At 34.1% G+C, this 67,182-nt stretch overlaps 3 protein-coding genes across 4 annotated transcripts in view; all 3 read right to left on the minus strand.

The window, feature by feature from the left end:
• Positions 1-1,616, minus strand: part of LOC125073544 (myrosinase 1-like) — a 9,923-nt gene extending 8,307 nt beyond the window's left edge. Inside the window, exon 1 of the mRNA XM_047684405.1 lies at positions 1,390-1,616. Within this exon, the coding sequence (XP_047540361.1) occupies positions 1,390-1,616 (227 nt within the window). The remainder of the gene's footprint in view (positions 1-1,389) is intronic.
• Positions 1,617-13,509: 11,893 nt separating this feature from the next.
• Positions 13,510-23,030, minus strand: LOC125073545 (myrosinase 1-like). Its single transcript, XM_047684406.1, has 10 exons — positions 22,913-23,030; positions 20,836-20,983; positions 20,311-20,477; positions 19,446-19,706; positions 18,865-18,953; positions 18,524-18,671; positions 17,440-17,603; positions 16,381-16,530; positions 14,347-14,438; positions 13,510-13,759 (listed from the first exon to the last, which is right to left on the minus strand). Exons 1-10 carry the CDS (start codon positions 23,028-23,030, stop codon positions 13,510-13,512), a joined length of 1,587 nt encoding a protein of 528 aa, XP_047540362.1.
• Positions 23,031-35,128: 12,098 nt separating this feature from the next.
• On the minus strand, positions 35,129-55,126 carry LOC125073384 (myrosinase 1-like). Of its 2 annotated transcripts, XM_047684192.1 has the most exons (10): positions 55,008-55,126; positions 48,339-48,486; positions 47,817-47,983; positions 44,441-44,701; positions 43,698-43,786; positions 42,793-42,940; positions 40,369-40,532; positions 39,542-39,694; positions 36,628-36,719; positions 35,129-35,888 (listed from the first exon to the last, which is right to left on the minus strand). In XM_047684192.1, the coding sequence occupies exons 1-10, from the start codon at positions 55,081-55,083 to the stop codon at positions 35,645-35,647; spliced, it is 1,542 nt and encodes a 513-aa protein (XP_047540148.1). In that variant the 5' UTR covers positions 55,084-55,126; the 3' UTR covers positions 35,129-35,644. The 2 variants fall into 2 exon arrangements, with proteins under 2 accessions (XP_047540148.1, XP_047540150.1); XM_047684194.1 differs by lacking the exon at positions 39,542-39,694.
• Between the last annotated feature and the right edge of the window lie 12,056 nt (positions 55,127-67,182).

Consider the following 67,182-nt stretch of genomic DNA (forward strand, 5'->3'; position numbering starts at 1 on the left):
TCTTGTTGTCAATTATAACTTGGTGATATTTTTATATCTTTTGTGTTTGTCAAAACGTATATACATTGGTGCTGTAAGAAATATTAACCATTGGAAACCTTGGAAACTAGCTTAATTGTCCCCTTTGTCTGTAGTTACATTGGTCATTTACCCTCTAAGACGGTTCACAACAATACTAAGTCCTCTCATTGTACGTACCATGTCGGGGCCCGACTCGAGGGACGTGTATCAAGTGGAAGTTATCTAACATCCGAGCTCCCAAAGTGACGCATTGACCATGTAAAAAAATGGTTAATTTTTCTGACAACGCAAATTTCTATGGGCTTTGGAGATCACTTACTATGTGGTCTATGAGTCCGAAAAATAAAAAAGTTTCTTTTTTTGACGATGATGCCACCTTATGCCTTAAGTGGTCACCACCGCCCATGGACAATGTAGCTGTAAGAGATATTCCAACCTTGGGAACTAAGATGTTATGTCCCTTGTGCCTCTAGTTACACTGGCTCACTCGCACTTCAAATCGGAACATAACAACTGAGCCACTAGTTTATGTGAATGGTTGAACAAATTTAATGTTTATCTAAATACAAGTAATTGACCTTTAAACAGACGGACCTATGATAACCATATATATGTTAATGAACGTCGATTAAGTTAATTTCAACTTAAACTGTAATATATCATCAATTGTCATATTATAATTGAGTCGAGATGGCCCAGTGGTTAGCACGCGTGCATCTTAACCGATGATTTCGGGTTCAAACCCAGGCAGACACCACTGAAATTTCATGTGCTTAATTTGTGTTTATAATTCATCTCGTGCTCGGCGGTGAAGGAAAACATCGTGAGGAAACCTGCATGTGTCTAATTTCAACGAAATTCTGCCACATGTGTATTCCGCCAACCCGCATTGCCTTTATCCCAGCAGTGGGACATTTACGGGCTGCTAATGCTAATGCATATTATAATTAGTTTCAGTGTTGGTGTATGTGCGAGTCTATCTGGGGAGATGCCACTGGTCACATATTCTAGCACCAAATATCAATACTTAGTATTTTTGTGTACTTGTCTACTAGTTGAATTTCAGAAAGGATATATTAAATATGTCGGCCGGAAACCACATATTTAAGAATAACACGTGCCCGGAAATGATTATTTTAATTATTTCAATAGTTGAAACCCGTTTGATTATTAAATTAATATTATTTAGTGAATTTTGAGAGGTTAAATTAGTCTAAAATAGTTTAGTGTCCATAAATAGGTGTTATATTATATAAGAGTGAATAGTTCCCCTACCTATTTTTGTTATAAAAGGCCGAATACCCGCCGATATCGGGAGCCCCCCACCGACTACGTTATGAGCCGAGGTGCGATCTCATAGGGACACACTCAGGAAGAACGTCACTCTTGAGCTCGCAAGAGTTCCATTCAAGGCTGAGTCTTGCACTCACCCCAACGTCCGGTGACGCTATAAAGGCCAGTAGGGCTGACAGCACTACATCATTCAGGAGAAAAAGAAAACCCGGTATCGGGAGCCGTCGGAGCGATCGGAACTCCTCGAGGATGGATAAAGATCCAAATCCTGACATTCGTGACGTCAGCATTGCTAACGTCATGTTTTTTTGAAGCTACTTCGTCATGTATAATTGCATTTAACTTACATAATGTATTACAAAGAGTAACTATTGAGTTTATTACCGGTTCTAACCGGTAGAATCTAAATTACGAACCGGTGGTATCTTTACTTTTAATATACCTAGTTTTGGAAATAACGATTTCAAAATTGGAATAAAGTATATTTTGATCTTGTCTTCCGGTGAAGGGTGAGTAGGCTCGTGATACATAAGGGATACATCTTCGTTTGTAAATTTAATAAATTAATTATAAACAAATAAATATTGGACAACATCACATACATAACTCTGATCCCAATGTAAGTACCTAAAGCACTTGTGTTATGGAAAATCAGAAGTAACGACGGTACCATAAACACCTAGACTCAAGACAACATAGAAAACTAATGAACTTTTTCTACATCGACTCAGCCGGGTATCGAACCCGGGAGAATTACATAAATATTACATCGACATTTAATGTTGAAATCATTTAGATAGGTATAAATAATTCATTCATAGTACAAAATCCATTATATTAAAAGTTCAAGATTTCATAAAAAAAAACATGGAAATCCGAAGGGCACGGTCGCAGGTCTGAGAAAAAAAAACAAATAAATAATATTTATTGGTTTTATTAATTTGAAAAACGAACACGATTTTATTCGAACGCATAAATAAAGGGACAGACATAAATCATGCTCTAATCTATGTAATAACAACATTGGCCGAATAGACTTTTTTTATGATTAAAATCATAATTCAAACGAATATTGTAATGAGGTAATAATAATAATAATGTTATAATATAGATTATCGTTTCATAGTCGAATTTAAAGGTCTGATGACCTTGTGGCCCACAAAAGAGTGAAGGCCCTAGACCAACAGAGGCGTATAGACCCTAGTCATTATATTATGACTTGTCATCTATCGGCGATATTGACACGATACATCTTTTTTTATAAATAATTTGCTTAAACATGCCAAAGATCTCATAGTTCGATCTCATAACTTATAAGTAGTTACCTAATTCTTTCTATATTATATATTTATACAACTTATTTCTTCAGTGCAGTGATTTATCTTTGTTACGTCACAATTTCAATGATTATATTATTATTCGGATATTACAATATGATTTTATGTAGGTAAATTTGACACATTTAACGAATCACTTTGAATGTTACCTATATCAGTTTTTAATTTTAAGTTGATGGTTTAACTATTTTAAATAAATAAAACAAAATTAAATAAACAGTAATGGCTCTTTCAGACAGTGACCCAGTGTTGTCCAGTCGGTCAATAGTTCGTATCGTAATCGTAAGAGCAGATATGGCCCAGTGGTTAGAACGCGTGCCTCTTAACCGATGATTTCGGGTTCAAACCCAGGCAGGCACCGCTGAATTTTCATGTGCTTAATTTGTGTTTGTAATTCATCTCGTGCTCGGCGGTGAAGGAAAACATCGTGAGGAACCCTCATGTGTCTAATTTCAACGAAATTCTGCCATATGTGTATTCCACCAACCTGCATTGGAGCAGCGTGGTGGAATATGCTCCAAAAACCTTCTCCTCAAAGGGAGAGGAGGCCTTAGCCCAGCAGTGGGAAATTTACAGGCTGCTAATGTATGTAATGTATCGTAATCGGAATAAAAAATAAAATTCCTCAGTTACGAATAAGTTGAGGTTAATTTTTGTGAGGAATAATCGAAGTTGGCTCGGAATAGAATCTGGAACGTATCATTACCGTTTTAAGGTAGTATAATTGGCTCCTGGCTGGTTCTGTATGTAAGTATTTTTTTTTCTCTAAGGTCAAGTTTATTCCCAGTGATGTTAATATATCATGAGATGGCCCCAGTCCACCTACCAATACTATACTGTATATATATATAACGAGACACCCTGACTTCGTATCAATTATTCTTAAATCTTTTTTGTTATGGCATTCGATGGCGAACGAGCATATGGGCCACCTTATGGTAAGTGGTCACCCATAGACAAAGGCGCTTTAAGAAATATTAACCATTCCTAACATCACCTATGCGCCACTTTGGGAACTAAGATGTTATGTCCCTTGTGCCTGTGATACTGGCTCACTCACCCTTCTAACTGGCACACAACAATACAGAGTACTGTTATTTGGGAGTAGAATATCTGATGAGTGGGTGGTATCTACCCAGACGGGCCTGCACAAAGCCCTACCAAGCTAAAATATAAACTTAGATAACTTAATTTTAAGTCACCTTTTCAATATCGAAAACGTAAAATAATATCAACTTGATATTTACAAGACTACAATACAATATACTTGTAAGCTCAAAAGTTCGTCGAATAATACAAATGACACTCGTTTTAGACGACGCCTCTGTATAATACCTGACGATCAACCCGATCGTCACGGCCAATTGCGAGTCGGACTCGCGCACGAAGGGTTCCGTACCCTTATCTATATAACATGTCTGTTGTATGAGAGTCTCAATTAAATATTTATTTTATTCTCTTTTTAGTATTTGCTGTTATAGCGACAACAGTAATACATCATTTGTACAAATTTCAAGTGTCTTAATGTCACTGTTCATGAGATACAGCCTGGTGACAGAAGGAAAGACGGACGAAAAGACAGCGGAGTCAAAGTCAAAAGTCAAAAATCTTTATTCAATATAGAAGTGTTTACACTTGCTTATTGATTGTCAAAAATCTACCACCGGTTCGGAATTTAGCACCTCGGACCTGAGAAGAACCGGCGAAAGAAACTCAGTGGGATATATATATATATATATTTTTAACCATTTTCCATGTACAATTTTAGTTATTTGAAACAGCCTGGAGGCGATCATTTCATTCCCAAGGTGTGCAGTCAATTAAAAAGTCATTAGTTTTGTAATATCCTTTAGCACACAAACGCTCTTTAACGATTCTTTTGAATTTTATAATTGAATAATTTTGAACGTTATCTGGGATCCTGTTGTAAAAACGTATACATTGCCCCAAAAAAGAGTTACTAACCCTGTGTAATCGGGTACTTGGATTAACAAGTTTAGTAATAGAGTATTAACAAAGCTATTATTGTATATATATATATATATATATATATATATATATAAAGTTATAATAGTGTACAACACTATGTCATGTCAATGTCTATCATATAAACAAACAAAGCAAGGTATTTAATACTAAAATAATATTTTTGAGTTTATACTTGTCATTTTATGTCTGTATGTGTAGTCTCTTCGCTTAAGTTAGTTTTTTTTTTTAATAATGAGTTACTTTTGTAATTTAATTGTCTAAATGTACATAATTGTTTTGTTTATTTTTTTTTTCATTTGTACGTCTTGGCCTGGGAATATATTGTACGCCCCACCACTCAATAGACCGCTCAGTGAGGATTTTAAATCGTTTTTATATCCCAAGTTAGACACTAAAATCAAAAAAATGTTTCGAGCACTAGACATACATATAAAGACTTATTTTTTAGTCTGAAGAACAAAAAACAGATAAAATTATCAGCTATTATTAATAATACACAGCGTGTGTATTATTAATAACAGTTGGTCTATATACGTGTTTGTGACACGTTTGAAAAAAGTATGCCCAATTGATTTTAATAAGCCCTATTGAATAATTTTCCATTCAACCTGAGGGCGAACCCTTTTAGTTATCGTGATTGATCTGCTAACTGTTTTAAACATGATATTTAATTGATTTCCTGTTTTTTATGTATTAATGGTGTATCTTAATGGCTATTAAATATATCATTTATTTTTGTCAGATGAAACAATACATTAAGAACTCTTTGGACAAAAGTTACTTTAAAAAAAAACTATATCAGAAAATTACTGTTTGAGTTGGCATTATGTTTATTTTATAGATAGAATAAGAATTAACAAAAAAAAAAAAATGTCAAGAACACGGAACTATTTCTTAATACGTAATTAAAACTTAATACGTTTACAAAAAAATATTTAGTCATCTTGTTAATTAATTTCAATGTGTAAAATAAAATGCGTTGGGCTAGAATTATTGTTCCAATTTTCGATTTGTGTTTTTATTATGTAAACAGACCCGTCTCAAGCTATGCTGGGGCCATAAATTTGGGGCCCTTTTGGTAGATATTTATTAGCATGTTCAAATAATTTGCTGACAGTCAGGCCTTAAGTATATAATAAACGCTGGGATAATGAGTAGGAATCTGATTGGTTGTACAATCTTGTGGCTATAGTATATTTATTTGTAACATGAAGTGCACGTTTATAGCTTTCTACTTTGAATATCGACTATCGTCACGTAGCCTTTTGGTAATATATTAGTTATTTCTTACAAATATGGTAATTTAGAAAATATACATAACAGTCAATGTGAGCACAAACGTGTGAAATAAATTGTTGGTTCTTCGGGGCCCTTACGGGATGGGGGCACTGGGCATGTGCCCAGTAATGTATGTATATTCACAATAATATAGATCTTTTTTGAAAGAAACGGTGATAACCATTGTTTAAGACACGAAGAGGAAACGTAAACTAATAACACCTAGTTTCAGACTTCGCAAAATTAATATATCGTTCGTGGTCCACGATATTTCTCTTTATAATAAGATTCCAGAGTTATTTATAACTTGGACTATTAAAAAATTTTCAATCTCATTTCAAAAATCAAATTGATAAATAAGACATATTACTCAATACAAGATTATGTTAGTGATAAAAAAGCGTGGACTATATCATTGTTGATTTTTATGCAGGATATATGTATAAATTTATTTGTACTTTATTAAAATGCTCTGTGACTAAATTGGTAAAAAAAAAACGTAAATGCTGCGATACTTGCCGGTTCTTCTAATATATATTCCTAACCGGTGGTACCTTTATATTAAATTTAACAATGTAACATGACGATTCAAAGCTTGCTGCTTTTTGAAAAAAAGATTCATTAATTAATAAGTAAAAATGTAGGGGTTTATAGTAAAAAAAATCAACATTAAAGTAAGGTAGACATGTTGTTTTGACCGTGTTGTCATGAGCATTGACGAACCCGGTCAACTTCGGACCGCAGCAAGAGCGTTTAAAATTAATGAAATTTAAAACAAGTATAGGGGAAAGTATTCATGAAGAGATCCTCTAAAAATTTTTCAGATATAATTTTTTGGATTTTTGACAAAATAAATAAGTCAAATAGAAATAATTGTAGGCAAAGTAATTTGCTACAAAAAATATATTATTACACCCCTTTTTCCAAGATGGCGGCCGGGGTACAAGGACGGCAAACCCACACACTTGGGGTTAAGATTGTATTGACCATGTAACATGTAGGGGGTATCTACATGTTCCATAAATAAAAAAGCGTCCTCTAAAAATATTCAGCCCATGTAACATTTCAATGAACTATTTATGAACCTACTTGCATCATTACATAGTATAAAACAAATTCACATACCGCTTTCTGTTCCTTTGTATGCTTAGATTTTGATGCGGTTATTTTTAATAGATAGATTGATTCAAGAGTAAGGTTTATATGTATAATTACATTACATTAGCAGCCCGTAAATGTTCCACTGCTGGGATAAAGGCCTCCTCTCCCTTGAGGAGAAGGTTTGGAGCATATTTCACCACGCTGCTCCAATGCGGGTTGGCGGAATACACATGTGGCAGAATTTCATTGAAATTAGACACATGCAGGTTTCCTCACGATGTTTTCCTTCACCGCTAAGCACGAGATGAATTATAAACACAAATTAATCACATGAAATTTCAGTGGTGCCTGCCTGGGTTTGAACCCGAAATCATCGGTTAAGATGCACGCGTTCTAATCACTGGGCCATCTCGGCCATCTCATGTATAATACATGCACATTATAGTAGATAAACACTGATAATTTTAGAGGTTTCTGAAGTGATGTCGTAAATAAACACATTTTTTGCGCTTACATTGCAAACGCTGGCTGAACCCTACGAGATACAGTATTGTAGACCTTATAAAGGTCTTCAGAATAGTCCGTGATGGAATATGTCTATCTCTTAGGAATAGTCCACAACAACCTTTTATTATTCCTTTACTTTTTAAGATAAATTATTTTAAGGATTATTTTCGAAGCGATATTAAGCAATACAGCATTAATCCTTATCCAATTAAGTACCTTGAATACTTGTGCATTTAATATAGATCAATATGGCCCTTTACAGCATGTAATTTAAATGAATATTTTCGAAGATATAAAACGCAAGGACATAGCGGTTTGTATTGTCTAATGACTGAAAAACTGTGAACGTTATACGACATTCTGTAGTATATTTAGTATCAGCATTGCACCCGTGCGAAGCCGGGGCTGTTAGTTTGTAAGTTTTATCAATTACAATTTAATTAAAAATATGTATCATATTGATAAGATTATTAATATATAATTTAAAAAAAAAACATTAAAAAAATAGTAGCTAAACAGTTGCCATGTGTAAAAAAACAATTAATTCACGCCTATAATTAATTGAAAAAAAAAACAAACACAATAACTCACCCTAGTAGAACGACTGTTTGTAGAAGAAACATGATTATAACTAAATTATAGTTACAACTACAATCGAATTTTAAACAAACCAAAACTCGTTTTTAGATACAGTGGTGTCCAAACCAGGGCCCGTAAGTTTTACTAATCCGGCCCTTCGTAGCGGCTTGACAGATTTATAATTATGTTTGTTTCTTAGTTAACCTTGACCTTGGGAATTTAAATTCGGCCATAAATAATAACTATGAAGATCCCTGAGGTTAAATTATGATACTACTCTAAGCGTACCCAAAACATATAACGTAATAGGGTTAATTTAAAAATCAATCAAGTTTCGTAGAGAAATGGAATTATAATTTTGCACTCGTGTATACATTTATATGTTTTTGGTATCGGTAGGCGGAAGAGCAAATAGGCCACCTGATGGTAAATGGCCACCGCCGCTCAAAGACAATGGCGCTGTTAGAAATGTTAACCATTACTTACATCACCAATGTACCACCTACCTCGAGAACTAAGATGTTATGTCCCTTGTACCTGTAGTTACACTGGCTCACTTACCCTTTAAACCGGAACACAACAATTCTGAGTACTGCTGTTTGGCGGTAGAATATCTGATGAGTGGGTGGTATTTATCCAGACGGGCTTACACAAAGCCCTACCACCAAGTACTTTCTAGTGGATTAGCTTTTTTATTTAAAATAGGTTGGTTTATTGGCCAATGCAGACCCTATAGTACGTTTTACTATATCTGGGAACCCAATAAAATACATAAACTGTTGAATACTTTGCCTGAAGTGTATTTCCCGATAGGTACAACACTGGTGTCTTCGAATCTAGAGTTAACAGGTATCTTCCAGGTAAGCGTGCTACATCGTAGACCGTGTCTATGCTAACATCAGGCATGACAACGTTCAAACACTAGCCTATTATGGGCAAAAAAACGACTACTACTTACTTCAAAAATATGTCCATAGCACCCCCAAAAATATATGACCCAATTTATTATATAATTTCTTTTGAGTTTGAAAAAGTGAATTATGGATGGTGGCAAATTTTCCATAGGTAAGTTCCATCTCAAGGGAAGTCAAGCAATTAATCTCTTAATCCTATAATAAAAATACACACTTGATCGCGCCTACAGTTGCATTAGCTCACTGACCCTTAGACGTAACTAAATATTGGGACCTAGCGAGAAGGGCTCTCACCAAACATATATAAAGTTACATAATTATTTCGGTAATTTTATAAATAATATTGTTAATATATATTTACGGCTGCTTCACAATATATTTATAATAATATAATGTTTATACAGAAGAATTTACAAAAGTATTCCATAAAAGCTGATATACATACTATTAATACAAAAAATTAGAAAAACTTGTAACCCCTACTTTCCGTTTGCATACGGTACAGAGAACGTTTTTGGGCAATGGTATACGTATATATAATAAGATACCGGGAAATGTAATCAATTTACCATTTACGAAATTTAAAAAGTTTATTAATAAGACTTAATTAATAAATAAATATTATTATTTATTAAAAGAGTACTTTTTAGAAAAAACGCCTGGATTTAGGCTCGGGTTCCATCAAAGGACACTAATTATTGTAAAAAACAGCATTGTAAATCTGTTTATTTGAAAAGAGCAACTATGCGTGTTTCTTGCCGTTTCTTCTTGCTAGAGGCTGCTTTCCGAAACGGTGGTAGTATTTGAATATCGACGATTCAAAAATGCTTAACTGTGAAGTTTACTTGAATAAAATTTATTTAATTTGAATGTCAAACATTACACTCGCTGTCAATTTAAAATAGTGTATTGCACTACGATTATATAAGATTTCACTTCGTATCTCACTCGTGAAATTTTGACAACCGGCTTATGATGATACGCCCCATTTTGATACTTGTATCCTTTATTCATTTTATGTTTATTATAGTTAATGTCGAAAATCGCACTTTGATTTTTCACGTTCGTGTCCTGCGATGAATTTCGAGTGCCTTCTTACAGAATACCTTTACTGTGTTATGTTTTTAGTTGCTTGTAGTTCAGCTCTATTTTAATTAAATTTATGTTTCATAAACGTATTATGAATACATAAGGAAAATATTTTTTAATTTATTTAATAAGATCAATGTACAAGTCTGTGAATTGCGTCGCAAAAAACGGGTTTTGATACTAATTTAACTTGGTATTGTATTATTGTCGTCCGTTTAGACACGCGCCGCACTCGGCCGGAAATCGAATCCGGGACCTGTTACTGTTCAACTAAAACTATCAATATAATTATTTTTATTTACATAAGAGTCATTCAGGCCGCTGGTTGAACAGCACTGTTTAGTAAAGTGGCTAGGCGTTTAATTTAAATCATATCAAAATATACTTTATTCAAGTAGGCTTTTACAAGCACTTTTCAATCATTTAACAAACTATTTAAAGTAAAGCTACCCCGGTGGTAGATGTAGATTCTACCGAGAAGAACCGGCGAGACAGTAATTACTCATTTCCGAAAATCATTTGCATAACTTAACTTAACCAATATGGAAATCAACGATTATAGTTCGCTGTACAGATATACTTCTGTACGATACATTTCAGACCCGTGAAAATAGGAATAGTTTGGAACGACGCAGTGTATCCTATAACCTCATTATACCAGTTTCAATAATCTGGCGAAAATTTTCAAGTTTTGATGACAACATAAATCACAGTGTTGTACGAGACAATAAATTTATTTGAAGTGTTGTAGTATGGCTTTTTTTAGAGCTCATTAAATCGTCATTTGCTAATGTTTGATTAAAATATTTGAATTCTATATCTATGGTAAAAATAGTGTATAAACCAGAGAGTATGCCTCATCTATATCTATATTAATCTTATAAATGTGAAAGTAACTCCGTCTGTCTGTCTGTCGCTCTTTCACTACCAAACGTATGAACCGAATTTGATGAAACTTGTTATGAAATAAAGCTTGGTGGTGGATTAGCGACATAAGATATGGTTAATATTTCTTTTAACGCCTCTGGTTACGGTCAGTGGTAGCCAATTACCTCCAGGTGACCCATTTGCTAGTCCACCTACTCAATTTATAAAAGAAACCTAACATCTGGACCCCCCTAACACCCGGACGAAGCCAAGTAGTTTACCTTATAATGAAATGCTTCAAGGTAAAACATTTAAGATAGTTGATTGTTCATTTATTCTAAACTTAATTTTGTGTTTACAAAGCGAAATCGAATTAAAGGTCGCTTGGACAATATTATTTTATTATGCGGAAAAACAATGTTTATTGTTTTACATAGCGGAAGTATAAATATCATTTTATAATAAAAAAAAAGATAGTTAATTAAAGTAGTCTTTTTTTTATAAAATAGATTAAATAGAAAAAAGAATTTTTCAATCATTCCTTACATATCCCTTGCCAAGACCTTGTCAAGTTATTGTGTCACTGTAGTTGCACTGGCTCAATCACCCTTTAAAGAACACAACCATACTAAGTATTGCTGCTTGACGGCAGCGTATATGATGAATGGGTGGTATCTATCCAGACGGACTTGCACGTAGGTTGCCAGTTCGTCGAACCTAATCGGACAGATCAGCTAGTTTGGCCGGACATTTGGGTATAAAGGCCAGACGCCCTACATTATTAATGATTTTGTCTCTCAGTGTTAATCGGTACGATAGAAAATTTGTATGTAAAATAAAACTTTTATGTTTATTACCACAAAAATATTGTTAAATTCTTATGAAATATCAATTAGATCGAATATATCTCGTTTGCGAATAAATAAAAATAAAAAAAATGTATAAAGCCTAATAAAAGCCGGACGAGCCGGACACCGTTTATTTTGGCCGGACACGCAATCAAAAAGGATATCTATGTCCGACTTTATCCGGATGCCTGGCAACCGTACTTGCACCAAGCTCTACCTAACACCCAGTAGACGTATTTATATAATTTTACAAGGTTAATTTTAATATAATGTTATATATAATGAAGTACTTACTCTTTTTTTCGTCCATCACAAAATATATATTTTATAACAATCATATGCAATTATATTAGTGATATAATATATTGAGGATTAATTATATAAGTATGTAAAAATAAAATTCAAAATGGCTTCTGTACAAATTACCGCTTGAAAATGCAGCGGAAACGCTAGAATTCTCGTAACCGAAATTCCGATTGTCTTAACGAATACTGAATCATCGCTCTTGTTACAAGACATGTGTTTTGTACTTTTACTCCAAATTCCAAGTGTGTCAACTGCAAACGGAACAAAGACATAACTTGGAATAGGTGGTTTTGACTTTTTCCGATGCGGTTCCGATCTTTAAGGCGTTGCGGACAATTGATCTGATATATGGGGACGTCTGTAAGAGCTTAATTTTTAAATACATATTATTATTATTTTTTAGTTATCAAGCAAACCTCTCCGTAAACATAAAATACAACACTCTTTTCTGGAATACTAAAAATACAGTTATAATAAATAAGGCTAGTGAAACACTCAAATTTAAATATTTCTAAATTAATTGTTCTTATTCCAAAGCAAAAAGGTGTTCTAAAGTTAGAGTTCTATGCGTTCCTATCGTATGTGCTATGTGTTCCTATCGTACAAAGTTTCTTTATTTATCGTATCGTTTCCCTCAAAAGGCTTACATTGAACCTAAAGTATTCTAGTGTGTATTAAATTAAGTTTCCGACGCGAATGCGTTTTGGTAAGAGAATTTTACCTTAATATTGTTTCCCTAATATGAGGCGGACCAGGGTCGGAGCCAGTATTATCTTGCAGTAGGGTTCATCCCTATTCGCAGGACCCAGTGTCTGAGATTTTTATTATCCTATTCTACTAACTTTTATCGACTCGACCTGGTGTTTGAATCCTGAACCGCGAAACTGTGTTGTATTAAGCCCCTACAAACGGACTCAAATAACTATTATGATTTTATTAAAAGTGAGAAGTTTGAGATAGGAGGCGAAGACTTGACGGTCTTGACAATATATATATATATATATAAATGGCGACATTGTTAGTCAAAGTGAGATTTAAATAAACGATTATAAAAATACGTTCGGCATTCGTTTTATTCTAAGACTACATGAGTAAATGACTAAAATTAAATGGAAAAGGACAGATATTTAATAATTTAATTTAATCTTGGTAGAATATCAGCATTGCACCCCTGCGAAGCCAAGGTTACATAGAATAAATCAAACTCGCTTAGAGTTGTCTGTCACTGTGGATGCTTAGATCTTTAAAATTACGCAATGGATTTTGATGCGGTTTTGTTTTAATAGATAGAATAATTTGAGAGGAAGGTTTTTTTTAAAATATATATTTTTTTATTCATATTATAATAGTTGAAATACAGCTTTAAATATTATAATGTTCTTAATAAAACAAAATAAATTTCACAAGCGACAAGATTAATACAAAATAAACGCCACTTCCAAAAGTTTCGGCTTTGTTTCGTGAATTTCTTCGCTTGGCGCTCCGAGTCTCAGCGAGTAAGTCCTTATCCAAACAAGTATTATTAAGTGCCCGGGTTTTGATTACGCATGCGTAGAAATGTGCTGAAGCCCGAGGTGTTCTTCTACGACCAGGATCTTCGAAGTCGACATCGTATATACCAAATTTTGACCTGGAGTGTACAAAAATGGATTTATTAAGGATTGTTTTGAAAATATTTTTAAGGGCTCGTTCAAGCTCAAGTGTCATAAAATCTTCATCATGGGGAATGGTTAATATTTCTTACGGCGCCAATATCTATGACTGGCGGTGGCACTTACCATCAAGCGGAAATTTTCATAAAACCTATTTTAAAAAATGGCGTCGTTAGTTTATTGGAATGTTCGTATATTCTATTAAAGCATTCTTACATTTACTTATTGATATTGAACTAACAACTACTACTCCATCGGGTAAATATTGTATAACATGGGGAACACCGGCAGAAGATAGTCAGCGGTTTCGTTTGTCTTATTATATTTGTTTATAATTTTCAGCCAGGAGTTGAAATTAAACTAGTGACTTTTTAAAGAACTGAATTAATATCGTATCTTGTTGTAAAAATAAACGGAAATCCTTTCTATATTGAAAAAGAACAAGTATCACTGTCTGATAAACTTTGAAAATAAATTTCCCATAAGTACATTTAGACTCTTTTGTATGTAAAGTATTAGTTACAAGTTGTTTTTTTTTATCGATATTAATACAGAGTCAACTTACGAATATCCGTCTAACCACTCGAAGTTGTCAATGAGTGACCACACCGCGTATCCCGTAATATTTATTTTGTCGACTTCCATTGCTAAATGTACCTGTAAGAAATAAAAGTCACTGTCTGAAAATTTCCCAATGCTGGGCAAAATTCTTTTTTGAGGAGTTTGGAGCTTGGATCACGCTGCTTCAATACGTTTAAGAAGATTTTGATCCGACGTATGCAGACCTCCTCACGATTGTTTCCTTCACTGTTGAGGACGAGACGATCAGTATACATAACGCACCCCCAGTGCGAGACCGTTACTTTTGCGAAAATGCAATTTTTCAGGAGAAGCATTTAAAACTTTGCCATTCTCCAAGCGTCGCCGTGATTCGCGCCAAAACCATAATGACACTCACACTATCTTACGGAAACTATATGTTATTGCACGGTTATTGCACCAAGTAAAGGGTTGCTTCAGGACACTTATTACGAATTGGATTCATTTTTAAAATTTTTGTAAAAGTGACGGTCTCGCACCGGGGGTGCGATATGTGGTCGGGCTTCGTGCAAGCTCTTCTGGGTAGGTACCACCAAATCATAAGATATTCTACCGCCAAACAGCAATACATAGTAAAGTTATGTACCGGTTGGCAGGGTGAATGAGCTGTGGTAACTACAGACACAAAAGACATAACATCTTAGTTCCCCAGGTTGCTAGCGTTCTGGCGACGTAATAAATATTTCTTACAGCCCAATGTCTATTGGCGGTGGTGACCACTTACCTTTAGGTATTCCAAAGGGCCAGTCGGTCTACCTATAACATCTATGTATTTACCGCTTACTAAAGATTTACAATATTAGTCATATTAAGTAGTACATTATTGGATTTAGTGAATAATTATTTTTCAGGGAGAGGACTGATTATCCTTAATACAGTGTTCAGTTTGACGACTATGTTATTATACACTTACGACTTTTTGTCCTCGTCCAACCTTGTAACTCTTTATAAAAATGTTTTGTTTTTTCGTCTTTAGAGCTGAGTCACTTGGGTCACTATGTTACTTTAGTAGCTTACACAAATATTCTTATATTTAAATCAATAGACTATTTGACTGATTTTTAAAATCCATGTTATATTATTTAGTAGAGGTTAAGGAACCCAGTAAATTGATTTTTTTTTTTAAATTCTAGTATATATTTGCTGAAAAATATCAAATTAAAAATTCCATATTTAGGGTCGGTGACGTCACTTGCCTGTATTGTAATCTGTGGCACATATAATTCACATGCAGTAGGTAAACGAGGTTAACAAGCAAGTGACAAACATCGTGAGGAAACCTGCATGTGTCTAATTTCAACGAAATTCTGCCACATGCGTGTTCCGCCAACCCGCATTGGAGCAGCGTGATGGAATATGCTCCAAACCTTCTCCTCAAAGGGAGAACAAGCCTTTAGCCCAGCAGTGGGAAAATTTACAGGCTGCTAATGCTAATGAAAAAAGCAAGTGACGTCGTCATAAACCCGACCAATCAGGATCGTTTAGTGTCACGTGACAAACGTTTAAAAAAAGACATTTTTATTAATGGATTTTTGAATAAATTAATTATTATTTTCAACTTTCGTTAATAAATGAGCATTTTTAAACTCATAGTATATACTGATTATAATAATTGACACTTTATTTTTCGCAATGTCAAATAGCCTATTATAATGTATTGTTTAGTTTCACACATTTTAAATTTTTACCTACATCATAAATAGTTTTGGCTGACTCTGACTTAGGAATTGCAAGATAAATATTATCTATTAATTGTGATAGGAGTTCGCTACGAACACACTCCATTAAAATATGGTATATAGCCTCACAACCGAGACAACCAATAAACGGTTAGTTGATAAAAAAACCGTAAACGATCTTCATTTTTTTTTGCTGTTCCAACCAATCCCGAGTCTTGACTAAACCCACATCTGCAGAAGAAATTGATTTGGAGAGGAGTGAAGTAGAGTATTTATACCAGATAGTTAAATAAGATCGCTCAATATGTGACAAAAATTACCTGTTCCAAGTGCTTCTCGTAGTAGTCAATCCTATTATAGTCATCGAGCTGCCCTCTAGAGGAATAACCGTTCTCCGTGATCACGATGTCAATGTTACCATACTGTTTCTTCAACCACACCATCTGCCGCCTGATGCCTTGAGGGTATATCTTAAAATTAAGTTAATTTTTAACAAGATAACATCAGAATTGATTAATTATTAATTATTAGAAATAGGAAAAAATAAACAGCGATATCAAAGAAAAATCAAGCTGGAAAACAAACGAACTGTTAATTTTTTTTTAAATATACGTGCGTCTCGGGTCGGGACAGAAGTGAGAACTTAAACTAATCTAAGTATCACTATTTAATACTGAAATTGTTTAACATGAGGAAAGTTTAGGCTATTACTTTAATTATATGTATATTAATATGATAGGTGAGGTTAATGTAAGGTGAGGTTATCCATACATATAATAAAATTGGAGCGTAACTAAATGCATATGTTGTGTATACACGGTGCATATACAAAAATAACATATTTTTTTCAAGGCTAAAACAACAACTTTATTTGTTAAATTCAAACGCACACGAAGTCGTGGGCACGGCTAGTACACTAATATTTTTTTTTATTGATTAAAAAATATAAATTCTTGGTAACAATTCTTGAATATGTACATACATTAGAATTTTGTTTATGTACATTATTATTGCCTGCCGCAGCCGTATGCATAAGAGGAAGGGAAGCCAGATAGACTGGCGCCGTAACGCGTTGCGTAACGAAGAGGTTTACACTCCCATAAATTATCACTTCAAAAAAACACATCGATAATTATATAAATAAATTGAATTTAGAATTGACATGAGAATAATAAGTCTAATAAATGTAAACACTGATTGGGAAGTCACTGGCCCCTAAGATACGGTTTTTCCTAGTTTAGGGGTACAGGGCCTCTTTGATGTATGTAATTTGATGTATTAACAATAAATATATTTGATTTGATTTGAATGAAAGACTTCTTCTAGCCTGTATTAAAGATTTGTGACTCATAAATAAATATATAAATAAAAATAGTTACCGGCATTATCCTGGATACTCCATAATACGAATTGGGTGGTGGCTCCAGTACCGCGTCCAGGTCGGGTATTGATTTTAAGAACATATGTTCTGTAATTTCTCTTTTCTTCCCCGGTCTGATCGTGTACGTGGTGTAATAGTTCATGGCTAAGAAATCAGCTGTTCCTGAGACATTAGCGTAACTTATTAACGATTTAGTTTAATGCAATTTCTTAATTCATGCAATTATTATCTGCGTCAGTTTAATTATCGCTTTTAGGTATTTAATTATTATTTATATAATGGAATACTATCAATCAACCAACGCAAAGAGCCGAGATGGCCAGCCAGTATAGCCAGTGGTTAGAACAGGTGCATCTTAACCGATGATTTCGGGTTCAAACCCAGGCAGGCACCACTGTATTTTCATGTGCTTAATTTGTGTTTATAATTCATCTCGTGCTCGGCGGTGAAGGAAAACATCGTTAGGAAACCCGCATGTGTCTAATTTCAACGAAATTATGCCATATGTGTATTCCACCAACACGCATTGGAGCAGCGTGGTGGAATATGCTCCACACCTTCTCCTCAATGGAAGAGGAGGTCTTAGGCCCGCAGTTGAAAATTTACAGGCTGTTAATGTAATGTAATGTAACCAATGCAATGGATGCGATTATGTTTCGTGTTCTAAGAGAAAGTTTCAATAGGAATATATATATATATATATATATATATGTATATAAAAGAACATCTTATATATTACTAGCGTAAGCCGATTTTATAGCGTCTCATTTTAAAGAGCTCCAGCCGCAGATGTGGCGAAAATTAAAGAGGACTCTTGATGGGATTTTATTAAATTGTTTTCGACAAATTCCAATTCTAACTGAACTAATTACTTTTTGATAATTTTTGATATTAAAAATTTAATTTAAATGATTTTTCTTAATTTTGGCGCCAAATGTAGTTGAGTGGAACGCAGTTTATAAATCAAAACAAAACCTGTCACAAGTTTCGAAGTTAATAAAAAATCTTTTGAATAAAAGTTTTGCGGGCGACCCACTTATAATACGTTATTTATTCACTAGTTTGACTTAAAATATAAATACCTTTGATGAATTCCTTTTCCTCTTCAGTGAAGGCAGGAAGCCTGGAGTGAGTAAACCCTTGCGCTAGACTTTTTTCTAACATAACCTTCTCAATAGAAGGTGGCCAGCCGCCATTTTTGGAAAATATTGCATGAGCAAACCGACCCACCTATAAATGGATCATAGATTAAACGACGGCATACATTGTAATGAGAAATAGAAAAATGGGTTTAAAAGCAAACAATTTAAACCACTTTTCCCAATAGTATCATTTAGACGTTTAAGCTTTTCTTCCTTTGGCCTAATGATATATAGTTTTTATACTAAAGGTGATTTGTATTAAATCTAGTTTATACTCCCACCATGTATTCTCTGCCCAGCTTGGCTAGTTCCTCGTCTTTAGGCGTACGAGGTTCTATCCATATTAAGTTGTTCGCGAGGGATATTCTTCCTGTGGAAACAAATAATGACTCAAGTTTATAACAAGTAAAATCACATAATATTTAACACTTAGTAATTTATTTCGATTCAAATTAGATTTTTTTTTATTTGTCGCTGCGTTGTGTTTATTTTTGTTATTTACTCTGTAGCCATTATTTCGTTAATATTTATATAGATATATGTAAGCTTTAAAATATAACAATTAAGTATCAAGTCTCTCGACATATGTGACTCCACCTTATCTTATTTTACAATGTTAATTTTATTACAAAAATAAATTGTAAATCTTTAGTGAGTGTCATACTTGTGGTGAATAAAGAAGACATTACATTTATCATGAAGATCATAATGATTTTATTGGGGCCATTAAATTAAATTAGCATTCAAATAGGATAGCTTTAGCAAACTATTTTTAAATGCGCCGAAGAAGTTCTCGAACTTTATTGTGGTACCATCAGCTATTATAATAACAGTTTAGCTAACGAAGTAATATAAATCTAACCATTAAACTTCGACCTAAACTCCGTCTCGTATATCCGATAAGCCTTAGCGTGAGCTAACAATGCATGTTTATTGCACAAATTTGGAGCAAATATTTGCTCCTTGACCTTCGGTGCAAATACTCCAGTATTGTATCCATAATCGCATACGACGATTGCTTCGTTTATGGTCAGCCAAGTCTTGATGCGATCAGCGTACAGAGAGTACACGACCCTCGCATAGTCTCCGAACCAGTTAACAATCAGAGGATTTGTCCATCCACCTGGAAATTATATGAGATTAAACAATTAAAATGGTATATACCACTATAACGTGTACTAGTAAACTTAAGGTAAAAGTCAATAGATGGCTGTTCTTTCTTTGAGGAAAAGATGATGGATAGACTTGTGGTAGATTATCCGAAAATGGTGCCCCCCGCGATGTTTTCTTACACTGCCGAGCGTTCATGAGTTATAAACACAAAAGCACATGAGAATTCAGAGATGCTTCAATCTTCAGATAAGATACACATGTTCTGACTGATGGACAAATGAACTCGCTAGCAATCTTTCTTAATTAGGTTTTCCATTTTTAAATGATTTAATTTTTAACATTTCGAAGCGACAGCTGAACGTAGATAACTGTATAAAAGATAGTATATTGGTCATATATCCTTAAAAATAAGTGCACATTTTAATTCTTCATGTTCATAATTTGATGGGACGCCAATTCGAAACGATCGGAGTTTAGTAAAACTGATTGTTTTACTTCGAAACATCGGGCTCACGATCAGGGAAATTGAACCCAAGATCGGCGTCCATTTTACAAGTTAATCTTAAAAAAAACGAGGATTTATTAGGACGATATTTTCTAGTTAATTTCTTTACCCAGATCTTGAATTTTCACTGGCAATTCCCAGTGGTACAACGTTATAACCGGTTCAATGCCCTCATCGAGGAGGGCATCGATGAGGTCGCTGTAATATTTCGCTCCAGCTTTGTTGATCTTATTGGGAAAACCAGTTGGGAGTATGCGAGCCCAGTTTATGGAAAATCTGCAAAATAATGTTTAATAAAATAAATTCTAAATATAATAACATTAATGCCTTTAACTGTTAAGAAATTAAAAAAAATGCGTATATAGTACACATATATGTATATATAATCACATACATAGCTTACAATGCACGTTTGTAAAAGAAGTATTTATTTAATTTTCATTTTTGCCTTAGTCAGGTTTGTCTATGTTTGTTTAAATTTATGTTTATATCAATTTTCGCATATAGAACTAAAGGAAGAGCGAGGCCTCCCGCTTTAAGTTTTCTTAAAACTCACTAGGAGATTCCCAACTTTGTACATTTGAATGTAAGAAAGAAAACAAAAGACTATTAAAAAAAAATACAACTAATTAACCGATAAAACTGTAGACCCAGTTCGGCTGCAATTTTAACATCTTCGCGCCATTTGTGGAAGGAATCGGCCGCAATATCACCCGTTGCATTTTTGCTAAATAATTCCGGATTACTGTGCACCAATCTATCCCATACATTTTCACCTTTACCTGCAATAAAAAAACCTTTCAGAAACAGATTAGTTAAGAAATGCAACTTTATCAAAACATATTATACGAGACCAGAGACCCCCCTCCCCCGCACATGTCTGCCTGAGCGTGATAAAGTCAAAAGAATCGAATGGTAACCTTATTAAAATTGTGGTTACCAATGTACGGAGTGATTCATGAGGGCGATAAATTGGCTGAAATGTAACGATGTTTGTTGAAGATGTCGGAAACAATTATGACTAATGGTGGGTCCACACGAAACAAACTTGGCACAGACTTCTATTGAATTTTGTATGTGCAACTTAGCAGCGCAGACAAAGCTTGGTATATTGGAAAAGTCTGAGCAAAACAAATACTCGACGCAAAAAAAATCTATTATTTTGCCACTGAAACTTTTCGACCCCTACTTTTCTCCATCAAATATGAAGTTCTTGGAACTCCTATATCCTCCGCCCTTCTCCATCTGAAGATCCCATTATACGTACATTTACCGTTTAAATCATGATTATTATTTTTTTATCAATAATTTTACTATCAAGAACAGCTTAACAGTTTATTCGCATCGAGGTTTGCAACGATATTGCTAGGAAAATTTTTGAAAAACTCTGCATCCTCAAAACTAAAAGTCGGAGGTAATGAAAAGTCCGTACAGACATATTGTCGAAAGACTTTTTATTAAAAAAATACTGTGCCAAGTCTGTGTCGTGTGGACCTACCATAAGAGCTTTACAGGCGTTCGTTGTATAAGCAAATATATGTCGCAGATGCCATCTATAGCTTTATCTGACACTTAAAGGAATGACAATATCGTCTTTAGTATGCTGGAGTGAAAGGGAAGGAGCTGCGGTGACTGGATTACGTCGATCACGGGTTGACAGTCATCAGCCATTGAAGAATAAAGGAATTATAATAAAAGAATAAACGATTTTAAAAGAGTAAAATATTATTTGAGTTTGATATGATGTCTCATCCATCTAATCACGAATCTTATAACGAGGTCTTTTACATCCGTTATATATAACCAGTATTTATACGGCTTAAAATTGTGTAGACTTATTTTAGCCGTACGAAGCCGGGACTGTTAGCTAGTTACGAATAATCAAAAAAAATATATTTTATATTTATGTTATAATAGCATCATAAATTATATCATTTTATGAGTTATGACGATTTTGTGTAAATTTTTGGCTTTAAATCACGTGATAATTGGATCTAGGTGTTTCTTTTTTACACATAGGAAAATATACGAGGTTTTTATGCAAATGTCGTTTTTTTTTAGTCGACATAACCCAATCGTTAAACTCATTCGAACTAGTGAATTTTAAGCGAAGATTGTGGATTCAACACGGGAAAATGCCTTAGAAATTTCAGTTGCTTAATTTTTGTTTGTATTTTATCTCGTGTTTTTTTAAAATCGGAATCGTGAGGAAACCTACACGTCGGATGAAAAGCACGTGCATCTGATAACCTGCATTGAAGCGATGAATTACATTGCAAACTTTCTCTTCGAAAGTAGAGGAGGACTTACATTAAGTAGATTAGCAATTAACCTTATATTCAAGAAGAAATTTGACCATAACGGGACGTCCGGAAGATTTATAATTAAATACAACCCAAAAATAAATATTAAGTATTAAAATAAATAAAAATGCGCCATCAATCTTGGGAGCTAAGATGTTATATTTATTCAAAACGGAACACAATAATTAAGTCTTATTGTTTGGCGGTAGAATATTTGATGAGAGGGATACCCCAGACGGGTTGCATGTAGTAATGAAGCATAAAATGTACTCCCTCACACACGAGTAGAGAGCGCCAGCGGTGACGGTCTTGACTAAGACAGCATCATGCCGCCCTACACCCACATAGATATTTTATATAAAAATAACAATTTAATTTAATATATGTTAAGTACTATTGATAGCTTACCATCAGCGTCCCAGCCTCCTTCGATTTGATATGATGACGTGGCGGCTCCGAATTTAAATATCGGAGGGAATTTAAGGTTGATACACAGCGATACTCGCCACAGCACACTATAATACATAGTAAGTACATGTTAAAATCTACGGGAACCTCTTAGTGAGGGTCGGAATTTGAGGACTGGCTCTGAGGCAACAAAGGAACACTTCAACAGCTTTTTTACAAATCGTTTTAGTTATGATAAATGTCTGACTGGCAAATGGGCCGTCTGATGACCAGGGCCGGACCGAAAGTTTAGGGGGCCCTGGACTAACACTATTTAGGGGCCCATCTAAGACGTATCTAAACGTAGATTTGAATTAAATTAATTGAATGGGTTTGATTAATTGCACGACTCACAGGGCTGCAAACCATACGATCTGTTTAATTAAATAAAGTTATGGATTTTTTCGTATTATCGTCTATTTTTTGACTTTGACTTGAGTTAGCTGGGGCCCCTTGAATTCACGGGGCCCTGGGCTGAAGCCTAAAAAGCCATATGGTGGATCCGGCCCTCCTGATGACCATTCCCTACATCCCAATGCGAGACCAATCTTGGAAGCTAACGCAAAAATATTAAATATTGCGCTTGGCGGTAGACTAACTCATCAGCATGAGTGCTGTACATCCCTGAGCGCCGAAGATCTCTTTGTTTCGAAATTTATGATAAACCTAATTTTAATCTTAGAATAATAACAATATGTTTTGTTAACATCTCAGGAATGGAGCATTTTAGGTTACCTTACTGCTAACCTAACATGCATTGGCGTCTTCACAGATATATTTTTTTCCGGGGGCGTTAACACCTAAGTACCTCGTATTCAAACAAATACCCATTTAATATAAGTATGGTTTTAGTACCTCATATTATAAATATATCTCTTGATAAATATGATTAATGTTTGGTAATATGGTAGGAAATCTTTTACAAAACGTTCAATAGACATCCGTTACGATATCATTATAATTATGTACATGAATAATGATTTAAATCAGAATATGATATATATCATTATCATTATTGATAATGCCTATGTTCTTGGAGTTCTTGGAGTTTGTGTCTAGGAGTTCTTATATAATCATACGTTTTTATTTAACGATCGCCTCCAGGTTCGCATAAAACATGTTAATAAGTGATTCGTCAACGACAGTGGATCGGTGTTTTGCGGATTTTTTTTCACAGAAAAACCAATTAAAATTTAAAAGGCTTTTTTTAATGTAATATCACTTTATACATTATGAATTCGTTTGATATTAATAGCGTAAGCCGATCTTTGTCCCAGTGATTATGGGACGATAGCTGCATATAGAAGATCTATTATGGTCTTATTCTGAAGTGCCGTAGATGTGCAGAAAATTAAAGAGGATAAACATAAGCAGCCCGTAAATGTCCCACTGCTGGGATAAAGGCCTCCTCTCCCTTTGAGGAGAAGGTTTTGGAGCATATTCCACCACGCTGCTCCAATGCGGGTTGGCGGAATACACATGTGGCTGAATTTCGTTGAAATTAGACACATGCAGGTTTCCTCACGATGTTTTCCTTCACCGCCGAGCACGAGATGAATTATAAACACAAATTAAGCACATGAAATTTCAGTGGTGCCTGCCTGGGTTTGAACCCGAAATCATCGGTTAAGATGCACGCCTTCTAACCACTGGGCCATCTCGGCTCATGAAAGAGGATTCTTGATTGCAATTTACTAAATAGTTACGATTTTTTTTCTTTTAGAGAGCGGAAAAATTTACTGGCCGTTGAAATGTGCGAACAAATGAAATGAAATATGTTAAATAATTATTTCCTAAAAATCTGTGGAATGAACGCGAAGGTACGCGTCCGACCCACTAGTCTGTATTAATATTATAAATGCGTATGTAACTCTGTCTGTCTGTTGATCTTTCACGGTCAAAACACTGAATTTGTTGAAATTTGATATGAAGCAAGCTTGAACTCCAAGGAATTGGCTAACGGTCCTAATTAGAAAACCCGTGTACACGGCATGAGTATTTGAGTATTTTGGATCGTAGATCTCAATTTACAAAACAAAAGGCACGGAACATTAAAGGGAAGGAACAAAAGCGAATCAAAACCGAAAGCCAATCGACAGTGCTTGTAGTAATTAAGAATAAACTTTTGACAATAAGACGCGTCGTTTCACACTAAATCAAAGTTTTTGCGTTGGCAGGGCGACTGTTAGCCATTTTGAGACGCCTGTTTGCAAATATCTAGCGGTTTAACATGTAATAAACAAATTTATATATATATTGCAAATAAATAATAAGAATTGATAATAATAACATTGAGTCCTTAAATATACAAATATAAGTTAAAACTAGTTACTGTAAAAATCGTGACCGCGTTGAATGGCGGCAAGAATGCTATCAGCATTTTTCCGTTGAATCGCATTTCTGATCCACTGGGTAATAAATGAACCAGCCCTCCTGTCACCAGTGGAGGCAATAAGGCAGCGCGAGTAATACTTTTAATTAAGCCTTTTGCACGACTAATCCAAGGTCCAAGGGTTTCAACACCAAAAGGGACAAAATACAAATTAAGAATAAGAAAAAGCTTTCTCTTCAGCGGTTCCGTATATGAGACGGGACAAGCGTCTTAACTCATGTAGCGTCCCTATCTAGGGCCCATCCTCGTTACCAATATCAGTCCGTCAGGTCTCTCACTATCACGACTAATTCCATGGGGATTGAAGATCATGAATGCCGATGGTGGCAAGAGCCCTTTTTATTCTATCAAAAAGAAAACTTTTTTGTTGACTTCTACAACTTTTATCTCTAAAATTTGCTCTTATTGCTTAACAAAAGTCTATCTCTAATAACTGCATCACTTATATTAATAATATAAATATATTATAGAACTACTCCGAAACGCATTGTGTCTTCTGGTACTAGTTTTTTGTATATTGGTTTAGTACTGTTTTCAATTAGGCACAAAGAATACTTCTCATCATTTACTAACGAAGACAATTCGATAAATCTTTCATGTTTCGTAATAAAAATGAATCTGCATAAAAAATAAATGATTCGAAGTACGTTAACTGGTCAATTGATGGTATGGGCGGATCAATAAAAACTCAGACCGATTTGTCATCGTTATACAAAAAAAAAACATTTGAGTTTTAAATTACATTTGTCAAGTCGCTCCAAGCGGTATAATCCTCGGGTATCTGGGCGCTATGTTACATTGAGAATGTATGTTAGCTTTCTCAATAAATAGACTGTCTAGCGCAAAATCTTATATATTAATAGCGTAATTTCTGTCCCAGTGATTATGGGACGATAGCTGCACATAAAAAATCGTTTATGGTCTCATTTTGAGCTCCAGTCGTAGATGTGCAGAAAAATAAAGAGGATTTTTTATTGCAATTAACTAAATTGTTACGATTAAACAAAGAATTAATTTAAGACAGCGGAGAAAAGTTACTGGCCAGTTAGAGAGCGGCACTACAGCTGTATAAGAAAAAAAAAAATTAAAAAACGTTGACAAAATAAAAGTAAATTGTTTTCGACAAACTCCAATTCTAAGTGAACTATTTACATTTTGGCGTCAAATTTAGAGGAGTGACTTGCAGTTTACAACGAAATGAAATCAAAACAAAACCTGTCATTAGTTTCGAAATTCCTTAAAAATATTTAAAATAAACGCGAAGTTTCGCGGAAGTTCTTTGACGCGTCTTACAGTAGACTGAACTGGCAGAAATCGTCACGAAAGCCGAAAGCGCTACGCCCTCCAGGCGACCTTTCCCTCTGTTTCCCGTTTTCCATTTATAATATACGGCTTAAACTGAAACATTATTTAAAATTATTTTTTGTCATTGTTTCAATTCACAATTTTTGTTTAATTGTTTTTCAAACGTTGTTAATTTTAGTTTGTCTGCTATTAGATATATAACGAAAGCAATTTCGTTCCAACGTTTTTATCGTCACAACACGCTCGTTTTTTTTAATGACCGTCTGATTGATACTTTGTTTAGCACGTAACAACTAATTTAGCTTCAATTCAACTTCATATATTAATACAGATTTTTTGTAATTTTCTTAACAAAACTTGATTAAATCTCATAAATTGCGAGCCTTTTCAATTGACTTGAATGAATGAATCAGCTGTTTTATCGCTCAAGTTGAACGCTGGTCAGGGCCGGACCGTAAGTTTAGGGAGCCCTGGGCTAACAATACTTAGGGGCCCACCTAAGATATACCTAAACGTAGACTTGAATTAAATTAATTGAATGGGTTTGATTAATTGCACGACTCACAGGGCTGCAAACCATACGATCTGTTTAATTTAATAAAATTATGGATTCTTTCGCATTGTCGTCTATTTTTGACTTTAACTTGACTTAGCTGGGGCCCCCTTGAATACTGCTAAAGTCCAAAAGCCTTATGGTAGATCCGGCCCTGACGCTGGTATTCGTTTTTTTTATTTTAGTACAGTAATCAGTGGTCACCATTACCAATAAATACTACTTCTCAAAGAAATAATAACTTTACATCACATCAATGCGCCACCATCCTTGGGAGCTCAGATGTTACCCTTCGAATTTTGTGTTGTGTATGTAATTACACTGGCTCACTCACCCTTCAAACCGGAACACAACAACACTAAGTGTTGCTGAAAAGAAAGAAAAGAAAGAAACACACTCTTTTAAAAATACAAAGTCATGTTAGTCAAATACAATTACATACGTATATAATACATCCCGCCTGGAAGTCAACAAGTATTAGATCCACGCTTTTTTTATCGTCTGTATAATCTTGTTTTGAATAATACGCCTTCTTTACCAATGTATTTTTTTTACAAATGATTTGAGTTTATGAAACGTCAAAGTTAAGATTCAAAAGATTGCTCTGAATTGATTCGCGTCATCTTTTATGCGATTGTGAGTCACGGTCATTGTAATTTTAAATTATTAAAGATAAAAAAACGTGGACTCAGAATTTGTTGATTTTTAGACCGAATATATATATACCTACGTCTAATTGTATTTTACTAATATACTCTGTAATTAAAACGGTGGAACAGAGTAACTACTGTTTCTTACTGGTTCTTCCCGTTAAAATCTACTATTCGCACAGGCGGTTAAAATAATGACTGTCGCTTCTCAATTTGTTTTTGATAATGTTATGTATGTACGCAAAAACATAAATGATTTTCCCAGAAATTGTGACGTACATTCTTTTAACACTAGGAACAAGAATAAACTTGTTACTCCAAGTACCCGATTACACAGGGTTAGTAACTCTTTTTTGGGGCAATGTATACGTTTTTACAACAGGATCCCAGAAAACGTTCAAAATTATTCAATTATAAAATTCAAAAGAATCGTTCAAGAGCGTTTGTGTGCTAAAGGATATTACAACACTAATGACTTTTTAGTTGACTCCACACCTTGGGAATGAAATGATCGCTTCCAGGCTGTTTCAAATAACTAAAATATAATTATCATTGTACATGTAAAATGGTAAAAAAATATATATATATCCCGCTGAGTTTCTTTCGCCGGTACTTCTCAGGTCCGAGGTGCTAAATTCCGAAACGGTGGTAGATTTTTGACAATCAATAAGCAAGTGTAAACACTTCTATATTGAATAAAGACTTTTGACTTTGACTTTGGTGGCAGCTTTACGTTTAATTCAAAAGTGTAACATTGCGATTCAAAAGTGCTTGTATGAGCCTACTTGAATAAAGGATATTTCGATTTGAAAAAGCCATGCGAAACGATAGCAATGAATATATGATGAGTACGTTATAAGAGAGATTAGTTTAATACATTATTGTTAACTATGTCAAGGTCGATAGAATTATTTTTTTTTTTAATTAGTTTATCTACAGGCCGAAGGAACATCTTGTCTCAGTACCCAAGGTTGGAGCATTGGCGGTTTAAGGAATCATTAAAAAAAAATATGCCGCCAATGTATATGGACAGTGGTGACTAATTACCATCATGTGGCATAGAGTATAGATCTACATGTGGCAGATTTTACTGATACGTAGACAATTTTTTTTTTAATTCTAAATTTAAAAAAATTTCGTATATTTTTACTAAAAAGCATTTATAAGAACTATCTATGTCGCAACATTTAAATAACGTTTAAATACAATTGCAAACATCAATATTAACATATAAATTAGCTCACTGTAAAATTGCAACAAACCTACGATAGTGACGTCATTTAAATATTGTTTTACATTTAAAAAAATATTATAAGTGTGTCTCTTTGTTACCTCGTCACGACTAAACCAATGAGATCGTGTAAGCAAATGACAATAATTTGTAAAATTATTTATTTTATATTTCGAATCAATAATAATATATGTTTACTGGAATCGAACGCTAATTTTGTTAATCGATTTAAAACTCGATTTACGATTTTATTATCTGTGGAAGTATGAAGTGTAGTTTTGGCGGGCTTTTAAAAAAAGAACACATTCCAGAAATAGTTCTGTTGAGACGCATAATGCAATCATTATTAATTAAATATTTTAAAAGTGAACCTATGTGAATTCTTTGCAGTTTTATTTTTACTAATATACTACATAGTACTATAGAGATATATAGAATTCCTATGCAAACTACTATTAAATCCATTTAGTAATATTAAATTAGAATATTTTTTTGTGCATTGTTATTTTTACCTTGGCCATTAAAAAAAAATACATTTAAAAAAAAGACTGATAATAACGCATTAATTAGTCAATACAAGATTATATTAAATATAAAAATCTACATTTTAGTATTTAAACACTGATCGTGATCTAATCTAATATAATAGGTAGGTGAGTCTGCATAAACACAAATATTAATTTCATGTAGGTCGCAATAAAAATTGCAAATTTATCGACCGTATGTATGATGTTTGCTCGTTTGGGCCGCTCACCTCGACACCCTATGTGTACGCTTCGGATTATAATTCGCTGACCCCTACAATTATTGTTTTCCTTGCACGAGGTCATTCTACGGTAACTTTTAAGATATTTAAAATGTTTAGCTTATAGTAAACATAAACGAACATACGCTCCAAATAACTTATTCTGTATTATGTTCATAATTGAGCCGAAATAGCCCAGTAGTTAGATCCGTTCCGGGTTCGAACTCAAGCAAGCACTTCTGAATTTTCATGTGCTTAATTTATGTTTATATTCATCTCATGCTCGGCGGTGAAGAAAAACATCATGAGGACCTGCATGTGTCTAGTTTCAACGAAATTCTGCCACATGTGTATCCACCAACCCGCATTGGAGCAGCGTGGTGGAATATGCTCCAAAAATCTTCTTCTCAAAGGGAGAGGAGGACTTAGCCTAGCAGTGGGAAATTTACCTGCCTCTAATGCCTCTTTTTTTTTTGGGAGGATTCAAGTCAGAATTTCATTGAAATTATACACATACAAGTTTTCCCTGATCTTTTCCTTCACCCAAGCATGAGATGAATTATAAAAACAAATTAAGCACATGAAAATTCAGCGGTGCTTGCTTGGGTTGTAATACGTATTCATCGGTTAAGATGCACGTGTTCTAACCAATAGGCCATATCGGCACTCATAAGCAGTCATTATAAACGAGCAGACTTCTTTTTTTAACGCTCAACTGACAAGAACTACTATACCATTTAACATATAACTTATACCAGAGGTTGCAGTGCATAATATTTTTGATTAACGCTTTGCACTTTAATCCGCTTTAAATTAAGACGATTGTCGCTTGAATTTAATATTATTTTTTATTCTTTATCGCCAAAAGGGAGCTTAATAATAAACTTTTTATTTTAAATTAAAAATAACCGATTATTGAATTAATAAATCAAAATTTTAAAGTATATCAATTCCCTTGAAGTTGCCGAACAGTGGAATAATCGAAAAAATACTTTATCAATTTTATGGAACACGAAAACATACATGTAAAAAAAATACTTACCACAATGAAATGACTGTATTTAACCAAAACATGACGATTACTAAGACATTGATATGTATCTGACACTTGATGATAAAAACACGTTTGGCGGGACAGGGCTCTGTGACCGACGTTTACGAACGAATGCCTAAAAATTTATTCTAAATATCATATACAGATAACGTCATATGACGCTAATTATTTGATGTATCATTCAAGTATCATTCATTCATTTTTATGACGCTCCCAAAATATATTTAAAAATCATTGCGACATTAATAAATCATATGTTTGAAGATGGCGGGAATAAAAGATATCAAGAAAAAATTGTAGATCGTCAGAAACACTGTGACGTTGGTCTTTTACTTATAAACAGAAGACCAAACACCGCTTTCCGTGTTCCTAATTTAAAAAATTACGAACATCCCCCATTTTTACCTCCTTTTTCTTGAATTTTCGTAAGCTGTTTCACAAGTGATCTTCATTCATAAATCCCAAATACCGATTGCCGTATTCCAAACATTGATAACCGAAGAACTTCGATACAAAAAATTATCCTCAATTTCACCCTCTTGGGTGATGAACTTAAAAACACAAACGCTTTTGTAACTGTATTTTACTCATCACCAAAGTCAAAAAGATTGATTAAATATTTCATTCTGTTTCTATTTATATTTCATTCATTCAAACTTACATCCCAATTTCACCCTCTTGAGTGATGAATTTACGAGAAATAATAAATCTGTCTTAAACCCATCAACATAAGCTTAGATACCAATTTTGATATTTCTAACAAGAGAACTGACATCAATGAATTTTCATACACACTTTGAATCCTCTTTTATCCCCATTTGGAAACTTTGTAAAATTCCCTCCGATTCCACAATTCACCGAAAAAATACTTGGATCTTACCGTTCGCTCATTTTAATTACCATTTATCATACTGCATGATTATTAATACAAAATAGAAAAAAAAATTAAAAACCCCTAAAAAGTTTGAAAAACAAAAAATACAAAAAAAAAATCTTCAAACTAATTTGAAGAACGAAATATACAAAAAATATATAAAAATGTAGTCAGATATCCGCTACGTCTTCGTTCGTTGACTCCGGGTGCGGCTGAAGGCGGAAATTTATTAATTTATATTCTTTGTATTAATAGATATACAAATATTTATAAGGTATTCGCTGCTTTGTATAACAGAGTTCGTTTATCCTTGCGGATTGAATACTCCGTAAAATTTGCTCAGTTAATTTGTTGACATGCCCGAATTATTATTCGGTGAATTGTTCTCGAAGAATTGTTTTCAACGAAATTTCCGCAGATGAAATGTCGGAGGTAAACGTACTCAGAAGCGGGTGCACACTCAGGCCTTGTTCATGACGTATGATAAGCGCGCTGCGAAGCATAATTTGTGATAACGGAGCTTTACATCCCATGTGCATATAACTTTGATTAGCACGCCTTGCAAGTCAACTGTAAGAGATGTCACGTGCTGTGCAGTGGCTAGTAGCACGTTACCTAGTCTTTGCCTCTCGTGCCGTCCAAGCTAGACTAAAGTGTATCTTTACCATAAGAGAGAACTAAATTCAAGCTTGAAGCAACGTAAGAGGGAACGGTGTCAGTACCTTATCTGCACAACTCTGCATCATCCTAAACTAATAGAGATAGAATAAATGAAAGTCAACATATTAAACACAACTATTTATTTAAATCTACGGAAATGTACATGCTGCACTAATAAGCACTAATCAGATTTATCTGCAGGTGAGTCGGAATGTTTGACGTTACGAGTCGACTCAAGCAACAATTGTGTCATCGTTTCTCCACACGCGGAATAGAGTTCCAAGTTTTCTGAATGATGATAGCATTGGAAAACTCTTTAGATTCTTTTAGGCGAATAGCTGGTAACATATACTCAGTCAACGGCGAGGCGATCTTCTTCTGCCCTCGTTGCATCGAAGCTGTATTGGAAGGGGCATACCGTTCCGTTAAGAAAAGTCAAGTCCAGGTTTCGGATCGACTTGAAACGAATAAACTCGGCACGGTCGAAAGGTGCTCCATCAGGTATAGCAGGCCCGCGGATCGTAAAGGTGTCCACCGGGAAAGTCAATTCTCAGCCTTGATCTTCGTCGGACGATATATTGAGTTCTAGATGTCATGGCACTTCTGCGTGTACATGATGTTCCTTCGTGAACGTTGACTGATTAGTGTCTAGCTACCGACTAACCTAACCTCGAACTGTCTTAAACCTCGCCCACGGGTTATCGTCTCGCGCGGTAATCAAATCATGCATAAAATAAACAATTTAATAATAAAATATTATTCCGACACGTCAGTCGAACTTTCATTGATATGAAAATAGATCGTTTACAATTCATCCTGAGCTCCCATACCAGAGGCCCCGGAGTAAAAAACGTGTTCACATAGTCTCACTTTAGATCGTATCATACTTGCGATGGAATTTACGTTACCAATTTTGTACTTCATTCCCGACGTGTTGATGCTGTACTGGATGCATTGTCTTAACTCGCCAGTATATAATAGAAACGCTGAAAACTCATCGTTAAAACCAGTTTAAAAGTGTATACGTAAAACATACGTATAAATCACATACGGACTTGTGCATGAAAAAAGCGCGTCTTTTAACAGCGACAACGATGCAGATCGGATGCTGTTCTAGTAGGTTAAAACAAGTAATGCCTAAAGAAGGTATGCTAGTAAAAATAACTGGTGATCTTCGAATACATAAGACAGAAGATACAAACAAATTGAAATGGGTTTTCCTTATATAATTGTTCCGATTGCCAACCGACTTTCTGATAAGGCAGCGACCTATAACAATTTAAAACTCATGGACAAAACAAAGCTGAGACCACGTTACCTCATATTTAGGTACACGCTGCGCTAATAGGTATTATCACACTCTGCTACTCTTGCTGATGAAATACCTTGAATACTTGCAGTCGTGTGTCTTGTGAGTGTCCGGTTCCAGTCCGGCTACAGTCTAGCGTCAAGCGTACATTATACAATAGTTGCAAAGCGATGTACCCTACCAGATGCGGCTGAACCGCTGCATGCCAACAAAGCATATAGTTCTACTAAAAGCATGTTTCTTCTAGGCGTTCCAAGTTCCGTTCTGTGAGAACGTGAGCTGTAGGTTTCCGATGATTCGGAGCCAGCTAGGATGCTGATGTCTCCCTAACAATTCATGTTACCTGCTGCTTTGATAATCATAGCATCTTCAAGGTGGTACATACAAAACAAATGGAATTTTTTGGCAATGCATCTGACCCCTATACATTATAGTATCTTTATCACTGAATCAGAAAATATAACCCTTGCCTTGACCATACGTTAACTTGTATAATGATTATCACTGATTCTATCAAAGCGATCAATCTATATGAATATATTTTCTAACGTACGCGAACGAATGAACATAATATTTAATTGCGCGTCTTGGGGGTAAGTCCGACTCCGATCGATTTCCTACACCCATGTTATTTATACTGACTTATTCTGAATTATATCCTGAGAGTTATTTAAAAGGATTTATAAAGTAGTTACGTGCGTGCGTTCTTACGAAAAACACGATGAATACATCCAGATATAGCGAGTACCGAAGAAGATCCAATAATAATTATATATTTAATTTTAGACAGCACTAGCTTCCGCCCGCGGTTACACCCACATATGAGGGAGACTAAATTAGATTCTAGCAAAGACAAAAGGCGAGACATGGCTTTAGCTGGCTTTGTCTGTGTTAGTATTTCCGTAGAGTTGTATGCCAACAACAAGAGGACGAAAGCATAAACAACATTTGACATCGAATTGTCGCAATATTGCGTGTTGGAATAAAACAAAAACTTTCCTCAATAAATGGTTTATTTATCCTGAAATGTTTTACTATCAAAACTGATACAAAAATAAATCTTTTTTCACCTAGTATGAAACGTTTACAAGCCCCTCCTCCTGTAGCAACATCCGGTTTTGATATATTTTAAAATTTAAATTTGTTTCGTCAAAACCGGATGTTGACAATTAAAAACGTAAAATGTAACAACTACTGAAATAGAATTAATTCTACTGATAATATAACCAACCAATGCCATAAAAAAAATTAATACATAAAACCAATAAAAAATAATCACATTAATATATATTTTGGCGGACGAGTAAATGAACCACCTGATGGTAAACTATACACAAACACCTACGAACTTGAAATTTGGCAGGTAGGTTCCTTATAGGGTGTAGACATCTCCTAAGAACGGATTTTACGATACCCCACTCCTAAGGGGGTAAAACGGGGCTTAGAAGTTTGTGTTTTATAAATTTTGCGCGGTTAAAGCTGCAGGCTCAGCTAGTAGATTATACATATACGTACGTATAACTTAGATAATTATATCTCGTGATTGACTTTTCAAAGTAACTTCAATCACCCCTAATTATTAATACAATCACTAAAATACTATCATACTATCTCAATGAAATGAAAAAAAAAAATGTTCTAAACTCTAAAGGGTCGCATCTCATTTTGTTGTTAGTCACTAAGTGTTGTGATCGTTAGTTAGGCATAAAAAGTATCCTGTGACCTTGCTCGGGGCTCAAGCTTGCTTAACATCAAATCTCATCAAATTCGGTTTAGAGGTTCAACGAGCGGTTCACCCGTTAAAGCGTAACAGAACAACAGACAGATTTACTTTGATATTTATAATAGTATAGCTATATACTCGTAAGTAGATTAAAAAATAGCTGTGTTTGATTTTACTTGATTAAAACTATTCTGTGACTAGTTTAGTAAAAGTTTACAGATAATATGTTCTAAGAGAACCAATAGAACCAGAAAACAATTCGAATATTTGATTGTTACTCCGTTATTGTACGTTTTTCGATATTTGTCCCAATGGTGCGACGGATGCGGCACGTCCAGCGAGTGATGTTTGATGACGTTCCTGTAGAAGTGAGCGGAGGCGCGCGGCGTGCGCCTGCGCAACGGGTGCGAGAAGTCAACGTCGTAGAGGCCGAACTTCATTCTGAAAATTATTTTTTATTTACGATAGACCAACAATGGAATTGTACTGTAACTTGGTGGTAGGGCTTTGTGCAAGCCCGTCTGGGTAGGTACCACCCACTCATCAGATATTCTACCGCCAAGCAGCAGTACTCAGTATTGTTGTGTTCCGGTTTGAAGGGTGAGTGAGCCAGTGTAACTACAGGCCCAAGGGACGTAACATCTTAGTTCCCAAGGTTGGTGACGCATTGGTGATGTAAGGAATGGTTAATATTTCTTAGAACGCCATTGTCCGTGGGCAGTGGTGACCACTAACCATCAGGTGGCCCATTTGCTCGTCTGCCTACCGATATCATAAAAAAAACCAACTGATTATAAGTAGGAGTAATCCCTCATATAATATTGAGGTTAGTGTTTTGTAAAAGTTTTGTCAACTTTTAATCTTAATAGAAATGATATAATGAAATTTGTTGACTTAGTTTGGTCAAGGAAGAATAGACCACACAGAAGAAATGATCTAGTGCGGGCACAGAACACAGGACTTTTCTTGAGATCAGACAAGACCAATAGTTTTCCCTGCTTTCCCCTCGAGAGTGTTAACTTTATAACCTTCGGGACGATGAGTTTATACAGAGAAGCTAAATGAATGCTTACAGGTACAACACGGGGTTTAAATCTCGACATCACCCTTATGAACTTATCAACAAATTATTGCAGATTTAATATCTATTTGAGACTTAAATATCAAATTTGAAACATACGATTGTCCAAACATCCATTCAAAATTGTCCATTAGTGACCATACAGTGTACCCGACGATATTCGCGCCATCTTCCTTTATAGCTAGAAGAATCTGTAACAAGTAAAAACGGTTGAATTTTCATGTGCTTAATTTGTATTTATAATTCGGAATCCTGCAACTGTCGGATGGAGATATGCCACATGTATTTCCACCATAGGAGCAGTGTATTGGAATACTTCAACTCGTTTACTTGGTAGGGCTTTGTGCAAGTCTCTGTAAATACCTGATATTCTACCGTAATACTTAGTTTTGTTGTGTTGGCTTAAAGGTGGAACTTTGGCATAAGGGACGTAACATCTTAGTTCCCAAGGTTGTTGTTCCCGTTGCCGGTTTAACCAGTCAATAGGCGGTGGTCGCCCGCCTACCTATACCATAAAAAAAACTCTGCCAAAACAAGAGAAGGCCTAAGAGTGCAACATGAGTAATGGCGAAATGCACACGCGGAGTTCGCCGCGCACGTAATAAATACTCGCAGTGTTTGATCCTGTCCGGACTGCGAGCGGGCGCGCACGCGTTTCGCCGTCGCTCAGTACGTACAATTTGTCCAGTAGTTTCACTCGCGTTAATCGTTTTTACTTTACATCCGTAAGCCGTTGTTTCATTTTAAATAGCCTTAAACTTCAAACAGATATTTAATAATAAAAAAAAAAACAAGTTTTGTCTGTAACTTAAAGTTCCGAAGATTGCCGCGTTAAAACATAAAAATGAAAACAAACAAATTCGTCACAGTTATTATATTAGTATAAAAACATTACTATTCATCAATAATCAATTTATAACCTTCTTTTTATTTAAAAATTCAATAATTTCCCATTAGAAATTATACGTAAGCCATAATTTATCTTAAATATTTGTCACTGTCAAATATAAAAAAAAATATATATATTGTTTCGCGAGTGGTGCTCACAGACTATGATGTAACTAGTGGTCGCCCATTGGTCGAAATTCCATCGTAATTTATTGCTAATATAAATGAGTCTCGTTAATTACTGAGTATTCAATAATATAAAAAATACGCATTCATTTTTATATATTTTCTTATGATATGAAATATTCACCATTTCTTACATCGCCAATGCGCCACCAACCTCGACACCTAAGGTGTTATGTCCCTTGTAGTAATTACACTGGCACACTACACTTCAAACTAGAACACAGTGCTACTAAGTATTGCTGCTTGGCGGTAGAATATATGGTGAGTGGTTGGTACTTATCCAGCCGGATTTGACTAAAACCCTACCACCAAGTGTGTATCCCTCAAAAGTTTGTTTATAAATATCGTGTTAATTCGTTGTCAAATGTACATTTGGCTATAGGAGGAGGTTTTTCATAAATGATAAGGATAAACAAAAATAGAAATTTTATTACCAAATACGTTCGCTCGCGACATAAAAGGTACAAGGAAGGCTCCTTGGAATTGAAAATTTTATTAAATACGGTTCAATTGTTTGGCCGCGAAAGAGCAAGACAGATGGTCAGACAGACAAACAGAGCTACTTTCGCATTTATAATTTTAGTATAGATAAGGTATTTGTATCACATATAACATAATAATATGCCAGTTGGTCGCCCGCGAAACTTCGCGTTTATTAAAAATATTTTTAGGTTAGGTTTGTTTTGATTTTATTTAATTGTAAACTGCAAGTCAATCATCTACATTTGGCGCCAAAATGATTGAAATAAATTTTTCTTTTCTTAAACATCTTTAGGACCGCTCTCTAACCGACCAGTAACATTTTTCCGCCCTCTAATTATTTGTTACTCTGTTGTTAGTAAATTGTAATTAAGAAACCTCTTTATTTTCTGCATACCTGCTAGAGCTATTCAAAAGGAGACTATGACCGATTATTTAAGTGCAGCTATCGTCCCATAATCCCTCTGACAAAAATCGTCTTACGCTATTAATATATAAGATTTTGCTTTTTTTCTGAGTAATTCTTGACGGCCACATTTTATTTTTTCAGTTGAAATTGTTTACCGATATCTAAGAGCCGAGATGGCCCAGTGGTTAGAACGCGTGCATCTTAACCGATGATTTCGAGTTCAAACCCTGCCTGGGTTTGAACTCGAACTGGCACCACTGAATTTTCATGTGCTTAATTTGTGTTTATAATTCATCTCGTGCTCGGCGGTGAAGGAAAACATCGTGAGGAAACCTGCATGTGTCTAATTTCAACGAAATTCTGCCACATGTGTATTCCGCCAACCCGCATTGGAGCAGCGTGGTGGAATATGCTCCAAACCTTCTCCTCAAAGGGAGAGGAGGCCTTTAGCCCAGCAGTGGGAAAATTAACAGGTTGCTAATGTTAATGCTAAAATATATTATGTATTAAATAACAGACATGATAAAATAAATTAATTACGTTTGACAACAGACAAATGTCAAGAAACAAAATTGTTATTGAAATCCCAAAAAAATTAATCATTACATAGCATAAAACAAAGTCGCTTACCGCTGTCTGTCCCTGTGTATGTTAGATCTTTAAAATTACAGAACAGATTTTGATGTGGTTTTTTCAATAGATTAGATCGATTCAAGATGTTTATATGTATAATAAAGGCACAATGTAGTAGAGAAACACTAATAATTTTAGAGGTTTCTAAAGCTATGATGTAAATAAACAAGATATAATATATATAAGATATTAGAAAAGATAAGAAGATATTACAGCTTAAAAAATGACTGAAAAACTATGTACGTTATATACATATAAAGACATACTATAGTATTATAATTTAGTAACAGCGTTGCACCCGAGCGAAGCCGGGGAGGGTCACTAGTTCATTTATATTATGTTATATATCGTGCGTATTTAACACACAAACGTTAACTTAAAACTATTGTCATAAATACTAGTGATTCAGTTACATACCTGTTTCAAGTGGTCCCGTATATAGTGGATACGGCCTGTGTCGTAGTTATCACTGCTGCGGGTCCCTAAGCCGTTCTCAGTGATGAGTATACTGAGATTGTGATATCTCTTGTTGAGCCATGCGATCTGACGACGAATACCTTCCGGTTGTATCTGAATAATAAAAATGTACCACGTGTTTACTTCATATTGGTTTTGTGTGAGCACGCATCATATATTCAGTGTGACTACAGGCACAAGGGACATAACACCTTAGTTCCCAAGGTTGGTGGCGCATTGGCGCTGTAAGGGATGGTTAATATTTCTATCAGCGTCAATGTCTATGGGCGGTGGTGACCACTTAACATCAGATGGTCTATTTGCCGGTCCGCTTAACTATCACATAAAAAAAAAAACAATAAATTCATAAATCAAATCGAATCGAATTTCTTTATTAAATATCGAACAATTACAATTAATTCTTGATTCTTTACTTGGTGCTGGCTTTGTGCAAGCCTTTAGAGTTATTCTACCGCTAAACAGCAGTACTCAGTATTGTTGTGTTCCAGTTTGAAGGGTGAGTGGGCCAGTGTAACTGATGTAACACAGATGAAAGGAATTGTTGATATTTCTAACAGCACCATTGTTTATGGGCGAAAGTGACCACTTACATCACCAGGTGGCCCATTTGCTCGTCCGCCACCCTATATCTTAAAAAAAATCATATATTCTACCGACATGCTTGTTGGTAGAATATATGATGAATAGGTGGTATCCATACATAAAGCCTTACCACCAAGCATAGCATTAGGATAGAAAATTTAGGAAAAAATTATAAATAGCCTTACCACTATGTATACGAAGTCAGTTTTAGGCCATTGCGGATCTTTTTCTAATACCAGGTTCAGCTCCCTCGAACCAGAAATGTACCAAAGACCGGGGTCCTCATCCGCACGAGCTGATCTCACTAGTCGACTCGTGTAGTGATTGAGGCTGAAGTAGTCGTAAGTACCTTGAAGAAACTAGACGCCTATCAATCACTAAGCATATATTGATTTAAGTTTGTTACGGAGCATAATGGTAATTCAAAAATTATCTTCGGAATGTAAATTCTAAATAGGAAACCGGTAAGACCATTAAGTTTTCAATTTATAATTAAACAAGTGAAATCAGAAGTACAAGTGTATCTATACTAATGGTCATATCATCTCCCTAGGAACAAGGACGCAGCCTTGTGTGGGACGCTGCATGCGTTGATACGCTGGCTCGTTCCCATATACTAGAAACAATGTTAAGAGCCGAAGCCGCTCCGTAAATAGCTGAATATTCGTGGCTCATTCGAAATTATTTTTTTGTCCCATTTGCTGTTGTAACACTTGGACCTTTGAGTAGTAGTGCAAAAAGCTTCATTAAAAGTATAACACCTCGCCTTATTGCCTCCTCGGTGACAGAGGATCGGAATTGCGATTCAATGGGGAAATGCCGCTAACATTCTTGCCGCCATTCCACGCGGTCAAGATTTATACAGTAACTATTTTTAATTTATATTTGTATTTAAGAATTTAGTTAATAATTCTTACGTAAATAAATGTACACAGATAAAAAAAACTTCGTATGAATGATTTCAATTTAAAAAAAAAAACTGAATCGAATTAATAAGAACATTTTTGAATGATTTACATTCGTTCATCGTTTGAACGAATCAGTCACTTATCCTTAATCAACAAATTATAAATTAGAAGTTTTACACTTTGAAACACGACGCATGTTATCCAAATTTAACAATATTTTTTTAATTAAATCCATTGGATTCAATGCAATTAAAAATCAATGAATTATTTATATTTTAATTAATTTTGAAATAATTTATAATAATTGATTGTTTATTGCAATTATTTTATAGTTATTACGTAAAGCGATTTTTATTTATTTCTATTGGAAGGTCAACCGGAAGTGTAGTAGTTTTATATGCACATACATCATTCATACCTCAATTAACCTTATATGATTTATTAGTGTCTGCCAGGGGCTTCGCTCGTATGGGATAGGGACGCTAGAGTTAAGAACCCTTTGCCGTATTAGATTCGTTGATCTAGTGGCTATTAAGGCCGCAGATTCACAAATCCTGGGTTCATACCCCAGGTCGAGACGATATAAAATTATAATAATAAGGAATATATTCGCCAAAAATATATAAAATAAGTACAGACAATTAGAAAAAAGAAGCACACATACAATTTTGGCGAAAATGCCGTAGAATCAGCTTCTCGAATCGTATATACCTACATAGTTTTTATAAAATATTATTGTGAAAAATAAAATACTATTAAATAAAGAACAAAATGATAAATTAAAAATAATGATAAATTCTGATCGGGTTCCTATCGAAAAATTCCCAGTTATGGCCCGGAGTCGGAAAGCGCGTACTCTATGCCTTAGAAAGTACGTAAAGACGGTCCTGCTCCTGAACTCTTTCCGGTCCGGGCGGATTTGACGTCCCATTCGGATTATGAGAGTGAGAAACACAGAGTGCACCTGTGTGTGCACTATAATATGTCCTGTGTAGCTGGCTGGTCTCCCTTGAGATGCCAACGTGGCCGAACAACGATATCGTCCTGTCTCTTTCTGTACTTGTGTACACGTGACGTCGTAATTGCCTTTGTCTGACACGTGAAATTGTAACAACACAAACACGTACGTAGTTATAGTACATGTGACTTTTAATATTTACATATACTTCAATGTTAATTAAAATATAAAGGATACATAATTTAATTGTTATTAATTGCATTTAATACAATTGAATGACTCATCATTGAATGAATGTATGAAAAAATTACATACTTGTGGATAACATGCGTGAATATTAGTTGGTAGGCAAAGGTAGATTCATAAGAGCCGAGATGGTCCAGTGGTCGATGATTGCGGGTTCAAACCCAGCCAAGCATCACTGTATTTTCATGTTTAATTTCTATTTATAATTCATCTCGTTCTCAGCGGTGAAAGAAATCGTGAGGAAACCTGCATATATTTAATTTCAACGAAATTCTGCCACATGTGAATCCACCAAACCGCATTGGAGGAGCGTGGTGAAATATGCTCCAAAACTTCTAGCAGTGGGAAATTTACAAGCTGTTGCTATAAAGGTAGATTTTTAGCCTTTCTTTCACCAAACACGAGATGAACTAAACACAAATTAAACACATGAAAATTCACCTCAAGATCGACTCGGCTTTTAATGTAATTAACTATTTAAATATTTTAAAATATACCTTGAACTAATTTCTTTTCTTCGTCAGTAAATGACGGTAGTCTCGAATACGGGAATCCCTGTTTCTTGCTATATTCCGCCATTATTTTCTCAATTGTTGGCGGCCAACCACCTTCCTTGGAATATATTGGATCTGAATACCGTCCAACCTTGGATAGACAATTAATAATGTATAGAAGGCGTTTAAAACACTGTTAGACCAGATTAGGTTACGCTTTGTTATTGTAGCAAGTGCTCTTTATTATAAGACGAAAGCTCTCATCCTTTATCTGTTAGTTTGTGACGTCAGCTGACGTCCGTGAGTACAGACAGCAGCGCCATATTGTTTATTTGTTTTTTTTTTATTTAAAATTTTAATTGTTGGTATATTTTGAACGAATTTAAGACAATATTTGATAAGTCGTGCTAGGAGTTTTTTTTTTTATTATTAAGTATGTTTTTCTTAACATTAAGAATGGGCTCTATTGGTCGATGGTCCGATGTAACTACGGACATAACATCTTAGGTGCCAAAGTTGGTGGCGCTTTGGCGATGAAATGGTTAATATTTCTTACAGCGCTAATGTCTATGGATGGTGGTGACCACTTTGCGTGGTGGCCCATTTGCTCCACATATCTATATTACATAAGAAAAACCGAGACGTTGAGCGTAACTAACCTTAGATCATTTATATGTCCAGATAGTGGGTATCACAAAAGAACTGTAATAAAACGAGCCAACTTTATCATCTTGGTGTGCGTGACAGCTACGCTTGACATTCAGCAAACGTCATAGTACTTTACAAGTGTGGGTGTACTTAGTGCATTAACTTTTTTCGACTAGTTCTCAGCTTTAACAGTCTAGCCATATAAACAATCAAAGCTACCCCTACCATTAATATTCAACTTGTAGACATTACATACTCACTCCGAATTCTCTTGCTCTCTCTGACAGTTCTTCATCCTTTTCTGTCTGAGCTTCCAACCATATCGGGTTGTTGGCTATTGATATTTTACCTGTAAATACGATACAATTTAAATCTTCCATAGGACAGTAGGTGTTTTGTCTGACTGTTCAATAAAATGCATTAAAATTATTATTTTCACTATACCAGTTCCAGGTTGTTCGTCAGGCATAAGAAGTAACCTGTGTCTTTCCTTATAATTTAAACTCGGTTCATCCAAATTTCATCAAATTCGGTTCAAAGCCTTAGCCGTAAAAGAGCAACAGACATACAGACATACAGAGTTGCTTTCACAATATTAGTATAGATGTCATCCCTTCATGGTGGTTTCAACTCAAAATATTGTTGGTTAATTTTAATTGTTTATAATTTGTAATTTATCTATTTATAAAAGATTAGTATTTGATTGTTATATTAAGTTCATTTTTTTTATAAGATAGATAGGCGGACTATCAAATGGACCACCTGATGGTAAGAGGTCAACAATGCCCAAAGACCATGCGCTACCCACCTTGGGAACTGAGATGTTATGTCCCTTGTTGAGTTACACTGACTCACTCATTATTCAAACCGGAACACAATCCTAAGTATTGGTACTTGGCGGTAGAATATATGAGTTGGTGGCACCTACCCAGATAGGCTTATTCAAAGTCCAGCACCAAGTAATGTATTTACAATTAAAAAAATACGCCACGAAAAAAGTAACCTTGGTACTTCTCCTTGTAATTCTCGTCATATATCCTCCAAGCCTTCGCGTGGGCCATCAGCACGTTCTTATTACATATGAATGGACCGAGGAATTCTTCAGTTATCTGTGGTACAAGATTGCCGACATTGTAGTTAAAGTCACATATGATCATTGGTTCGTTGATAGTGACCCATGTTTTAACCCTGTCCGCGTACATTAAGAATACTGTTCGCGCATAATCCGCGAACCAGTCCACGATCAAAGGGTTAGTCCAACCACCTAAAAAAAAACAGTTTAAAACTCAAATAACTTTTGTTTATTATTTACTGAAATAAATGAGCTTTATTTTATTGAGATAATATAACTCCAAGATTCTGATTAATAAAATACTATAACTTTGCCGATTCAAAAATTGAAATCGTTCGTTAAAGAGACTAATAAATAAGGCATATATAACGATGACGAAAAGCGTGGAGGTCACACTTCTTGACTTTCAGACAACATACTTATATAAGTAAATAATTGTATTTAAAATGTTGAAAAACTGTAACTACTGAGTTTCTTGGCGGTTCTTGGCGACCTCCGTGGTCGAGTACTTCTTGACTCTCAGACAAGATACTTATAAGATAGTCGACCTCAATTCAATCGAAAAATAATGAATTTCATTTGTGCTCAATTCTAATCATATGTTTTATCTTATTAATTATTATTTATTAATAATAGTTTAAAAAATGTATTGTATTTCTTATTTTTAATCATTAAGCTTATGTTTAATTCATATTTTCAATAATTACATTGTGTAATATGATAATGCATGGTGAGACTACCTGTAAGTAGTAGAACTTTCGCCTTGATAATTTTGAAATGTAATGTTTTATTTTGGATTTGATATTGTATCTACTGTTGCTTGTCCTAATGAAAATAAAATAAAATAAGATTGAAAAACTAACTACTGAGTTTCTTGGCGGTTCTTGTCGGTAGAATCTATATTCAGAACCGATTTATATCAGACCTTTCGTTTAGTACTGTAAAATTACAATTTAAAAGCCTACTTGAGTAAATTATATTGAGGGCAGTTTATGTAATCACTCTTTCACGATAATAACCTTTTAAAAACGTCATTTTGCAAGAGTGTATTTAATAAAAATAAAACAAGATACAGTCGTATCGGAGTGTCAATGAACTAGTAAAAATATCAACCGGTAACAGTTAGTCTAAGACTACTATTGACTATGGAGTAAATTCTGTCTAAAATATTTTTGCCCCATCTATGGTATAGTATATTTACATTGATGTAAGTTTTTTTTTTTTATTTTGGACGGCCAAATACTCCACCTGATGGTAAGAAATATTAAGCATCTCCAATGCGCTAACAACCAGCGGAGCTAAAATGTTAAGAATAAGAATAAGAATAAGAAAACATTTATTCAGGACAAACACACATTACAAACACAAAATTCAAAAAGAATAAGAAAAGCAAAAAAAGATAATAATTAAACATTAACTAATGACAATAAGATAACAAAAGACAAAAAAACAAAAAAAGAACTATATATTAAAAGAAAATAAAAACAAAAAAAAAAAGCAACAAATTTATATACATACACAAACACAATCTAATCTTATAATGTCTGCAACCGTGATGTGTCCTGAAGAGGTGTACCATTCAGCTTTTATGTTGGGTTAGGGCCCAACGCTGATTTTCAATGGTACCCTTTGTGGCTGTGACGAGCCGTGACAAAGTGATAAACAAAACTAAACTATAGTTATATCAAATAATATAATATAAATAAATACGTTACATACTTAATACAATTCATAATATAATACATATACTTAATACAATGTTATTCATAATAAATACATGCAAAACAATCTATTAAAATAATAAAATAATAATTTTATAATATAAAATAAAATTAGACATACCCAATAAAAATAAAAATAAAATAAATAAATAAATAAAAACATAAATACTATTTATGACGATTGTAGTTGTAAATTATATAAATATGACTTGTACTTGATACGAAAGTTGTACAAGGTTTTTAAGATCAAAAGGGGAGGTGGTAAGTTATTCCAACACTTCGTCGCTGCATATCGAAAACTACCACGAAAGTTCACTGTTCGATGTGGTGGCACACTTAGCATATACAATGACGCTCTTGTGGGATACAGTTTATTGGTGTCTTTCATCCAGCTCAATTTGTTGTATAGGTATAAAGGGGCTTTATGTTGAACAATACCAAAAAGTAAGACTGCAAGATGTAACTGTCTCCGATATTCCATCTTGATCATTCGTGCGTCATTAAGAAAAGGGGTTACGTGAGTGCGGGGCGGTATTTTAAAGCAGTACCTGATACAAGCATTTTGTACACGCTGAACAATATTCTTTGTTCGTGCTAGTAGTCTTGGCCCGATAATAACATCAGCGTAGTTAAGTTTAGGTAGCACTAAAGAATCGCATAGTTTAATTCGCATGTCCACACTGAGGACATCTCTTATTTTATATAAGACTTTAAGCCTATAGAAGCAATTACGCGCTGTATCAACCACATGCTTCTCAAATCGTAAATTCTCATCAAATATTAAGCCTAAGTTCCGTGCCTCTGTGACGCGTTGAATTTTTTCACCATTGATCTGTATCAGTGGATTTAAATGACCGATTCGGCTAATTTGATTTTTAGTCCCTAAAACAATGTATTTAGTTTTGGTTGGATTTAATATAAGGTTATGTGAGTCTGACCATTCTGATATACGATTTAGATCCTCATTTAATTTTAGAATGGCTAAGTGAAATGCCGCAGGCTTAAATGATATATACATCTGTATATCATCAGCATAAATGTGGTATTTGCAATATTTAATGCTGTTAACTATATCGGCACAATATAGTGCGAAGATAATTGGCCCTAGTATGGAACCTTGAGGAACTCCTCTATTAACGGGGCAACAGTCAGAAATGGCTCTTGAGCCATTATCGTTCAGCACCTCCACAATTTGTTTCCGATGAGCTAAATAACTTGTAAACCATTTTATTGTATCAGTAGTGAATCCGTAATATTTTAATTTTGTTAAAAATAATGATCTATTTATAGTATCAAAAGCCCGAGAGAAGTCCAATAAAATGAGAATTGTAATCTCACCTTTGTCTTGCGCGCATAAAATGTTGTCTATTACATCTAATAAAGCAGTCGTGGTACTGTGATGTTTTCGAAACCCTGACTGCATGGATGGCAGAATATTGTTAGATTCTAAATAAGCTGACAGTTGGTTACAAACAATCTTTTCTAAAATCTTTATGTCCCTTATGCTGGCAGTCAATTCAATAACTACAAACATGAAAAAAAAAGAAAAAGGTATTAGTGTAGATTTCAATACGATTGTAACTCACCGAGATTCTGTATGCTCAGTGGCAAGTCGAAGTGGTACAGGGTAACGATAGGTTCGATGCCCTTCTTTAACAGTTCATCGATTAGTTTGTTATAATATCTCACGCCATCTTTGCTTATTTTGTTCGGAAATCCCGTGGGTAAGATTCTGGTCCACGATATTGAGAATCTGGAAATTCAAATAATGGTCTTAATTAAATCAAATATATATTCAATAAAGCATTTTTGGAAGTCTATCACCGTTTCGGAAAGCAGCCTCTAGCGAGAAGAAACGTCAAGAAACTCGCGTAGTATGCAACTTATCAGATTTGCAATGATGATTACTTAATTTAGTTAAATGCATTGGTTGATTCATATGGCAGTTTTTTCTCCAATATATGCAGGTTACCTTACAACGTTTTCCTTCAGATCGTGAGATGAATTATAAACACAAATTAAACACTTGAAAATTCCAAAAACCCGCAATATTTGGATCACGTATTTGGATCATTTTAGATCAGCTTATAGATATGTTCATTAGTTACCGGTAAAAATGGAGTCCCAAATCATGAGCAATTTGGACGTCTTCTCTCCAGAGGTGGTAGGAATCGCAGGTCACGTCGCCACTTGTACCATCTTCGATAATGCTCGGGTTTTTATGTATCATACTATCCCAAATGTTTCGACCTTTATCTACGAAATAAATTGTTAGCTTAATATATGATGGTGATGTTGGATGCCACTAGCAAATGCAAAAGGATGCCTATACAAGATAGCTTGATCTTTTTAACAGAGGTAATTTTTTCCTGATCGACGTAACTTTGCAATGCCGGACTTATTATTTTCTTAATTTAATGATTTTAAAAATCGTAAAAATATTTAAAAATTGCCTATAATAAAAAATTCTCTAAAGATTCGAGCGCTATCCGAAAATTTTAAGAGTTTTTATTGCTTCAAAGTAAAATTTAAATAGAAACGCGGAAAATAACAGAATCTTGTACAATTATACATCGGTCGGACGGTAGGGACGCGAATAACAGGCAGTAGCTGTTACAAATATCGATAACTAAAAATCATTATTAAAGATCATTGTTAAGTTATTGTTACGAACACGGTTCCTTTTGGTTGGGTTTTTTTTTGACTAGTGGTTGGGGTCTCTTTTGCTGGTATAACTCTTTTTAGAAAAATAAGGTAAAAAAAAATATGAATTCTAATTCGAATTACGCATTCCATCGTTCCATCGACTGTTATATATGTTAAATTTTGTTTTTCCCATCACTAGCCAGTCTGTAGAAAAGACCAAGCTAACTTGAACAGGGTATAATAGTGCAAGCAAATAATTGTGTGCGCAAACACAGATGCACGCTACATTTCCTCATTCTCATAATGCAATAGGAGGGCTAATCTGACACCGGAAAGACTTCAAGCGCAGAAGTGAGGAAGTACATAAATATGTCCAAAATATACTTGGTGGTAGGGCTTTGTGGAAGCCCGTCTGGGTAGGTACCACCCACTCATCAGATATTCTAGTGCCAAATAACAGTACACTGTATTGTTGTTAGAAGGGTGAGTGAGCCAGTGTAATAACAGGGACAAGGGACATAACATCTTAGTTCCCAAGGTTGGTGGCGCATAGGTGATGTAAGGAATGGTTAATATTCCTTACAGCGCCTTTGTCAATGGGCGATGGTGACCACTTACCATCAGGTGGCCCATATGCTCGTACGCCAACCAATGCCATAAAAAAAAATGTATATAAAATTTAAAAAAATATATTATAACTGTGGGTAACAGTTCCCTTTGCTGCAGATTATATAAAAAGTGGGAACGATCAACGGAAAGAAAAAATATATAGCCTACTTCAATCAAAAGAGGATGAAAGCACATTTGACATCAAATTGACGAGATATTAATCAGTGATATTCATGCGAAAAAATGGTGTTTAGATATAGATGATCGACGAAGGTGTTATCGGAACTTTGGAAGTAAAATTAAAGTGGATATATGTAGTTAAGTGGAATGGTCTTGTATTATAAATGAAGACATACCTTTTAATCAAGAACTGTTATTAATGTACAATATACCTGAGCTATTAGCAAATCGTATGGATTACGTATATCGCTAGGGTTGTTTATCTTCCAGCCTTCTTCCATTGAGGCGCAGAGAGGAGACATATCACTGAAATAGTGACGCGCATGAGTGTTGGGGGAGGGGAAGAGGACAACCAGAAAACATGGATGGAGTGTGTGAGGGATATGAGAGAGATGGATGTGAACGATCAGATGACGAATAAGAGAGGAGAATGAAAGGAAAACATATGCTGAGCCCCCCGAATAGATTGGAATACGAGCAGGAAAAAAGATATATAAGCAGATGATATACTAAAACCTCTGAAACGCGTATCTGGTGTAAGTTGTATATATATTTACGACCTCCGTGGTCGAGTAGTGTGTACACCGGTTTTCATGGATACGCCACTCCGAGGTCCCGGGTTCGATTCCCGGCCGAGTCGATGTAGAAAAAATTCATTAGTTTTCTATGTCGTCTTGGGTCTGGGTGTTTGTGGTACCGTCGTTACTTCTGATTTCCATAACACAAGTGCTTTAGCTACTTACATTGGGATCAGAGTAATGTATGTGATGTTGTCCAATATTTATTATTATTATTTATTATATTGGTTCAGTAGATTTTACAGTAAGGCGTTACAAAAACACGTCTCCACATTAAGAAAGAAACAAAAAAACGGTTTACTAGGACACGACACCATTAAAAAAAAAATAAAAAAGAAAAACTACAAAAATAAAAAACATAAAACTAATTATAACTAGAAATGTTCACACTTGCTTATTGATAGTCAAATTTAACACCTCGGACCTGAGAAGAACCGGCGAAAGAAACTCAGCGGCATTTTTTTTTTTAAGAACTAAACTTTGATAGTTAACGAGTCCTAAATGTGTACCATTCAGCTTCCAAGTTGGGTTCCAATAACCCAACGCTGACTTTCAATGGTACTCTATGTGGTTGTGACGGGCTGTGACAACATAAGATAATATTCAATATAACTACTTAAACATATAATAACAATATATAATTTTTAAATATTAAAGATATAATTATTATGCATTATAGATAGAAGTGGTATTATTAATTAGTATAAATATATTTTTAAGTTATTATTGAATAAATAAAAATAGTGCGACTAAGTCATATAATGATTGTTATTTCCCGTATTTCATTAAGCTTCGGGAAGTATTTATTTTAATCGGTATGACTGTATTAGTTTGTCAGTGAGCCAGTGTAATTACAGACGCATTGCGCGGCACCGATTTACATTCCTTACAAAGTCAGTCCATGGGCTCAGGTAACATAAGTACATTCTAATGGCAGTATGGGTAATGAATGTCGCATTATAAAACGCCATTTTTTCACGAATTTATATTAAATAACACAGATTAATTTACTATATCTTTACCCGTAAGTAAAGTTTAGAGTAAACTGGTATATATTTGGTGGTTATATAATATTTATTGTGGTGTTAATTATTATTTTGCACATTTATTATAATTAAATTTAACGTTGGTATATTTTGTTGTTAATTAATATCTACTATTTTTGTATTTGGTTGGCAATTTAATTTATGACCTTATTGCATGCGGTGTTTACCTATTCCTTATTATTTTGTTTCACTTGTTTATAAGTTTGGAACTGTCATTTATATATACGATGTCAAAACTAATCGTCTCCCACGTATTAGGCGGAGTGGTCATAACGAGGAGAGGTTCAACCTTACTTCACACCAAATTTTAGCTTACTTAATTGCTTAACCGTGAAAGCGTATCAGACAGACAGACAGACAGAGTTACTTTCGCATTTATAATATTAGTATAGCTACATGACATTGGTCCATATTTAATTCCAGGTCACTTTTTATTGTCTTACTCGTCCCGCCATTGAAACCGACCATAAATGACGTTAAGAAAAATGTATGGTATTATGAAGAGAATCAATCGATCATAGCCTTTATTGATTCTGTAATTAAACTTGTTCATACTTGTTAATTGCTTCTATAAAGTCGTAATCCATGGTTATTGGTTAATTACAGTAATGTTTTCTAATTTATAGTTGTAGGTTTGTTACGGTCGTTTATATTCAACGGTGATTACAGAATGTCGTATCATTTTATTGAAATTATAAAAACCGATTATAATTACAATTATAACATATTAATATATGCGTCCCTGGGATATTGGGTCTTGACGGACATACAGACGGACAACGTAGTGATCTTATATCTAACAAACAAAGTTTACCTTTTCTTAAATTTCATTCATTGATTCATTGATTCAAGCGAATACTGCTTAAACTTGGTGGTAGGGCTTTGTACCACCCACTCATCATATATTTTACCGCCAAGTTTTGATTGCTAGCAGCAAAAATGATGGGACCGAATTTTAACTTTCAGTCAAACTCCTACCATTTCAACATATAATATTATGTATAAATAAATAAAACTTATGTATTGTATTATATTGTATAAACGGTTTATTTTAGAACCGCCTGAAAATATCGCATAATACTCCACAAGCCAACGATTGATATTATTTGCTATGAATATTATTGTAGGAGCGATTTGAACACAAAAATGCACGTCACGTCTGACCGTCAAATGTCCGATTTTCATACGGTTTTCACTAAAGCACGGGGTGATACAGTACAATTTTGTGTACGTTTTCTGAAATGCAATAATTACTGTTAAATATGTCAAATGCAATCAAACTGATTTGAACTTGGTAGGTTTACTTGCCTTCGCGTAGAAAATAGCATTATATATATTTTATATATATTTAGGAGATTCCTTTACCCATACAACAGCCTTGAACAAATAAAAAAAAAAAACGCGGGAAACTGAATTAAGCCGCGATTCATTTATCTTTTTGGGCGCGGACAGTAAGGTCGATATTGGCGCGTCTTGAAATTTGTTAAAAGGGTTCGATTTGTTTTGTTTTTCGAAGTTAGAACTATTTTTGGTTTGTTAATAAATTAGTTAGTTTTGAGTATTTTGAATTCTTGTCTTTTTTTAATCTATTTTACCCCTGAACGCTAATTATTTTATGTAGTACCCTTGTTCAACCCTTTCGAAGGGATTGGCAGTGTTGGCTTATTTAACCATGAGGATTATTTAGGAAATGCTAATTTAAGAAACGTAATAAAAACTCTTTGACTTTATTGAAGAAAAATGAATTATATCCTTAATAAAAGCAAGTATATAAAGACGCAACTGATTAACCTTGTCAAATATACTAATATCATATTAAATTTTTAAATTTATACATGGCTGCATGCGTGATAGCTTTTGCCCAAATAAAAAAAAAATACACTACGATTATCATTGGTCTGCCTTTACCTAACCACGACTAAACCACTGAACTTATTGTAAATGAATTTGATATTGAGGTACTCTCTGGATAAAGAATATATTACAGATTCAAACTAACTCCATTGCAAATTTCCCACTGACGGATAAGAGTATTTGGGCGATAATGTGTGGGTAAACATACATCTGTGTGTGGGTCGTAGTGAGATGTTAAATTCTAAGCAATCCTCAAAAAGCGACAAACTTAGTTTATCAGGGTTTATCGCCTTAACCATTTAACCTATAGATATTCTACCGTCAAACAACAGTACACAGTATTGTTGTGCTCCGGTTTGAAAGGTGAGTGAGCCAGTGTAACTACAGGCACAAGGCACATGACAACTTAGTTCGATTCAAGGTTGGTGGCGCATTGGCGATGTAAAGAAATTTTAATATTTTTCATACAGCGCCAATGCCTAATGGCTGTAGTGTCTACTTCCCATCTGCTGCCATATTGCTGTCAAAGTCAAAGTAAAAAACTTTATTCAATATAGAAGTGTATACACTTGCTTATTGATTGTCAAAAATCTACCACCGGTTCGGAATTTAGCACCTCGGACCTGAGAAGAACCGGCGAAAGAAACTCAGCGGGATATATTTTTTTATTTTTTTTTAACCATTTTCCATGTACAATGAAAATTATATTTTAGTTATTTGAAACAGCCTGGAGGCGATCATTTTATTCCCAGGGTGTGCAGTCAACTAAAAAGTCATTAGTGTTGTAATATCCTTTAGCACACAGACGCTCTTTAACGATTCTTTTGAATTTTATAATTGAATAATTTTGAACGTTTTCTGGGATACTGTTGTAAAAACGTATACATTGCCCCAAAAAAGAGTTACTAACCCTGTGCAGTTTGGGAACATCTGATGCAGAACGCAAAAACGTTTTGCAAGTCGTTTCAAATCATCAAAATATTTACTCTAACTCTAGGGTTTGTATTTTTAAACAAACAATCAAACGGACAGACTCTTAAGCTTTATATATTAGTATAGACTGGAATTTCATATAAAATATGTTAAGGTGGATAACTATTAATTCCTAATTGGTGTGGCTAACTTGATTACCTACAGATTGTGGACAGGTGTGTGATTAATAAATTAAATATCCAAGGAACTACTGTATCATTTAATTACGGTTTTTGCATATAGACGGAATCTCGAAATAAGTTTAGTTATTTTAATTTATGAATATTTTACGTTAAAAGTGACTATACTAATGACATAAATGCAAAAGTAACTCTGTCATGCTTTCATGGCTTGATCACTGAACCGATTTTGACAAGTTTGAACTCCAACGATAGAGGATACTTTTTATACCTAACCTAGGACCCCTAACAAGCCGGCGAATCTACGAGTGAAAAGTAGTTCAAAATAAGTTTTGAGCTGACTTTTAATAGAGAAGACGAGTCTTTTTTTACGTTTGTTAACTCATAACTCCATTTGTGAACCGATTATAGGGGGTACAGGTGAGGAAAAATACGGGAAAAATTTTGTATGGGCCCCTTTGTGTATCATATTCATATAACACACCTGCGGCCCCTCCCGTGCTGTTCTCTGCCATTCTTCTTAGGTGAAAATTATCTCGTAGATAACACCCCCTCCCCCCTCTAGGACCCCACTCTCACATAGCCTTCTGACCTACTGTCCAATATTTTTGATACCATAACAACAAAGACGACGACATTTAGGCATAGATAATTTTATCACTTTTTACTATTTGTATATTATATTTATTCGAAATATAAAGGAGAGGAATTTCCCATACAGTGGTACATTTAATGGCTGTTACTTTACTTACCACTGGCGTTCCAAGCGCCCTCTATCTGATAAGCAGACGTAGCCGCGCCAAATTTGAAACCAGGAGGGAACTTCATGTCCAATGCAACACAAGCGGTCCACAGTGCGCTGAAACTAAAAGTGAACAATATAAATTGATTGAATTTATAAGTAAAAGAAGATTTGACATGATTGAAAATGGTCACCACCATGGCCCAGAATTATTTTTTTCGAATTATTGAAACCAAAATATAAATTCCTAAAATCCACTCACAAACAGAAAACACTAAAAAAACTTATATCTATTGTAATTCATTGCTATTAAGAATAATATAAAAAAATAATAATCTTAAAACAATAAATTCAAATCTTAATTAAATAAATAATAAATTTTCATATCTAGAAACAAAAAGCATATTTCCAAATTAATACATAAAATATCTTAAATTAATCTTAAAAGTTTCCATTTTTCGAACTCAAATTGATTTTTCATGTGCTTAACCTGTGTCTATGGTTCATCTCCTACTTGGGGGTGAAGGAAAACATCTCGAGGAAACTTCCATGTGTCGAATGTGAGTTTTATGTTCGCGGAATGGTTATTAATATGAAACCTTTTTATAAATCTGCATGATATGTTTATGTTGTTGCATGTAATGTTATACCTACTTGCGGTTGGGTCGTGTTATTGTTTTTGAACGTGAGTGCCGGGGCTTCGTTAAAAACAGCCCCAGCCTCTGTCAGTAATTTTCTTTTCGCTTTCATTAAGCCAAGGAAACGAATTTAACAGCCAAAACCAATATTTATTATTGTTGCGTTCAGCTTTGAACCGTGAGTGAGTCAGTCAGTATTTATTTATTTATTTATGTATTGAAAAAGTTACACTTATCACTAAGCACTTAAAATTAATATCTGACTTGGGTAACATGCAAAGTGATACGTCTTTAAAGATGTAAACAACATTGACCATCAAAAATATTTTTGATATAGTTTATATAAACCAGGCACAAGGGACATAATATTTTAGATACTAACGTTATTTATTTATTTGAAACACCATCGGCAAGTTTACTAGAAAAGTAATTCAAAATACAAGGACTAATGTATTACACCACTACAGGTAAATTTAAATAAGGAAGCACTTTTAAAATAAATAATAAAACCTTAAACTAGCATAAACATAAAACAAGTAACGGTTAAATGCTTTAAAACAAACAACAATAAATCATCTAAAAATAAAAACACAACAAAAACAACAGTACTGGTAATCACTACATAGTACAAAACGAGTCGTCCTTTAAAATTACAAAACGGATTTTGATGACCTACCCCTACAGAACACATGTTGGTTAGTTGTGATAATTTTAGAAAATTAAACTTAACTCTGAAAAAACATCACATATAATTCGTTCAAAATTATCGATACTGAGGGCCTAGCCAAGTTACATTCGTTTCATATCGAATCTCTTTCTACAATCGTTAACGCTTCGGCGTAAGCGATTATAGAAAACGATAAGTAGCTAGCCATATTGACACGAGTGATTCGATCGCTCATTCTACAATGAACTTAGAAAAAACCTACACTTCAGTCTATGGTGAGCGATCTTTAAAACGTCAAACCAACGTCAAAGTCGCAGTTGTGTACTTTGAGCGCGGGATCAACTCTTGTTTTGAATTGAAGTTTGAAGAATATTTATTTGAAGTGTTAAAAAATAAGTAAATTAAATTCTCCTTGTAATTGGTTTATAACAATATCACAGTGCCGAATGTAAATTTAAACATTACTTGTGACTCGAAATTTTATTTTATTATCCTGCTTAAGTATGACCGATACCTTAAATGATGTGATAACTTTTATAGAATGAAATATAAATCTCGAGCAAGCCCAGAACAGTTTGCAACTTTACTGGAATTTATGGAAAGGTACGTAAAATTGTTAGTTATTTCGTAAATATATTCCTTTGTTATTTGAAAATCTATCATACTGTAGCACTTGAAAGTTTAAAACATAAACAATAACGCGATATGCGATAGGAACTAATATTACCACTTACGAAACAAACAATAATTGTGTTTGATTCTTTACTTAAACAATAGACCCTTTGTTTCTCTGAAATAGTTTTAACTTCTAGTTATGGCGATATAACGAGACCCCAGCAAGGGCCACAAGGCCGAATTAAAGCTGACCGACTGTGGCAGCAATTAGAAGAGTTATTAAACTCCATAGGTGGAGGAGTAGTAAAACCAAGGGACAAGTGGAAAAAAGTATGGTTCTAATAAAACCCCCCTAAAAATATTATTTTATAGTTTTCTATAATTATCATTCATTCACTTCATTATTATCAATCAGCGTATTTCAAAAATTATAAAATAATTGATGAAAATATTAATGACAAAAATTAACAAATAATGTCCAGGTGTGGGCAGACTGGAAAGCTAAAACTAAGAAAAAAGCTTTAGCAATACGTTGTGAGGCTTCTGGTACTGGTGGTGGTCCAAGCAGCAGACAAACTCTCACTGCTTCAGAAGAGAGGGTGTTGTGTATAATGGGTTTGACTGCTGTTATTGGTCAAGCTGGAATTATAGAGTCAGGCTTTGATGCTAGTTTTTTTTTTTGCTTGGGGTCTTGGCTTATTAGTGTATTTTCTTCTTTAAATAAAAATTATCAAGTTGTTCATATTTTCAGGCTCAACCATCACTGAGAAACACTCAACCATCCCCGACCAGAGATTCTAATTGTACGGTCTGTCCACCCCAAATTTCTACCCCAGCCACGGAATTATGTTGGATTTTATTCCTTCATGCTCTATACAAGGTACCTCTTTTTTAAAGATACAATGTTTTGCCTGAATAAATTTATTTGTGCCCAATTTAAAATATAGTTTTTTATTTTATTAGCAACAACATCAGCCTTTACTGCCACCTCATCACAACAACATCCACCACCAGTGCTAACGCCGCCGCCCGGCACTACGTCCTCGCCGGTGCCGTCAGCGACGACACCTGCCGCTTCCACGTCACGGGGTGCTCCTCAACGGCAGTGACATCAGGCAAATCTGTCGCCTTCAGCGTCGTTATTTTTTTAAGTTTTTGACTCCGCAAAGCTAGTAAATTCTTGGTGCAAAGTATCCATTTGTATAATAAAATTCTACAGCTATTTGTAATTTTGTTAATTCATACATTCATAGTCGTTTGTATTTTAAATGTTTGAAAAGATTAACTATTGAGGTTCTTGCCAGTTCTTCTGTGTAGAACCGGTGGTAGCCACTTAATATAGTTTTGTAAAATAATGTTTCAAAAGTCTACTTAAATAAGAATAATTTTATTTTGATTACTTTAATTTTGTTGTAGCATTTAAGAAACCTGATTTTACCTACATGTTTTTTTTTTGTTCTTACCTACACAATAATACTAAATTATTTATATTATATTATATTTTAACATCTTTTATTTGATTATAAATGTTAGTGTTTTAATAAAAAATTTGTTGTAAGAATAAATCTGTTTTATTATTAAATAAATTACATTTAAAGTAAAATTACCTAGACTTGTTCACAATACAATCAACTTATTAATATTTACAGAAGATAAATTAAGTATAGAGTATAAAAGTTTAATTTATAATTAAGAAATATAAAATAGATTCATATTAAATCTTAAAATAATCTTACTATATCCTATTCAATAAACAACTCAGCATGGCTCTTCCTTGGATTACTTCACTCTGGCTACCTACAAACACAGTGGATGTGGGATCTTGCATCATTGTATCATCCCCATTGTCATGTGCAGCAGGAAGTGGTTGTGGTGGTGGCAGCCCAGCTTGCAAAGCTATATTATGTAATACACAACATGCCATTGTAATTTTGCTAGCTACATGAGGATGATAGTGAAGAACCCTGTCTCTAAGCAAACATCTCCACCTTGCTTTGACTAATCCAAAACATCGCTCAATGCAGTTAGGGGCTTGCACATGCAATCGAGTGTATTGGTCTTCCCTAGAACCTTCAACTGCATTGAGGATAGGTGTCATAAGCCAAGGATGTTGTGGATATCCAGAGTCACCTGAAAATTATTTTAAAATTTGGTTAGTCACAATACAAACACACAACAATTAAGGAAATGAAATTTATCATAGTTACGTTAAAAAATAAATATCAAATACAATATTCTATTGTGAGTAATTGTTATTATTGTAAAAATATTGTTTATGTTATTATTATATAACTGTAACGTAAATAACTGTTGTGGCTGTCTTGAAGAGTCACACACTTTATGTTAATTCTGAATATGTTTTTATTATGACATGTGGTATGTCCTTAATAAATAAATAAATTATCAATAAGATTATTAAGCACTTACCTTAACATTGAGGGGAATCTCTTTGGTTCCTTTTAACGAAGTCTTGTGTTGGAGTTCACGACAAAGAGCTTCAAAGATTGTTTTGTCTAGCCGAAATTGCTGCACAAATATGTTGCCGGCATTTCGCGTATGTTTTCCATGCACTGACGATTTTTGTCTCTTTTTTGCCGCCTAAGCCACACTTCTACATTATGAGCACACCACAACATATTTAAAGTATGCATTTTAAAAGGTAATAATAGAAAAAAATAAGTTTAACAAACAAAACACTTGTCGATCACCAAATAAGACGCCATTTTTTAGCGTTAACTATTGAGTCTCTAAGATCGCTTAGTTATCGATAAAAAACTTCGACATCGTTTCGTCAGCGCTTGTCAAAACTGTAACTTGGCTACCATTTTGTATGGAGTTAGCGATTATCGTTGTAGAAACGATTATATTCAATTCTATCACTTTAAACGATTGTCAACTTGTCTACGACTTTTCTATTCGTTTGTTTTGATCACGTGACTTAGCGTTGAGATGACGTCATGCCCATACATTTGTTTAGTTTTCTATTAGCGATTACGATTGTAGAATGTCAACTTGGCTAAGCCCTCTGGTCTATAATTACGAACAAGATCTTAATGAGCTTTTTTAAACATAGTCATAAGATTAGCAAGCTTCCAAGCCGAAGGATAGTTACGAGTTAAAAAGGATATTTCAAAGATTATTTTGAATGGTAACGATAAATTCTAGTAAATTCTTCGAATGAAAAAAAACGAATCTAATCAGACCCAGCCCTTTATGGAAATTAAATTTTCTTAAGAGTATTGTAAATAGTACGTTCCTAACATTTTATAGACCTTAAAGAGAACTGGTGATAAAAATCCTGTTGTCTATATAAGTAAATATATATTATTCAAAAAGGTTGCCGTCCGAATTAAAAAGATATTTCACGTGTAGTCTTAACAAAGGATCAATACTTACGCGAGTTTCACCAACATCCGATTCTATTCCGTTGGTAAAGCGAATTTTCATCGCTTTGTTTATGAGAGAGATTAATGAAGTTAAAGATCAAGAAAGTCTTGTAAATATTGTTTTAAAACGACGACGATTGTCAAGCGTAACGAACGCCAAGAATATCGCGTCACAAACGCATTTTACCCGAACACTTGTGTCACCAAAGGTTTTTCAATTGTTTATGTTTTATAATAAGTAAGTACTTAAGTAACAATTTAAAGCTGAATAAATACAAAATACTGAGCCGAGATGGCCCGGTGGTTAGAACTTAACCGATGATTTCGGGTTCAAACCAGGCAAGCACCACTGAATTTCATGTGCTTAATTTATGTTTACAATTAATCTCGCGCTCGACGGTGAAGAAAAACATAGTGAGAAAACCTGCGTGTGTCTAATTTTAACGAAATTTTGCCACATGTGTATTCCACCAAGCCGCATTGGAGCAACGTGTTGGAATATGCTCCAAACCTTCTCCTCAAAGGGTGAGGAGGCCTTAGACCAGCAGTGGGAAATTTACAGGCTGCTGATGTAATATGTAATGTAAAAATAGAAAAATGTACTACTAAATTTCACTTTTAATGGAGCACCATTAAAGAGCGGAAATACTCGATATGGATTATATGTATTAGTTGGGGTAAGGGATGGTTAAAATTTATTAGTGTCAACGTCTTTGTACACCACTAACCCCCAGGTGGCCAATTTGCCAGAATACATACCAGTTCTATCGAAAACGTTTTTACTTATCTAAACGTATAAATATAATTTTGGTGTACCGTTCTATATACTTTAACATTTTATTTATATAAGATTTACAACAATTTATTAAAAAGTAAAATTTGAAGTCCTGACCATGAGAAAGATTTAATCGTTAAAAAATGATTATAAATCACATTCTGTCTACGTGTTACTTATTTCGTGAATCAATTATTTACGGTGCACAACTTTGTATATTAATAGATAAATGAAGGCTTCAATATAAAAACAAATACCTACTTATAAAGTAATGTAATATTTGCAACATAACACTACTCTCCTAACGCCTCCACACTATTGAGAGTAAAGTTTGGAGCTTCCAGCGCTGTTTCAGTGCGAGTAGCTGGATTCAAATGTCATCACATAGCACAGAATTACGTCCGACAAGACAAATTTCTGTACTCACTTAGTACTTGCTTTAAAAGTTTTAATTCACAATTTATAGAAATATCTATTATGCTTTTAGGAACTTACATAATATTATCAATGGTGATTGTATTTTATGTATTTATACATATTTCTTAAATGAACATTTCGACCTTGGCAATAGATTACTCGCAAACACTTCTGGAAGATCATCATACTAGTGATGGCTGCATAATTCCAAATGTCATATTAAAAAGAAAAAAAGTTACTGAAATACACATACAGGCTCATCCACATTAATATTCTTTTTAATTTTTTAATTTTACTGCAAACAGTACAATGTTGCATTCACTTGCCCCTCACATTGTAGCTTAACATCTAAAACGCTACCAAGAAATTTAATACTTCCCCATTTAGGAAAAAGTACATTTTGAAACAAAATATGCTCGGTTTAATTCATTTTGTTTCTTTACTTGTTCATTGTAGATTATTAACATTAAATCAAGAGAGAGTATCTTTCACATTAATGTTATACAAATTAGGACTGACGTCTTATTTAAAAAAAAATACGAGATATAATCAGAAAACAATACCATTCGTTCTTTTATTAATATTAGGATAATGTTAGTCATTTATGTTAACGAGGAAGAAAAATGGCCCAAATATTTAACCCTGTAGGTAATATAGACCATATTTACTGGAACGCCGTGATATCTTTTGTCATTTATATTAACCCTCTGTACTATGTTATGGTGGAAAAGAGCAATTCTCGGTAGAATCTACTTTCCGAACCGGTGTTAGCTTTACATAAAATTCAATATTGTAATAAGACAATTTAAAAGTGCTTCTATGAACCTACTTGAATGAAGAATATTTTGATTTTGTACGAGCCTTAGATATGAAATCAGAAAATTTAACGCAGATTTTCCAATACCATAGTGCTATAGCTACCGACGAAAGAGAACCGGTAAAAAACAATATCGTGAATAAAGAAATTGAAATAAACTGAAGTACACTACGGTGAGGTTAAAAATATGCTTTGTTTTGAGTTACTTCTGGCATGACTGAAGTATTTAATTAATAACTATTTAGACAAAAATGCTTATCATATTGTTATTCTATATCCTATCGAGGAAAGAATGAAGATAAACAAACATTAAATTTATGTATTCCATGCGATTTGCTAATGGATATTTGAGATATTATACATTCTGCACTACTAACAGTTCTTGATTAATTTGTCTTTATTTATAATACATGTTAGCGAGTAGCTCTAGCCTCCAATACGGTGTAAGCATTAGCAGCCTGTAAATTTCCCACTGCTGGGCTAAAGGCCTCCTCTCCCTTTGAGAAGAAGGTATGGAGCATATTCCACGGCGGAATACACATGTGGCAGAATTTCGTTGAAATTACACACATGCAGGTTTGCTCACGATGTTTTCCTTCACCGTCGAGCACGAGATGAATTATAAAAACAAATTCAGCACATGAAAATTCAGTGGTGCCTGCCTGGGTTTGAACCCGAAATCATCGGTTAAGATGCACGCGTTCTAACCACTGGGCCATCTCGGCTCTCAATAAGGTGTTACGTCATTGGATGTCATTAATAATTAGATCACATTATTATATATAATCGAAACTATTTATTTTACATTATTATGTACTTATAAAATTATTGTTATAATAAGTCGTTTAATATTTTCTTAAACTTTAATTAATACTATTTGCTTGGTGGTAGGGCTTTGTCCCGTCTGGGTAGGTACCACCCACTCGTCAGATATTCTACCGCCAAATAACAGTTAAAGTCAAAGTCAAAGTCAAAAATCTTTATTCAATATAGAAGTGCTTACACTTGCTTATTGATTGTCAAAAATCTACCACCGGTTCGGAATTTAGCACCTCGGACCTGAGAAGAACCGGCGAAAGAAACTCAGCGGGATATTATATATTTTTTTTTTTTGGCACAAGGGACATAACATCTTAGTTCCCAAGGTTGGTGGCGCGTAGGTTACGAAAGGAATGGTTAATATATCTTACAGCGCCTTTGTCTATGGGCGGTGGTGACCACATATCATCAAGTGGCCCATATGCTCGTCCGCCAACCAAAGCCATAAAAAAAAAACTATTTTATTTGGCACACTATTTAAGACTTTTAAAAATACATATTCGTACTTCTTTTTTTAAAAAAGTTTGATCTGTCACGAGAAATAATGAGATGATAGGAGATTATTGAAAAATATATTTGTTGGAGAATTATTATATTATAAAACGTGATTTTATTTTGTCATCTTAAACTACTGAAATTACATACAACGCCCATAGATATGGTTGGTTTATTTATCTTTATTCTTACTTTGATTGTAGTAACATATACATACTATTAGGCCGATGAGCTGAGGTCGTTCAGTGCTAAGTAAAACATGTCCACCTTAACCGGGGATTGTCAATGCAATCACAGTTTTCATATTGAACATAATGTTGTACTGAGTCCTGTAGTCCACTATCGATAGACAAACGATACTATATCGATAGTAATGATGTTAGTAATTGTATCGATAGTCTATCGATATTGTCACGTATCAATACTATCGATACTATCGATAGCTCAACATGAACAATACTATTGATACTATCGGTAGTATTGCAAAAACCATTACTTTTAACATAAACTATCGATAGTATTGATAGATACTATCTACTATCGAAATCTTGAATAGTTTTAGAGGTGAACTAACGATAGTCAAACTATAGATATTGTCGATAGTATCTATAGTTTTGATCAAAACGATATTATCGATATCCTGAGTAGTTATCGAGGTCAATTATCGGTAGTGGTGCAACACAGATTCAAATTTTAAATTTCGTGTTCGGTTGTGGAGCAGAACCACGTGTTACTCATGAGATCTACGTTCGCTTATATAAATATATATATATTGTATATATATTGTGTATATATTGTGTGTGTGTGTGTGTGTGTGTGTGTGTGTGTGTGTGTGTTAATTCCTGACACATCGTTCTATCTTCTATAGAATAAACGACATCTTTGCAACTATGTTTAACTAATTTTATATAATTAACTAACCTCTATAATATGAGAACATATTTTTAGTTGTTGTGTAAAAAAAAAACTTGTGTCTTCAGCCTCATTCATTCCTCCTTTAATAATAATACCAAAAAATAAGTAACTCCACGAAAGAATGAAATTCTGTCGTACCTTTGTCGATCTACGACTTTCCTTTGGAGTAGCCTAGCGGGGTGTTGATACACACTAAACCTTCTCAAGAGGCTAAGAAAATATATCCGGAATAAATAATGTAAAAGTATCAAGATGCTTTATATCGATTGGCTTGACTATAGTAGTTGTGCTTATACACGTATACGCAAAGCTTAAAAATTACAGAGGCTCAGAAGCGGCAATTGGAATAAGCGCACATAAGCCTTAATTTTAAATTAATTTAAAGGCGTTACAATGATAAATTGCGAAAAAGACGAAATAATAAAAACTGCATTTCGAAGTTATTTATATGTAAATTTACTGAGGCTTACGTAAGGCTATTTCGAAGGCACATACTGATACACGTTTATCTGGTTATATTATGAAACTATACCCTCTACAAATTAGCTTGAACTTTTCGAAAGATGTAAATTTTTCTGATTGACATAACTTTGCAATGACGAACTTAATGATTTCAAAAATTGTTAAAATATGAAAAAAAAAACCGTACAACACAAAAGCCCCTAAAGAATCAAGCGCTTTCCGAAAATTTTGAGGCTTTTTATGCTTCAAAATAAAATTTAAATTAGGAACACTGAAAATAAAATAGACGTTTGTGAAATGTTACATCCAATTATCTATCTATCCATTACAAAAAAATCTTTATTAAAGATCATTGTTAAGTTATTGTTACGAACGGCGGTACTTTTGGTTGGGGTCTCTTTGACTAGTGATTGGGCTTTGGCTGGTATAACTATTTTTAGTAAAAAATGATTTCAGGTGAAAGGTCTGAATTTTATTTTCGCTTTTCGACCCGTGTTTCTTTGGGAAAGTTGTTTACTTTCATGGTCTGAACCAACTATTTAAATTTGACGGGAGGTCCAAAAAGAACTGTACTAATATTAAATATTGACCCACCGTCGCTTATCTACCCTATGTTTTATATGTCTAGGGCAATAAAGAATTTCACACATAATACACCCACACGATCTCATCACAGTTACAAGTATTTTAAAACGTTATTTTTATTTACTACTAGATATTTTCTGTTTCCCATCACTAGCCCGTCTGTCAAAAAGATTAAGCTAACTTGTATCGGGTTTATAAATATTGTTATATTATTGAATAAAGATTATTACAGAAATTTACTCGATTTGATGTTCGACTTGTTGTTAAATTGTTGTTTTACGTAACAGTTATACGATTAATATGTAGCAAGAGATGCCGAGAATTTATTTTAAAAACAAAATGTACTTTATTCAAGTGGACTGATACAAGCACGGTTAATTGTCATTTTACAGAAATTAAATTAAACGTAAAACTAACACAGTAACAGATTGTAAATTCTACTGAAATAAAACTCTTTTTCACGAATTCAATAAAAGAGATTAATATTAATATCGTTTATAAAATACAATTAAATTTATTTATGTCTGTAAATCATCTGTCTACGATTTATATATTAAAATATTTTTTTAACATAAAATTTGTATTTACGACGCGCTTAAATATAAAATATAGTTTAAAAAAATCTTACCTTACAATTGAACGTAGTAACTTCATTGTAACTGAAGTCGTATGACGTTTTTTCGCGTATTTAAAATGAAACGACTTGACATTTTACGACGGCCATATTGAATACTTTGTATTTTTAATCTGTGCGATACAAGCAATCAAACATTGCTTACAATCATTTTATTTAAGTATCTTTGAGTTATTCTATCTGATTTTTCTTGTAAATATTATCTTCTTGCAGGATTACAAGGATACTTTTCAAAGGATGTCTGACTTCAATGCTTAGTTTTTTTAAATATATTTATGTATTTGTGCATATTCTACTTCTGGTATTAAATTAATAAGATTAATAAAATATGATGTTATCGAATCGCAAAATAACCGGTACGAAACTGAGTAGTTAATATTACGTTGGTAGATAAAATAATAATTAACAATTAAGTTTGTATATTTATCTCGTAATATTAATTTTATGACGTTCTTTAATATAATAATCTACAATACAATGTCTGGCTGCAATACTTATTTAAACCGATAATCAGTTATTTGATACGATGCGCGCCATCTTTTGTAATTCGATTGTACTATGAAACGTTTACGCAAATGTCATTATCAACTGTCAAAGTTTTCAATTTGATTTTGATGATTGGCTTAGGATTATGTAGAATAAGATAGAATTAGGAATAGTGTACAGAAGAATTAATTTTCATTGTATGCTAGCAAAGACTTAGTATACGTTGTTCAGTCTGTATTTACATATTTATTTCGTTAGTATTTACTTTTTTCATGCAATTACGGCCTAAATGATGGATCAAAGGAAGAAGCTTACACACTGATTTTACGCATAGGCTGCTTAATACTCTCCCTCTGTCACGTGGGCGGAAGCTATAATTCTTAATTTGATTTTATTGTAAACATTTGCAATGATATCTCACAATAAATTATGTTCCCCGGCTTCCTGTTACACATTTCCGTCCCTAGCTATGAA

The sequence above is a fragment of the Vanessa atalanta genome, chromosome 24 (assembly GCF_905147765.1).
Source record: "Vanessa atalanta chromosome 24, ilVanAtal1.2, whole genome shotgun sequence".
NCBI classification, from domain to species: Eukaryota; Metazoa; Arthropoda; class Insecta; order Lepidoptera; family Nymphalidae; genus Vanessa; species Vanessa atalanta.

Coding starts and splice junctions, on each gene's coding strand:
- LOC125073545 (XM_047684406.1), bottom strand. CDS start 23,030: ATGTATTATAGTGTGCTGTGGCGAGTATCGCTGTGTATCAACCTTAAA. Junction 18,672..18,864: donor AGCTGGGCAGAGAATACATG/GTGGGAGTATAA, acceptor ATCCATTTATAG/GTGGGTCGGTTTGCTCATGC. Junction 16,531..17,439: donor GAGTATCCAGGATAATGCCG/GTAACTATTTTT, acceptor CTTAATTTTAAG/ATATACCCTCAAGGCATCAG.
- LOC125073384 (XM_047684192.1), bottom strand. CDS start 55,083: ATGAAGTTCCCTCCTGGTTTCAAATTTGGCGCGGCTACGTCTGCTTAT. Junction 39,695..40,368: donor CTGACTTCGTATACATAGTG/GTAAGGCTATTT, acceptor TTTATTATTCAG/ATACAACCGGAAGGTATTCG. Junction 36,720..39,541: donor TACGGGACCACTTGAAACAG/GTATGTAACTGA, acceptor TACTTGTTACAG/ATTCTTCTAGCTATAAAGGA.